Source organism: Lissotriton helveticus, chromosome 11, assembly GCF_964261635.1.
Source record: "Lissotriton helveticus chromosome 11, aLisHel1.1, whole genome shotgun sequence".
In the NCBI taxonomy this organism is placed as follows: domain Eukaryota; kingdom Metazoa; phylum Chordata; class Amphibia; order Caudata; family Salamandridae; genus Lissotriton; species Lissotriton helveticus.
In genome coordinates this window covers 28465236-28537324 of record NC_136072.1, presented here as the reverse complement: position 1 = coordinate 28537324, position 72089 = coordinate 28465236, and the positions used below count along the sequence as shown (strand labels likewise).

Here is a 72089-nt window from a genome sequence, read left to right as displayed (position 1 = left end):
CACCACCGCCACTATTTCTTCTTATAGCCATGTGTCTAAAGGAAGGACTGGACTTCAGTCTGTTGGGGCTGATTTAGAAGTCCCTTGCGGAAGTTGCGGCTCATTTTCCTCCATTGTTGCGTGCCTTTTCTGACGCAGCGGCAGAACAAAAGACTCGCCATGGTGTTGGTGCGGCGTATATATTAAAAAAAAACACATATGGGCATATGGGCGATGCATCACGTTGTAAAGCCCTGCGCCATCAGGGGGCGTTCCGGCGCAAGGGAGGGCGTACCTGCGCAGGAACGAATCCTAAAAGTGGCTGAGGGAAATCTACAAGATGTCAATCAGTCACTTTTAGGACAATGATGCATGACTCAAACCCTGCGCGCTTGAAGCCGACGTACGGCTTGATGCAGCATTGGGGAGATAGGGTACCCCAGAGCATTGCTGGAGCTGCGCCATCGTTGGCACGCAACTCCAGCAATGCGCTGCCTTTACGGCACAGATGCGTAAGGCTTCTGTGACGTTTTGGGCCAATGGGTGGTGGTGGCATGGCACACAATTACTGCCGCATCCCTGCTACTTTGCAGGGATGCGCCGGTAATTGAAAATATGACCCTTACTGTCTAGCATTACGCAGTTCTTTTCTTTACAGTACACTCATACATAATTTCTCAGGCCAATGAAATGCTTCTGAACACAACATACAAAACAAAGAAGCATAGTAGCAAGCAAGGCTACTGAGAAGGAGAGCAGTGCACCTGAAATGCATAGAAGATTTTGAAATATAATTTACCTCAATGTAATCGGCAGCATTATTGCTCTTGGTAAAGAACAAAGATTTGCAAATAACAGAGCAGGATAAAACAGAGTAGTAAATGTACTACTACTACTACTCACCAAGCCCGGGGACCTCTACGCCGAGCGCGTCCAGCAAGTCCCGCTCCCGGTCCATGACATCGGTCCAGCGGTGGGTGGCCTGGTTATATGTGCGCCGGACCCCAGAGATCTTGTACATGGCCCGGCACACCTTCTCCCACCGCTTGCGACGCTCCCGGATGCCATAGCCGGTCGCGATCTTGCCGCCTCCCAGGATCGTCTTGGGGAGGCGGCGCTGGACGTGGAAGATCAGTGCCGCCACTTCCTCCGCGCTGAAGATCTCCCTCGGGACCACTTGCTCCCCCCTTAAACGCCCGCACGGGAGCCGGGCACGGGGTGCGGGACCCTTCCCCTTCTCAGGGTGCTTCCCGGCTCCCTTTACCATGGTCTGGGCAGAAATAAACTTAAATGATAAAGAAGAAATAGAATAGTGAAGAAGAAAAGAAAAGAGTTTAAAAAAGTAGTTTAAAAGTAACTAAAAGCTGCAGAAAACACAAAAATATAGAGGTAGAAAAATAGAGGGATAGATAATAAGTAAAATTATATCAAAAAAACTTCAAACAAGCAAAGGATGGCAGAGATTGAGAGAGGATAGAGAAAGCATGCCCAGAACCATAGCAATGAATGAGAAACAAGATGGCCGCGCCCGTTCACGACCGCGTGGGTAAGTTCGCGCGAGATTTTCCTTGCGAGTACGCGCAAAATTGTACTAGCGAGCAGCACACTTTGCGAGATTACACATAGCGGGCGGAAACGGAATTACGTCACGCCAACAAGATGGCCGCGCCCGTGTACGACCGATAGGGTAACTTGGCAAACGTATAGCTAGAAGCGCCTCGCGAACACGCGCAAGATCACGCGAACATACACGTCGCAAAAAAAACAATTTTGTATTCGCACGTATTCGCGGCTTCCGAAATCGATCTCGCACGGATTCGCGCCCCAAAAAACGCGCGAAATTGCAGAAAAAACGATTTTAGCTAAACTGAAAGCAATGAGCAGGTGCAAAAGTTCAAACTTAACATTAGTAACATTCAAGGTAGTGCTTCCTGATGGGCCCCTCCAGAGTTTGCAACTATTCTATGACCCTGCTATGACCCAAACAGCAGGCTCATAGAATAGCTACAAGTAGACCATAAAGGTCCTGTGAAAAAAAAATTTCACTGCAACAAAAAGCAAATTACAGATAAGGAAGGAAGCAGGTGCCAGCCAGACTGGAACTTTCAAAATTACTGACACATTAATGAAACACAAATTAATTGATGGCAGTTGAAGAAGGGCAGGTGTGCTTGCTTTTTTCAACCACCATAATCTACAGTGATAAATAAACCTAATAGGTGCCAGTGAGGATGTACCAGAGGGTGGCATGGGTGTCCCAGAGGGTGGCAGTGGTGAAACAGAGGGTGCTGTGAACCTGTGATGATAAACCAGACGTAGAAACAACATAGTCGCGGCCGTTGCGAGCCGAAAAGTAAGTTCGCAATTGCGAACTTGTCCCAAAATCGGCGCGAACACGCGCCAACACAAAAAACGGAAAAATCCGCAAATCCGCTAGAGTTCGCGGATCTTCGCGGATTGCGAATCCGTAAATTCGCAAGTTCGCGTACGCGAGATCCGCTAGATCCGCCCATGCTTACTTGAGACAAAATACCCAATCATGTTGATATCTTACTCTGCAAAAGCCTTAGGATTCACATCAGTCAGCTCCAATTTAGGGGCCGATTATGATTGCGGTTTTTCCGCATCCTTCGGGACGGCGGAAGCCACCGCTGGCCCGGAGGATGAGGAAAAACCGCTGCGGAGCCTCTAAAGACCCACCGCCATATTAGGATGGCTGGTGGGTCTGGAATGCCGTCCGCCGCTGTTCCGCCGCGGTCGCATTACAACCGCGGCGGAATAGCCCTAATATGGTGGCGGTGTCTAACAGACACCGCCAGCCATATTAGGATGGTGGGAAAGACATGCTTTTCCGCAGCGGCTTTTCCGCCATGGAAAAGCATAAGGACTGTCACTTCGGGGGCCCGTTGCGGGCCCCCTGGGTGAAGGGGGGGTGAGGGGTGCACATGGGGGGTACCTATGGTACCCCCCTGCATATGCGTGCACAACGCAGCAGGCACTGCGTGGTGCCTGCCGCTTTGTGCATGCAAATGCGATGCATGCTTTTTTAACCTTGCGGCGGGTGCAGCTTGAAGCTGCACCCACCGCAATGTTAAAGATAGAGGATGTGACCGCCACCCTGGCGGTTACATCCTAATCTGCTCGGAGGGAACGCCGCAGCCCCTCCTCAGGGCTCGCGGACGGACTCAAGTTCGTCCGCGATCATAATCGGCCCCATAGTTTTCATGACGGCAATGTATTTAAGTCTGTATGTAAAAAAGGGGGGGAGGGAATGGTGTAGTGTTGTGTGTGTATTGATCTGCGCCTTTGCACAGGTTGTAGTAGCGAGCGCATGCTCATACACTAGTACATTGTATATGTTCAGAGGGATTCTTGGTTGTGGAGTCGAATGGTATATGCGAGGTACATGACGGTGTTGGTCCATTGCTTGCTGTACCACGCAGATGCTGGTCGCTTCTGGTTGTGGATTAAACTGAAGTGCAATTGCATCTGGTCTTGAAGTCACTTATTACAAACACCATATCTAACCTCCTCTCGCTCCTGCACTAACCCTGCCGGCCACCTGCATGAACTCACACACCCCTACTAGCGATCACAACTAACGCCTTCAGTGCCATATCTGACCTATGCTACCTCCTGCACTAACCCCACCAGTCACCTGCATGAATCACCAACAACACTGCATCAAACATTACCCTTTGGATAGGGAGCAGTGTGCTTCATCGTGTATCAGGGGTAGTAAGAGCTACAAACAATGCAATGTGCTCATCTTGGAAGTGTTGCAAGTTTTGCAGCACGTGGGTCGACAGGACCTCTAATGTGTATTATTATTTAGTGCAAGGTGCTGGATGAGGGGCAAAAAATAGTGTTTTTTAGGCTTGAGCTGTGCTTGTGAAATCTCTTGTATTTATTATATCTTAAAAGGGGGCTCTTTTCACATAGCCGAATTGCTGTGTTAATTCGCCTTTGTGTGGAACTTTTTTTGTTAATTTCCCCAGGCGGCACGCATTTACGATACTTCTACTAAAGCTGTTCATACAGTTTAAGCCCCATTCACTGTCAAGATAAGATCTCTTCCCATGGAAAAAGGCAGACAGCTATTAACAGAAGCTGGAATGCTTGCTTTTTTTTGGGGGGGCGATTCCGATCCCGGTTGTCAAACATCCCGACCGACTCGCACCCATAGAGCTTTCCGACCGACTCGGGCTGGTGAGCTCCGAGTGACTGAGTACAATGCGATGCAGCGCTGATGGACTCTGGTCACTCGGAGCCCCATTGAAGTCAATGGGAGCCTGTTGTACGGTGCGTACATAGCCTCCCATTGAGAAAAACGCACATCTTGGAGATGTGCACCCCCTATCGCGGGGACGACTCTGTCCTACCTGCACCATGCATGCATGTGTAGGGGGGACCCTTGGCACTCCCCCAGTGACTGAGTCGTAGGGCCCAGGGTAAAGGGGGGCCCCGAAACAGACCCCAGAAGTCCGCTTCCCGTAGCTTATTCGAGTCAGAGGCTTTTTTATCGAACTGGCTGCTCGACGCGCGCATCGTACTTGGTCGCTCAGGAATCGGACCCATTGCGCGTCGGCCATCTTTAAGTCGCTCGGAAGGCTTCGTTGACAGGTACGAGTCAGTCGTAGCACATGCCTCACATGCATTGTACTTGCTCGCTCGTACAGGGGTAGGAGTCGGTCGGAAATCGTAGGAGTCGGTCGAAAATCGTTGGAGTCAGTCGGAAATCGGCTCTACGAATTGGACTCGCTCAGATTTGTAGCCCTTTCAGCCGAGATCGGAATTGGCCCCTCAGTAGTGTAAAACAGAGGCTTTACACTACTTGAGGGTATGTGGGATTTCCTATTCATGGCTCAGTACCTTTCTTTTCACTTTGTAGGCAATATCAGATTGATTTTTGATCATGATCAAATTCTAAATGTTGTAATAAAGATTACAGAGGGTTGCATGTTACATGTGGCTAGACCACATGCACAGAGGAGGCGGCAACATGGTTATTTCCCATACAAGGTCACTTGCCATTTCCGCTAATCAACCAATGGAAACACACCCAATCCTCCTTTATATACCGCCTAGCGCATCCGCATTTCAATCACGGCGGAGCTGCACAAGGTGGTAGAAGGAGGCCAATATAGGCGGATCTCGTGAGTATCTATTCAAACAAAACCCAGCTGGTTTAGGTACACGGTGGAGTCAAACAGTGAGTAGAAGCAACAACACTGAATCCACCTCTCTATCCCCTTAGATTGTGGATCCACCTACCTACCTTGATGCTCAGGACTTGCTCATGATGCGATAGACAGCAAAAACCATGAGTATGTCCAAAGAAAATAAGTACAAACAATCCTAAGTGTGTCTTATATGTTGTGTGTGTTATATGTCTTGTGTCTTTTTCCTTTACAGGTTTAATTAACTGTTTGGGGCTCCAGGTGACTGCACCTGTCTGAGCCATTCCTAAATGGTAACCAAACCTAATGGTTTTTTCTTCTTTTTTAGGACATGTGATTACATGATCCAAATAACCGCTGTAGGCACATTGTAGCCGTCTTTAATGAGTGTTATCACTTTTTAGAAAAATTAAGATAACCCTGATTTTTCTTAGAAAAACGTGAGTAGGGTTGGGAAGTTGTGCCCCGTCCTGAAGAAGGTACACCAGTACCGAAACATGTCGACGCACACCAGAGGTTCTGTTCCTAATTAAGACAAAAAACCTCGTTCTTTTGCACACTTTTTAATAGCACCAGCCAGGGGTACGAAATAAAGTTTTTTTCATTTTACCCACTAGCCAGGTACTTTTTTAAATTTTTCACCACACCTCCCACTCACATCTATCCCTCTTTCACTTACACTCAACACACACCACACATAGTCTAATTTGTCAACGCTCCCACGTAGTCGCAGGTTGTAGCGTGCCGCATCCCTTTAGCGGGGTGCGAAGACCCCGATGATGAAGCATGACACCAAGGGGCCTGTTGGTGTGTGAGGGGTATTTTACACAATACTGAGTGTTCCCCCCTCTTCCCCTTTTTAAACACTGGTAGTAGGATTCTTCTTGTTTATTTATCAGTGCCCGTGGAGTAGGAATCCTACGTTCTACTCTACCTCCCTTCTTTGTTAAATATAGTTTATAGGCAGCGCGCAGCTGCGGGAGCCTTTCCCTACAGACATACTATATCACACACATTGAAAGACACACACTTAGGTATAATAAAAGAAGCCAGCGGTCCCCTCAAAATGGAAGATGAACACGGCCTCACTTTTGCAGAGGACGAAATTGATAAAATTCTAGCAGACAGCAACCTCTTTGAGGGCCTATGCAATCAGGACACAGGCCCACAAACAAACGATTGGAATGAACTATTGAACCTCAGACGTAACCAAATAAAAGCAGCCTTACATGGGTTGTTTATGACCCAGTACCTCCGTAACAAAATGGCACCACCTGGCCTGATTGTGAAAAACGAACCACTAATTTTTCAGCACGACATGATTTTCAAAAAAGAGTGGTCACTAATCTCTTGGCACTGCTCAAGAGACTGGTTAGTCCTTATAATTAAAACAGCTGCCAGGATCACACAGGAACTCAAAATTGAAATAAATAGAATTGAGGTCCAATTGAAAACATATATTTCACCAGAAGAGCTGAAAACCAGACTAGAAGAACTGAATCAACAGATGACCGAATTCGAATTCAATCTGAAACAGAGCAAAACCAACAAATTGACCAAAGATGTGGCAAAGTTCACTCCAGAAAGTGCATATCCATACACAAAAGCGGATTATGTTTCGAAAAACAACCACAGTGACGCGGACAGCGACACTTCAGATACTGGCTCATCAGGTTCTAATTCGAGTGGAAACAAAGGAAACCGACAACGTAGAGGAGGATGGAGACAGAGGCGCCAACAGTCCCTAGACAAAGAGGATGGCGGGGATACCAACCACCAAATCACTTCCAACAATTTATGGGTCCACCACAATTCAACCCCTTCCAGTTCGGACCGGTGTGGAACCAGGAATATAGCGATGGCTATTACGGACAACAACAACCCTATGGAGGACAACAGCAACCTTTTTTAGGGGCACGCCAGAACACACGCGGGAGGAACCGGAAAGGGAACAATGTAGCGTGGGAAGATCAGGATCAGCCCAACGCCCGAACAACTCGGAGCATGACAGGATCACTTCCCAATCAACCATCAACCAGCAAGAGAGGGACTTAGTGGTGAACCTCACACCCATCACATTAACAGTGACGCAGAAGAATATCCTAAACAAAGGCTTGGGATACGTACCCACTCAGAAACCGGATGTTTTCAGACTCAATGTGGAGCTACAGGACTTCTTCAGGAAACTGAAACTACAGGCCTTTTTCAAGGATAAACCTTTGCCAGAAGAGAAGACAGACACGGGTCTGAGGTTAAAATCAACCTTCACCCCGCCGGACTCTAGTATCCCTTTAGAAATTCTAACCTTTGAGAAGGCAGTGGTCACAGAGGTCAACAAACTGAACACACAAGGGAGAAACGTCTTCTACAACACAAGTGGAGAGGAACAGAAAGCCCTTCGAGAATTAACGGCCAACAGTGAACTCGTCATTAAACCAGCAGACAAGGGGGGAGCAATAGTATTACAAACCCTTGAGGCATATGACAAAGAATGCCAACGCCTTTTGTCTGACGAACGGAACTATAAAATGTTGGAGAGTGACCCAACAGAAAGACTTCGAACCCGGATCGGGGGCATGGTGGAGGAAGGGCTAGCCCACGATTGGCTCAGCAAGAAGGAAGCAGATTTCCTACAACAACCCACCCCCAAGACACCATACTTTTATTGTATCCCCAAGATACATAAGAACATCGACACCCCTCCAGGAAGACCAATAGTCTCTGGGATTGGGTCCATTCTGGAGCCTTTATCAAAATTCGCTGACGCTTTCCTTAGACCAATGGTACAAGCAACAAATACGTACCTGAAGGACACCAAGTCAGTCCTACAACTCCTGGAAGACAAAACTTTTGATCCAACCACACAGCTCTTAGTAAGCCTCGACGTGGAGAGCCTATATACGAGCTTGCCCCATGAAGAGACACTAGAGATCATCGAAGAAGTACTCTTCAGCCGTACTTGGAAATACCAGACACCAAGAAACCTGGTCTTAGAGTGTATCACCATGGCCCTAAAAGACAACTTTTTCCAGTACAAAGAGACACTATACCTACAAACCCACGGAACGAGCATGGGTAGTACTTTTGCTCCAAGCATAGCGGGACTATACGTCCACCACCTAGAGGAACAAAATATTCTACATGAAAGTAACCCTTACCGTTCCCAGATTGACACCTGGAAACGGTACATAGATGACATTTTCATCATATGGAACGGTGACGTCAACAGTGCCACGGATTTTGTGACCTGGCTTAACAACCAGAACGAGTACCTGAATTTTACCAGCACCGTTTCAAATACATCGATGGTTTTTTTGGATCTGAATATTTACAGTGAGGATGGAAGGCTAAAAAGCACTACCCACTTTAAGCCTACCTCCAGGAATTGTCTGTTACGCTACGACAGTTTCCATCCCAGACATTTAAGGGAAAATCTGCCGTATGGTCAGTTTTTAAGACTACGGAGAAACTGCACGGAACTGAGCGAATTCAATAGGCAAGCAAAAGATCTAAAAACCAAACTTATACAGAGACAGTACCCCACCAGAACCATCGACAAAGCGATGAAACGTGCAAAAAACAATCACAGGGAAGCACTCATAGAAGAGAATCCCCAAGAAAAAGAAACAAACAAGAGACCTATCTGTGTGACAACTTACTCCACCATATCGAACCAGGTATCAAAGGTCATCAATAAGCACTGGGGTATATTGAACTGTGGAGACCTAAATTTTGAGAAACCAATGCATGCACATCGGAGGGGCAGAAACATAAAGGACATCGTGGTTCATACTAGACCACGGGAAAACCAGACTATAAGACGAAATACGACTGGTATACAGGGTCATTTTCCGTGTGGAGATTGCAGCTGCTGTCACCAAACCCAGAAAAGCAGAAATCTCACCTTCAGAAACGGCACAACATGGGAACAACGTCAATTTTCCAACTGCAACACAAAGAACGTGGTCTATATAATAACTTGCCCATGTGGACTGGAATATGTAGGCATGACCACCCGACCCGTCAAAATAAGGATAGGGGAACATAAAAGCAATATACGCTGCAAGAAAACGACAACCAAGATGGCATCACATTTCCTGTCACACCGACATTGCTCTACGTTGGACCATCATCGACCGACTACCCTCGGAAGCAGGCCTGTTCCAGAAGGAACAACGTTGGGTGTTCCGCCTGGGAACCCATGTCACAGGACTAAATGATGATATACCGTGGAGCCAAATCACCTGAAGACCCTCGGGCCATAACAGGATCAACACAAACCTCCAGTTTAAATGTGACTCTGGGAACCAATATCAGTGGCCAAATCGTTTATCATTAAGCCAATTGATGTACCATCCATTGTGTGTATATATATCAGGGAGGATTTCGCCACCGGATTGAATATATCCATTTGACATCCCCCTAAAACAACTATTATAGTGCACTGAATCCCCGAAATAACCAACCAAAAAACTAATCAGTGAATGGAATAGGTACATTTCATGCTTGAACAAATGCCCCGTTTTTATGTAGAGAAACGAGTGGCAATCGGCACTCTGATGCACCTTAATGCATCCTAAATGATGATAAATTCTTGATAAAACTGCAAAACCAGGCACCCTTAGTGATTAGCGCTACCAACAAAACACCACCACGCATGCGCTGCGGACATTCAACATCGCGCATGCTCGAAGGAAACACGGAGTAACTACTTTTGCGCATGCGCGCACGAGGGACAGCCGAGCGGCAGCTGTTCTCAAGGATTCCATATTAGCCCGAGTCGCAACAATAGCCGGTGAGTGGCTGACGAGCGGAAAGTCCATATTTGGACATTCACAACCCCGGCAATGAACGAATGACAGAGGGTTGCATGTTACATGTGGCTAGACCACATGCACAGAGGAGGCGGCAACATGGTTATTTCCCATACAAGGTCACTTGCCATTTCCGCTAATCAACCAATGGAAACACACCCAATCCTCCTTTATATACCGCCTAGCGCATCCGCATTTCAATCACGGCGGAGCTGCACAAGGTGGTAGAAGGAGGCCAATATAGGCGGATCTCGTGAGTATCTATTCAAACAAAACCCAGCTGGTTTAGGTACACGGTGGAGTCAAACAGTGAGTAGAAGCAACAACACTGAATCCACCTCTCTATCCCCTTAGATTGTGGATCCACCTACCTACCTTGATGCTCAGGACTTGCTCATGATGCGATAGACAGCAAAAACCATGAGTATGTCCAAAGAAAATAAGTACAAACAATCCTAAGTGTGTCTTATATGTTGTGTGTGTTATATGTCTTGTGTCTTTTTCCTTTACAGGTTTAATTAACTGTTTGGGGCTCCAGGTGACTGCACCTGTCTGAGCCATTCCTAAATGGTAACCAAACCTAATGGTTTTTTCTTCTTTTTTAGGACATGTGATTACATGATCCAAATAACCGCTGTAGGCACATTGTAGCCGTCTTTAATGAGTGTTATCACTTTTTAGAAAAATTAAGATAACCCTGATTTTTCTTAGAAAAACGTGAGTAGGGTTGGGAAGTTGTGCCCCGTCCTGAAGAAGGTACACCAGTACCGAAACATGTCGACGCACACCAGAGGTTCTGTCCCTAATTAAGACAAAAAACCTGGTTCTTTTGCACACTTTTTAATAGCACCAGCCAGGGGTACGAAATAAAGTTTTTTTCATTTTACCCACTAGCCAGGTACTTTTTTAAAATTTTTCACCACACCTCCCACTCACATCTATCCCTCTTTCACTTACACTCAACACACACCACACATAGTCTAATTTGTCAACGCTCCCACGTAGTCGCAGGTTGTAGCGTGCCGCATCCCTTTAGCGGGGTGCGAAGACCCCGATGATGAAGCATGACACCAAGGGGCCTGTTGGTGTGTGAGGGGTATTTTACACAATACTGAGTGTTCCCCCCTCTTCCCCTTTTTAAACACTGGTAGTAGGATTCTTCTTGTTTATTTATCAGTGCCCGTGGAGTAGGAATCCTACGTTGTACTCTACCTCCCTTCTTTGTTAAATGTAATAAAGATTACACAATAAAAATTAAGTTAATTTACAAGAGCTATGTTACATTTTAATACTAAACAGGCAGCCACAAGTGCAGCTACCTTGCAGACTACAGGGTCATGATTTGAATGGTGCAGCAGGTGCAGTGTCACCGGGCCTAAAGGTTGTCAGAACTCCTCTAAACACCTAATATTGCTATATTTTACAACTAAACAGGCAGTTATAAGTGTAAGTATCTCACAAGTGCTGGGGTCATAATTTCAATGGTGCAGCAGGTGCAGTGGCACCAGAGCCATAAGTTGTCAGGACTCCTCTAAACACCAAATATATTGCCATATTTGACTACTAAATAAACAGTCACAAATGCAGTTACCTTTCAGGTACTAGGTTCATGATCTGAATCATGCAGCAGGTGCAGTGACACCGGGGACCAAAGCTCTAGGAACCCCTCTATACACCAAATATTGCAATATTTTGCTATTAAACAGGCAGTCACAAGTGCAGTTACTTTACAGACAATAGGGTCATGATTTGTGTGGTGCAGCAGGCGCAGTGGCACCGGGGGCCAAAAGTGGTCAGAACTCCTCTAAACACCAAATATTGCTATTACATCAATGAATTGTATTATTTCCCTCTTTCATTTCATTTTTCAAAATTTGCTATAACTTACCAGCACTAGTAACAGCACAATATATTGTCTTTTTGTACATAAACAAGTCATAACACTTTAACAGACTTTCTGCAACTTATATTGTGCAACTACTCAGCAAGCTACAACTTACAACAAAAAACAGCTTATTATTAATCACATAAGCGAAACCGAAACCTAATGCATTTGCTAATGCTTGTTTTTCCTAGAAGGCTCTCTTCACAGGGATGAGACGCAGGTGGGGGCGGGTACTTGCCTCGACTCTGTTTAGACAGATCACCCGAGCCTCCAGGCAGGAATCAAGGTCGGATCTGTAAAGTTAGAGGTGGAGGGCCCTAGGCCCGCATGTTAGGAGCAGCAATGATAGACGCAGACACCAGATGAGGGTAGTGGGAATGGCCTCGAGCACGTGCGCTCGGCCCCTTTTATTGCCAGCGTCATGTGACACCATGACGTCTGTGGTGGGTGGGTGTAAAGTGTATTACAGACACTCTGGAACACTAGACTGTGTTCAGGCTAGGACACTACAGGATCTACCCCGAGCTCTGAGTTTCGATTCCTGCTCAGGCCGCCTCCTCGGATACACTCAGCCCCAGCTGACGCCCAGCTCTGACACCCATCACATGCCCAGTCTGTCACTGGAGCACAGCAGGCCAGTCCGGCAGACAGAACTACAACCGCAAAGGCACCGTGTGCTCCTGGGCAAGTCTCCAGGGTCAGCGAAAACCGCAGGTATGTGACCAGCAAAGGCTCTAATGTGGGGAGTCCGACGGCAGGGGGGGCGGGTGAGAAGGGTCTCCAGGTGATGTCTCCAAGGGAAGACAGGGTGCAGGGCGCAACATTTCACGAGATAAACGCTCGCCGCTGATTTCATCTATAGACTGCACTCTGCTGAAAACCATTCGGGAGCGGCAGAATCGACTCAGCCTTTTAACCTTCGCGGTCGATAAATTTCCCACTTCAAATTAGGATAATACGGATACCTTTTATTCACAGCGCTTAGAGGCAGCAGAAGCGCTGTGAAATAAAGTGTGCTATTGTGTCATATTTCGCGGGGTGCGCTCGGCTCCAGACGGCCCCAAGGGGGCAAGAGTTGAACATGTCAATCTTTATATGTACAAGACGTCTCTGAGACGTCCTTGAATTGCACCGACAGGCTTCGAGGCACATAGGACAGTGTTTTTGTTCATAGCTCCAATCTGGGGTTCAGTCTCTTTTCATCCACCCCCACTGATCATATGACTGAACCTAGGCACTGTTACACGCCCAGGCACACCCGAGCAGGCCCAGGACACCCCCGACCCCCCCCCCCCCCTACCCCCGAAATATGGCAGCCCCAGTAGGGTGACCAACTGCCATTGGTGCAAATTCAGGACAATAGGTACGTTTTAAAGACACATCAGAGGTCCGCGCAATAGTATATAAGTAAGCCCAGCCATTTCCAAACATATTCAACCATTTGCAAACCTATCCATAATGTATCCTTCCATCTATCATTTCACTCATCCATCCCTTCATCCATCCCCTCATCCATCCTTCCACTCATACTCCATTATCCATCCATCCATCCACCCTTTCACCCTATCCATCTGTACACTTATCCATCCACTCTTCATTCCATCCATCCATTCACTCATCCATTCAGCCATTTACCCTTTCACCAATCCAGCCATCCTTTCACTTACTAATCCTTCCACCCATCCACTCTTTTAGTCATCCATCCATCCTCCATTTTTCTGTTCATCCTCCCTTTCTCTCTCCATTGACCCTTTCACTTAGCCATCCTTCCTTCCATCCATCCATCCACCCACATATCCATCCATCTACTCATCCACTCATGAATCCATCCATTGACCCTATCACTCATCCATCTATCAATTCCCTCCTTCACACATCTATTCATTTTTTTGTCCATCTACCCTCCCTTTCACTCACTCATCTATCCTTACATCCACCCTTTCACTCATACGTCCATTCATTCACCCTTGCACTTATCAATCCATCCATCATTTCACTCATCCACCTACCCACCCATCATCCACCCACCCAACCATCCACCCACCCACCCACCATCCACCCACCCACTAATCCATCCTTTCACCCACCCACCAATCCATCCTTTCACCCACCCACCATCCAATCCACTCATCCATCCTTTCACCCACCCACCATCCACCATCCACCCACCCACGCATCCATCCATCCTTTCACCCACCCACCCACTCATTATCTATCCATCCTTTCACCCGCCCACTCATCATCCATCCATCCATCCATCCTTTCACCCACCCACTCTCCATCCATCCGTTCACCCACCCATCATCCATCCATCCATCCATCCATCCTTCCCTTCATCATCCATCCATCCTTCCCCTCATCATCCATCCATCCTTTCACCCACCCCCTCATCATCCATCCATTCCCTCATCATCCATCCATCCATCCTTTCACCCACCCCCTCATCATCCATCCATCCACCCACCCTTCCCCTCATCATCCATCCATCCACCCTTCCCCTCATCATCCATCCATCCACCCTTCCCCTCATCATCCATCCTTTCACCCACCCCCTCATCATCCATCCATCCATCCTTCCATCCATCCTTTCCCTCATCACCCACCCATCCATCCATCCTTCCCCTCCATCCATCCATCCCCTCATCCATCCATCCTTCCCCTCATCCATCAATCCTTCCTTCCCCTCATCCATCCATCCCCTCATCCATCCATCCTTCCCCTCATCCATCCCCTCATCCATCCACCCTTCCCCTCATCCATCCACCCTTCCCCTCATCCATCACCCTTCCCCTCATCCATCTATCCTTTCATCCATCATCCATCCTTCCCCTCACCCATCCATCCTTTCATCCATCATCCATCCTTCCCCTCACCCATCCATCCTTCCCATCCATCCATCCTTCCCCTCATCCATCCTTCCTTTCATCCATCATCCATCCTTGCCCTCACCCATCCATCCTTCCCATCCATTTATCCTTCCCCTCATCCATCCATCCTTCCCCTACATCCATCCATCCATCCTTCCCCTCATCCATCCATCCTTCCCCTCATCCATCTTTCCCCTCATCCATCATACAGCTACCCATCCACCCATACATCCAGCTATTTACATTTTGTCTCCATCCTTCCCCTCACTCATCTATCCATCCATCCTCTCTTATTATCCATTTATTCAATCTTTCATTCACCCATTCAACCTTTAACTAATTCATCCAGCCATTCACCCATCCATTCACTTACTTACTCGCCCACCTTTCCATATTAATTTTGAGCTGAACCCTTTTGAGAAGAGGCCCATCAAGAACTTCACCCTCGCTTCAGTGGCCGTTCCAGGACTGGGACAGAAGCCACCCAGGGCGGAGACAGGATCCACCACAGGGGGGGACAAGAGCCATCACAGGCGGGGGTGGACTGGAGCCACAACATGGGGGGCAGGAGCCATCCCTGAGGGGAGGGCAGAAGCCATCACAGGAGAGGGAACAGGATCCACCAGGGTGGGCACAGGGGTGGGCATGCAGTATTCTAGTATCATCTTGGGCTCCTCGCCCCCTCCTGCACAAGACAACGAGAAGACAGGCTCTCTGTCCAAAATGCTATCCCCCACTTCCCCCACTGTGATGTATAGTACTAACAGGAGATACTCTAAGAGAACTGATTGAACTGATTGTCCTCCATACTTTGTTAATCAGTGTGGGTGCGATTGTGCCATTTCTTTATTGTATTACATTATAGACTGCATGTTCAAAGAACCGAGGTTTGCTTACAATTTAGTGACAGTAATTAAGCCCCGTGAAGAGAAGCACGTGCTGCCTCGGTGTAATCAGGGGTGTAATCTGGTCGAGTCTAGGATGTTTGGGGCCCTGGGTAGAAATGGAATGTGTGAGCCCCCCTCTAAATAGCAGAGACATGATGCGTTCAGGGCTGTTTGCATCTGAATAGATGTCGCTGCTCCTGAACCTGCAGCCCCTCCCTCTCAGTCACCTTCGAAGCACCTCTTAACAGGTCATCAAGGGCTGAAGGTGTGAGGGTTGCCATCCCGCTGTGCCTCTCCTATGCTGCTGGGTGTCTGAGCTTTGCTACTGCATGGGAGTCAAGAAGGGAGGTGGGGGGCAAGCTGTGCCGGCTTTAGGGTGGGGCGACCAGGGCCCGGCTAAAATGACGGACAAAAGGCGTCCGTTAAAGAATCCTTCACGGACAACGGACAGACGGCCGAAATTACGGACTGTCCGTGAAATTTACGGACGGTTGGTCACCCTAAGCCCCAGGCCAGTGACCACCGGCGCTGGAAGTAGGGGTGCTGGGGTAATGCAGCTCGCCTTTAACTTTTGTTTTTTTATCTGGTAAGAGTTGCTGTTCCTCAAAGAGTGACGTCAAAGCTTCTGCCCATGGCTGTTCATTATTTTAACAAGGAGAGTGGGGTTTACTTTCTCTAACTGCCAAGTGAGATGAAATTGTAAAGTGAACTATGTGGCGGTCGCGCAGGGATACAGCACACGCCTTTTTTCCTGACACAAACTATGAAATCTAAATACCTGTAAATGGACTGTACATATATTTCAGACTATATCAGCAGTTAGGAAAGCTTAAATGAAGCACAATTGCTTGTTATTCTGAAGTGTAATAGAAAAAAAAGATTTAAAGAGGACTAAAATAAATCGACATAATTATTTCCTGGAGGCGAATTTCCACGCCTTTTCTGCACTCTTTAACAGTAAAAACATCTGTGTTTCTGATCACATTTAGTGACCGTTGCAACAGAAAATGTGCTGTTTGTTGCTTATACTGCACTACCATATTTTAGTAATATTTCTGTGACAGGATTCTGCAATAAAGGCACCACCAGCTGCTGCTACCCCACCACTGTCCTGCTGACCACCTTTGCTACACGCGTTCTTTTTGTGACACTTGAGATTTTCACGCTCTGTACCCCGCCCCCCACCCTCGCTACCTCCCAGACCACTAGGTGGGGGGAAAGTTTTCATTTAACCCCTTCGCTGCGGTGGCTATTCCGCTGCAGCGCTAAGGGGGAGGCGGGGCCGCGCGGCGCTCCCGTACTCGTGACGGAACCGCTCAGTCACGGCCCTCAGGTGAGCTGTGCTTGTGATGGAACGGTTCCGTCACGGCCCCGCCCGCTCTTTAGAACGTCAGCCCAGGCGCGGAATTCGCGCCGCGCAGGCGCGGCGAGCGGGCCGTGACGGAACCGTTCCGTCACCAGCACAGCCCACCCGAGGCTCGTGACGGAACGGTTCCGTCACGAGCATGGGAGGGGTTAACAGGGCAAAGTTAAGGCTTACATTTTTGACAAATTGTGCCACATCACAGTACAGACAGTAACACACCCTGAACTGCAACAAAGACATTCACAGCCTGTGGTGGTGGAATGTTGGTGTGTGAGGTGGCAGTGGAATGTTGGGTGAGTCAGTTGGAGGGCGGGCGCTCTTCTTACCATCTTACTTAATAAATCTACAAAATCGAACCGGTCCCGCTTCTTTCTGCTACAGACGTCCTCCCACAGAAAAAGTCAATCAGGGGTGTATGTTTGGGGGCTACACCCCCTCCCCCCAAAATGTATTCCCTAGATCATGGGTACTCACACACAAGTCAAGTTGGTTTATTATGTTTTGGAACTCCGAAGAGGTCCACATAAAATGATAAAAAAGAAATACATAATACAAAGTACTCGTACAAATGCAACAAACATTAACAAGTTTTTGCCAAAACACTAAATAATCAGCACAACACAGTTAAATAAAAACCCACTAGTAGATATCTAAGAAACATTTAAAAAAATAAAAAATGCTAAAGCAGAACATTTCATTTGGAGGATTGTATAAAGCACATAAGAAAGAATTGGCTGTAAGGATATTCAATTTCAAACAAATTTGTCTTAACCACTTACGACGAAATAAACGAAGTGCAGGACATATTAAAAAGAACATGTATAAAGTCCTGGGTAGACAAGTACTCACACACATTTTCCCTGGGGCCACAGAGTACAGTCTGTGGTGTGACCGTGGGCCGCACTGATGCCAGCAGGGTGGCAGTCAGGGGGCTGGGTGGGTCAGGAATTGCGTAAAGAGCTTTAAAACATGTTAAATAAGCAGGCAAGCATTTATTTGCAGGTTAATAAATGCTTGGCCAATTCTGAATATTATTGCTCAATCACTAAACAGCAGCTTGTGCTGCTATTCACCATGGGGGGCCGCATGTAAACGTCAAGTGGGCCGCAAGCGCCCCCGGGCCGTACTCTGAGTATCACTGCTCTAGTGAATAGTTGGGTACGGGTGCTTTCAGTCGGGTATGGTGAGGTGGCTGCAGGATTTCACCAAGAATTTTTACCCTCACACAGAGACAAAAACTCACGCACACACACTCTTCTCTGCTCTTAAAACTGTTGGTTACTTTACAACATTTGCAACATTTTACAACACATTTTCTTTGAAGGCGCTGTAAGGGGACTGCTGAAGACAAGCAGGCCTGCAGAATTTCAGCATTGTGATGGATAGATTCCTTCACTAAGGGACAAAGTCTGCCCGCCATCCCGTCATACAAAAGGACCGCCCGCCATAAGGGCGGGGGTCCCGTGGGTGCCATTAGGATGCGCCTGCCACAGTGGCGGGAGCATCTGGCATTCCTAACATTGTAGCGGGCGGTGCACTCAGCACCGCCTGCCACAATGCCAGGAAGGCATGTTGTGCACTTCCATGCATGGTGCCTGCCATGCTGAGCATGGAACTGCAGGGGGTACCATAGGTAACCCCCATGTGCACCCTCCACCCCTCGGAGTCCCTGGGGGCCCGCAACGGGCCCCCCAAGCAAACTCTGCATGTCTTTCCGTGGCGGAAACCACGGAAAAGCATTTCAAAAGCCACATTCTAATATGGCTGGCGGTGTCTTTCAGACACCGCCACCATATAGAACCCTTTTCCGCCCGGTCGACATGTCGACCGGGCGGAAAAGCGGCGGACGGTCTTCATCCGCCGCGGAGCCCTCAGCCGTTGTAATATGGCGGGGGGTCATTTCTGCACCGATGGCGGGCGGATCGCCCCCGCTGGGCCAGCGGTAGGGGCGATCCACCCGCCATCCTAATGGGCCACTAAGTGTCTTTAGTTACTTCAGTGGGATTAGTTTAATGTGGACTCCTCAGGACCTGGGATTTAACATGCAGTTTTGGTATATTGTATCTGTTTTTTATTTGCATTGAAACTTGCATTTTCCATCTTGTATTTTGTTGTATGTATGACTTGACTGTTCTATGCACAGGGCTCTGATAACCTAAAGGGTCACGTTCACGCTTTATAAAACTCCACAAATAAATAAATAAAATAAATAACATGGTTTATACTACACAGCTGAAATTCTGCCACTGACAGCAGAGATTGTACATAATTCACATAGCCTTTTGATTTTCTTGGGAAGTCAGAGGAAGAAGTGGATGGCTGTATCGGAGGCTGGGACCAGACCCTTTCAGAACTAAAGTAGATTTTCTGCTGACAGCCAGACAGCTGAAAGGGCACCCCTGAATAGCAGCGACTATCCGAGGCATTCTTTTTAGGAAGTGCTCTTCTCAGAATAGGGACCATGCCTACCAGTGCTTAATTTGAGCCGGTGGTTTTCGGTGCTCGGCACCAGCACTTCATCCGGTGCTATTGACAGCTGGCACAAGGTGGCACTGTCTGGCTTATTTTGGAGATGACAACAACAACAGGTAATTATTCATTCAATATAAATAAAAAATGACTATTACCGGCTTCCCAAGCCATTCTTATAGCTTTGGGGGCCTGGAATAGTCAGAAGAGGTGTGGTGCCGCGGCTGGGGTGACTGACTCCGGAATCGGGGGATCACGGTTCGATCCCCGGCACCGGCGGCAGATTAGCTCAGCACCACGTGACTCTGGGCAATAGATTGCTTAATCTTCTCGACAGCCCCCAGTGCCTAGAGACCCTTACGGGTGATTGTGCGCTTTACAAATGTGGATTATTATTATTACTTGTAGGAGTGTGATGGTTAGTAGTTGTGTTGGTACTGTCATTGGCAGCGCTGGCAGAGGCAATGTGTGGTCCGGTAAACATCCTTTACAACGCAACTTTTACCACGCAGTGCCTTTACGACGCAACTGTTACAACGCATGTCATTATAATGCATAGCGCTGGGGGGCGCTCTAGCTAGGATAGGGAATAGATTTAATTTACTATCCAACACCTTCCCTACTATCCACGGGGACTGGAGTTGGAATAGTAAATTAAACTATTCACTATCCAGCACCCCTTAACTCTATGCGTTGTAACAGCATGCGTTGTAAAAACTGCGATGTAAAGGCATGCGTGGTAAAACAATGCGTTGTAACGTCGTACAACCGTGTGGTGCAAACTGCAGTGGCCTCCTGGCACTTATTTTTTACAAATTAAGCACATGACAGCTGTTGGTGTGTGTAGAGGGCCTTATACAGCACAGATGGGGAAATGTGTTCCCACAGTGTCCCTCATACTTTAAAAACATTTTGGGGCGTTTGCCTTATATTTAAAAATATTCAGAATAAAACTGACCTGAAGGGTCATGTGTCCCAAAAAAACAAAATGGCCGTTTTGAAAACTTTAACAGAGAACTCCTTGACAACAGCCGAGAGTCAACACAAAGTAATGAAAGGATTGCAACAGCCCTTGTCATCGCAGTACTTGAGGGCTGTCGTTGCTACTGGTTTGAATGGTGTGAAGCACCCCACGTGGTATCAATAACACAAGAACCATCACCACCCCTCTGTGGGAGGTCAGGTTGTGAGAATGAATACGTGCATTTCAGGATCTCTCAGTGAGTGACATGGGTAAGAAGGCAAAGCCGCGGAAGGTAAAAATGCCATTTATTCATATACATACTTAAGTGAGATGCAAGACTGTATTATGTGTCGAAAGCTGGTTATGTATGTAAGTTTTAATCAGAAAGATTCGAAAATTGTTTTATCAGACAAAAGATAAGGTTGTGCTTTTTGGATATGTGTTGTGTAACACCTACTGTGTGTGCAACATACTGGGCCCGATTCACAGAATGAACTTAAGACTCAATCCTAAACTTACTACTATTTTGGTATTCACAGAATGCACTTACTATTTTTGGCATTCACAGAAAGCACTTACTACTTTGGGTATTCACAGAATGAACTTACTACTTTTGGTATTCACAAAAGTTAGGATTTTGTCTTAAATTTGTCCTAAGACAAACTTAAGATAGACTTAAGACATACTCAAGTTAGGATTTTGTCTTAAGTCTGTCTTAAATCTGTCTTAAGTCAGTATTAAGTTAGTCTTAAGTCTGTCTTAAGTTTGTCTTAAGTCTGTCTTAAGTCTGTCTTAAGTTTGTCTTAAGACAAACTTAAGACGAAATCCTAACTTCTGTGAATACCAAAAGTAGTAAGTTCATTCTGTGAATGCCAAAAGTAGTAAGTGCATTCCGTGAATACCAAAATAGTAGTAAGTTTAGGATGAAGTCTTCAGTTCAGTCTGTGAATGGGGCCTACCGTGAGGACATGGGCGTGGCATTGGAGGGGTTTTGGGGGTGTTACACCGCTCTAATATATGTATTCTCTAGTAAATAGTTGGGTATTTTATCATGATATGCCAGTGTGATTGTTGAGAAATGTGAAATTTACACTCCCCCAATCTTACTGAACAAGTGACGCCCCAAAGCCAATCTATGGTCATTTGCCTCAAAGTCCCCTCTCTCTTGGGTCAGACAGAAAATAGTAGGCTCGGGCACCAAAATAAAAGTGTCGCCCCCCATTAGCGAATCAAATAGTTAAAAAAGGCCCACTTTTGCAAATAGGGTAGTTTTGAACTTGTAAATACAAGTTGCATAGGGGGTTGCAAGGAACTGGTGATTGCATTGATTTGTGCTTGCTACAGGATATTTGTATGCTAATATCAGAGAAATCAACAGTAAAAAAGGAACACCAAACTAAGAAAAAGGCCCACAATCCCCCATAAAATACTATCAACACACTGAGCTATTAGGCCAGCTTTCATGCACTGCCAGATTACCCTATAGGCCACTCCCACCCTGCCTGTCTCTGATCACATGGTCACATCTAGACCTCATTGCCCCCTTCCTTCACCCAAGATCTCTTGGCCCCAGTGCAGTACTGACTGAACCACATAAGACTTCCCCTTTTGGAAGCCTTCAATTGTCTCCAATGCGTATGGGCGAAATTTGCGAATTTGCACCCTCGATTCGCAAATTTTGCAAAATCCGCAAACTCGCGGCTTTTTTTTGCCAGTTTGCGATGGTTTTTTACAAGTTCGGGAACGCAAACTTACTTGTGTGGTTGCAACGGTCGCGACCATGTTGTTTTCACGTGTCCAGCCTGTTCGCAACCCTGTGGTTCATCATGGCCACCCTCCGGTTCATCACTGTCACCCTCTGGTTCATCACTGCCACCCTCTAGTTCATGACTGCCACCAGGGCCGGACTGGGAACCAAAACTGGCCCTGGCAAAGTGCTCGGCCGGCCCCCCTGGCCCCCGGGCAGGAGGGGGGCGAGCGCTTTGCCAGGGCCGCTTTTCAGCCGATTTTGTTACAGGGCCGATTTTGCAGCTATGCTGCAAAAATGGCTCTGCAACAAAAACGGCCCCCAGGGCCCAAAACCGGCCCCCACCCTTGCGGCCGACCGGGGGATTGCCCGGTGCCCACAACGGCCAGTCCGGGCCTGACTGCCACCCTCTGGTTCACCACTGCCACCCTCTCGTTCACCACTGCCACCCTCTGGTTCATCACTGCCACCCTCTGGTTCACCACTGCCACCCTCTGGTTCATCACTGCCACCCTCTGGTTCATCACAGTACCCTCTGGTTCACCACTTCCACCCTCTGGTTCATCACTGCCACCCTCTGGTTCACCACTGCCACCCTCTGGTTCACCACTGTCACCCTCTGGTTCACCACTGCCACCCTCTGGTTCATCACAGCACCCTCTGGTTCACCACTTCCACCCTCTGGTTCATCACTGCCACCCTCTGGTTCATCACTGCCACCCTCCGGTCCGCCACTGCCACCCTCTGGATCATCACTGCCACCCTCTGGTTCATCACTGCCACCCTCTGGTTCTCCACTGCCACCCTCTGGATCATCACTGTCACCCTCTGGTTCACCACTGCCACCCTCTGGTTCATCACAGCACCCTCTGGTTGATCACTGCCACCCTCTGGTTCACCACTGCCACCCTCTGGTTGATCACTGCCACCCTCTGGTTCACCACTGTCACCCTCTGGTTCTCCATTGCCACCCTCTGGTTCACCACTGCCACCCTCTGGTTGATCACTGCCACCCTCTGGTTCATCACAGCACCCTCCGGTTCACCACTGCCACCCTCTGGTTCATCTCTGCCACCCTCTGGTTCATCACAGTACCCTCTGGTTCACCACTGCCACCCTCTGGTTCACCACGGTCGCTCTCTGGTTCACCACTGCCACCCTCTGGCTCATCACAGCACCCTCTGGTTGATCACTGCCACCCTCTGGTTCACCACTGCCACCCTCTGGTTGATCACTGCCACCCTCTGGTTCACCACTGTCACCCTCTGGTTCTCCATTGCCACCCTCTGGTTCACCACTGCCACCCTCTGGTTGATCACTGCCACCCTCTGGTTCATCACAGCATCCTCTGGTTCACCACTGCCACCCTCTGGTTCACCACTGTCACCCTCTGGTTCACCACTGCCACCCTCTGGTTCATCACAGCACCCTCTGATTCACCACTGCCACCCTCTGGTTCATCACTGCCACCCTCGGGTTCATCACTGCCACCCTCTGGTTCACCACTGCCACCCTCTAGATCATCACTGCCACCCTCTGGTTCATCACTGCCATCCTCTGGTTCGCCACTGTCACCCTCTGGATCATCACTGTCACCCTCTGGTTCATCACTGCCACCCTCTGGTTCATCACAGCACCCTCTGGTTCATCACTGCCACCCTCTGGTTCACCACTGCCACCCTCTGGTTCATCACTGTCACCCTCTGGTTCATCACTGCCATCCTCTGGTTCGTCACTGCCACCCTCTGGTTCACCCCTGCCACCATCTGGTTCACCACTGCCACCCTCTGGTTCACCACTGCCACCCTCTGGTTCATCACTGCCACCATCTGGTTCATCACAGCACCTTCTGCTTCACCACTGCCACCCTCTGGTTCATCACTGCCACCCTCTAGTTCATCGCAGCACCCTCTGGTTCACAACTGCCACCCTCTGGTTCATCACTGCCACCCTCTGGTTCAACACAGCACCCTCTGGTTCACCACTGCACCTTCTGGTTCATCACAGCACCCTCTGGTTCACCACTGCCACCCTCTGGTTGATCACTGCCATCCTCTGGTTCATCACAACACCCTCTGGTTCACCACTGACACCCTCTGGTTCATCACTGCCACCCTCTGGTTAATCACAGCACCCTCTGGTTCACCACTTCCACCCACTGGTTCATCACTGCCACCCTCTGGTTCATCAGAGCACCCTCTGGTCCACCACTGCCACCCTCTGGTTCATCACTGCCACCCTCTAGTTCATCACTGCCACCCTCTGGTTCACGACTACCACCCTCTGGTTCATCACTGCCACCCCCTAGTTCATCACTGCCACCCCCTGGTTCATCACAGCACCCTCTGGTTCACCACTGGCACCCTCTGGTTAATCACTGCCACACTCTGGTTCATCACAGCACCCTCTGGTTCACCACTGCACCTTCTGGTTCATCGCAGCACCCTCTGGTTCACAACTGCACCTCTGGTTCATCACTGCACCCTCTGGTTCACCACTGTAGATTATGGGGAGGAAGCACACTTGCCCAGCCTCAACTGTCACCCTCTGGTTCATCACTGCCACCCTCTGGTTCATCACAACACCCTCTGGTTCACCACTGCACCTTCTGGTTCATCACAGCACCCTCTGGTTCACCACTGCCACCCTCTGGTTGATCACTGCCATCCTCTGGTCATCACAGCACCCTCTGGTTCACCACTGCCATCCTCTGGTTGATCACTGCCATCCTCCGGTTCATCACAGCACCCTCTGGTTCACCACTGCCACCCTCTGGTTCATCACTGCCACCCTCTGGTTCATCACAGCACCCTCTGGTTCACCACTGCCACCCTCTGATTCCTCACTCCCACCCTCTGGTTCATCACAGCACCCTCTGGTTCACCACTGCCACCCTCTGGTTCATCACTGCCACCCTCTAGTTCATCACTGCCACCCTCTGGTTCACCACTGCCACCCTCTGGTTCATCACTGCCATCCTCTGGTTCATCACAGCACCCTCTGGTTCACCACTGCCACCCTCTGATTCATCACACCCACCCTCTGGTTCATCACAGCACCCTCTGGTTCACCACTGCCACCCTCTGGTTCATCACTGCCACCCTCTAGTTCATCACTGCCACCCTCTGGTTCATCACTGCCACCCTCTGGTTGATCACTGCCACCCTCTGGTTCACCACTGCCACCCTCTGGTTGATCACTGCCACCCTCTGGTTCATCACAGCATCCTCTAGTTCACCACTGCCACCCTCTGGTTCACCACTGTCACCCTCTGGTTTTCCACTGCCACCCTCTGGTTCATCACAGCACCCTCTGGTTCACCACTGCCACCCTCTGGTTCACCACTGTCACCCTCTGGTTCACCACTGCCACCCTCTGGTTCATCACAGCACCCTCTGGTTCACCACTACCACCCTCTGGTTCATCACTGCCATCCTCTGGTTCACCACTGCCACCCTCTAGATCATCACTGCCACCCTCTGGTTCATCACTGCCACCCTCTGGTTCGCCACTGCCACCCTCTGGATCATCACTGTCACCCTCTGGTTCATCACTGCCACCCTCTGGTTCATCACAGCACCCTCTGGTTCATAACTGCCACCCTCTGGTTCACCACTGTCACCCTCTGGTTAATCACTGTCACCCTCTGGTTCATCACTGCCATCCTCTGGTTCATCACTGCCACCCTCTGGTTCACCCCTGCCACCCTCTGGTTCACCACTGCCACCCTCTGGTTCACCACTGCCACCCTCTGGTTCATCACTGCCACCATCTGGTTCATCACAGCACCCTCTGCTTCACCACTGCCAGCCTCTGGTTCATCACTGCCACCCTCTAGTTCATCACTGCCACCCTCTGGTTCACCACTTCCACCCTCTGGTTCATCATTGCCACCCTCTGGTTCATTACAGCACCCTCTGGTTCACAACTGCCACACTCTGCTTCATCACTGCCACCCTCTGGTTCATCACAGCACCCTCTTGTTCACCACTGCACGTTCTGGTTCATCACAGCACCCTCTGGTTCACCACTGCCACCCTCTGGTTGATCACTGCCATCCTCTGGTTCATCACAACACCCTCTGGTTCACCACTTCCACCCTCTGGTTAATCACAGCACCCTCTGGTTCACCACTGCCACCCTCTGGTTCATCACTGCCACCCTCTAGTTCATCACTGCCACCCTCTGGTTCACGACTACCACCCTCTGGTTCATCACTGCCACCCTCTGGTTCATCACAGCACCCTCTGGTTCACCACTGCCACCCTCTGGTTCATCACTGCCACCCTCTGGTTCATCACTGCCACACTCTGGTTCATCACTGCCACCCTCTGGTTCATCACAGCACCCTCTGGTTCACCACTGCCACCCTCTGGTTCATCACTGCCACCCTCTGGTTCATCACTGCCACCCTCAGGTTCATCACAGCACCCTCTGGTTCAGCACTGCACCTTCTGGTTCATCACAGCGCCCTCTGGTTCACAACTGCACCTTCTGGTTCATCACAGCACCCTCTGGTTCACCACTGTAGATTATGGAGAGAAAGCACACCTGTCCAGCCTCAACCGAGACACATTAATTTGGGGCTGATTAATGTGTTACTGAATTTGAGCTTCAAGTCCGGCACCTGCTTTGTTATTTGTAAGTGCTTCCTGTTGTGGTTTAATTTTTGTGACTACCTGGAGCACTGGGACAGAGAATAGTTGCAAGAAGGCAACAAACTCTGGAGGCGCCCCTCAGGAAGCCCTTACAAGGTTACAGCAGGTGCCCAAGTTGAAGTTCATTTCTTTGTAACCATTTTGTAAATGGTTACAAAGAAATTAGCTTCAACTTGGGCACCTGCTGTAACCCTGTAAGTGCTGCATGTACTTCAGTTTTTGAAAATCCGTCCCGCTCGCGAGTTCGAAATTGCAGAAAATCCGCGAACTCGCGAGCGGGACGGATTTTCCGCCCATACTTCATTGTAAGTTTCCACTCCCACAAAAAATACCTGAGTCTCATCTTGCCTCAAGGGCCAGGTTTATTGCAGGTTGGGTTATGCTATCATCTTCTATCTGGATGTCTAGGTGGCTAGGGGTTCATGGGCCACGCTGGCCACTGGCCCTGGAATGTCTAAGCATGTGTCTGAGGTCAGTAGAGACAACACTGACCAGTCTAAATGTCTCTCCATATCACATAGATGCATTGATGACAAAAGTCTTTTCCCCGCTAATGCTGGAGCTGTGAGTTCTCCAAGTAAAGGGTCCTTTAATTCTTCTCTGCTCCGACTGGCAACCGAGCGAGGGTGGACTTTGTACCTCAGGGTGAACCAGATATGGAACCGGTAACGCACACGTTTCAGGAACCGTCGCTGTTCTTTTCAATGGAGCTAAAATCCCACTCTTTCTATTGCATCTCATTCCAATCCCAAAATTTGAGCGGCTTTAGGATGACCCACACCCAGGCCCTTATGTACTAATGTGTTTCCCCATAGACACAGAATGGGTAAAAGCCTTTGCGATATCAGGCACCTAGTGAGACTTTGTGTAAAGCGTACTTAGCAGACACATGTCAACCAGTTGTCGCTGGTACCAATAGAACAATAGTGGTACTGTTAGAAATCAAGCACTTGCCATGTTATTATATAACATTTGCCAATATTTGTTTGACTTTTTTTTATCCAACACATTATCACGAGCAAGAAGGACCTATTGTAGCATGCATATAGGCACATCAATGTGGAAATCCCAATAAACGTGCACATCCAGCTGTAGTCCATCTTGGGCGCGATATCCGTGTGCTTTGGTGATATTGGATGAAGACAGTGCTTAATTTGAGCTGGGTGTTTCCAGTGCTTGCACTTGTCAGAAGTGCTTCCATAAGTGGCTGTTAGGTGGTGAAGTGGTGCCCGTTGGTGCCAAGCACACCTGATGAGCATGCTCCCACTGCGGAGAGATCTTTGGCACCAAGAGCTGGCAGGCTGCACACAATCCCAGGGGATGCCACCTCAGGCCTGCATGCTGGTGTCATTTGGGTCCCCTTTGGCAAGCAAGGTGGTAACTGCCGGCATTTGGCTTCACTAGCAGCCGTCTCCTAATTGAAATTTTGAGCCCTGCCCTGAAGTTGTTTTAACAAATGAAGCACAAGCCACTGGAGGATCACTCTCCAGGAGATGGGTGATGGCTGAAAGGTAAGTCTTCAGCTAATGCTTAAGTGCCAGGGCCTGTGTCAGGGGCAACTGCACCTTACGCCACCAAATGTATGACGTTACAACGCACACTTTTACAACGCATACCTTTACAACTCATTTTTTACAATGCAACATCCATTACAATGCATTCCATTACAACGCATGCCATTGCAACGAAATTTAAAAAACTACCTTTACAACGCATACTATTACAACGCATTACATTACTTTGCATGTTTGGTAAGAGTTGGATAGTGTAGGGGTGAAAATTACTATTCTAACTCCAGGGGGTACAACAGTAGGGTAAGTGTTGGATAGAGTAGGGGTAAACATTACTATTCTAACTCCAGGGGGTGCAACAGTAGGGTAAGTGTCGGATAGTATAGGGGTAAAAATTACTATTCTAACTCCAGGGGTGCAACAGTAGGGTAAGTGTTGGATAGTGTAGGGATAAAAATAACTATTCTAACTCCAGGGGGTGCAACAGTAGGGTAAGTGTTGGATACCTGGTGTAGGGGTACAAATTACTATTCTAACTCCAGGGGGTGCAACAGTAGGGTAAGTGTTGGATAGTGTAGGGGTAAACATTACAATTCCCACTCCAGTGAGTGCAACAGTAGGGTAAGTGTTGGATAGCGTAGGGGTAAAAATTACTATTCTAACTCCAGGGGGTGCAACAGCAGGGTAAGTTTTGGATAGTGTAGGGGTAAAAATTACTATTCTAACTCCAGGGGGTACAACAGTAGGGTAAGTGTTGGAGAGTGTAGGGGTAAAAATTACTATTCTAACTCCAGGGGGTGCAACAGTAGGGTAAGTGTTTGATAGTGTAGGGGTAAAAATTACTATTCTAACTCCAGGGGGTGCAACAGTAGGGTAAGTATTGGATAGTGTAGGGGTAAAAATTACTATTCCCACTCCAGTGAGTGCAACAGTAGGGTAAGTGTTGGATAGCGTAGGGGTAAAAATTACTATTCTAACTCCAGGGGGTGCAACAGTAGGGTAAGTGTTGGATAGTGTAGGGGTAAAAATTACTATTCCCACTCCAGTGAGTGCAACAGTAGGGTAAGTGTTGGATAGCGTAGGGGTAAAAATTACTATTCTAACTCCAGGGGGTGCAACAGTAGGGTAAGTGTTGGATAGCGTAGGGGTAAACATTACTATTCTAACTTCAGGGGGTGCAACAGTAGGGTAAGTGTTGGATAGTGTAGGGGTAAAAATTACTATTCCCACTCCAGTGAGTGCAACAGTAGGGTAAGTGTTGGATAGCGTAGGGGTAAAAATTACTATTCTAACTCCAGGGGGTACAACAGTAGGGTAAGTGTTGTATAGTGTAGGGGTAAAAATTACTATTCTAACTCCAGGGGGTACAACAGTAGGGTAAGTGTTGGATAGTGTAGGGGTAAAAATTACTCTTCTAACTCCAGGGGGTGCAACAGTAGGGTAAGTGTTGGATAGTGTAGGGGTAAAAATTACTATTCTAACTCCACGGGGTGCAACAGTAGGGTAAGTGTTGGATGTTAATGTTATGCGTTGTAATGGTATGTGTTGTAATGACTGAGTTGTAATGACATGCGGTGTAGTGGTGTGCGTTGTAGTGTCATGCGTTGTAATGGTTGCGTTGTAAATGCATGCGTTGTAATGGATGTTGCGTTGTAAATGTTTTGCTGTAATGGTAGTGTGTTGTAAAAGTTGCGTTGTAAAGGTTGTTTCCCTACGCCACCCATTGCCCCTGTCAGCGCTAGCAATAGCAGCGTTGTGATTGGTCTGAGCACCGTGGTTCAGTGCTCCGAGAGGGACCGGGGGCCTGGGCACGTTCTCCACCCAGGCCGCGATACAGCCTCGGGCTGGCCAAACATTCATGCGCACTTAAGACAGCGCCACCACTGTTCCTGTGACGTCCAGCCCCGCTTCATATCAGCTGAGACAGAGACAGAAAAATAAAATAATAACAATGTTTGTTATTATTATTTTATTTTTCCATTTTGAACTTCTCACAGAGCAGTGGGGCGACGCTCCTCTGCCTTAGCGCCGCTGTCCCGTGCTGTCTCCAACTTGGCTCATTTTCAGGGTCAGGGCAGCTCTGATGACGCACCTCTCTCCCTCTCTGCACCTCCCCCCACCCCTCTGCTTTCTCCTGTGCCCTCCTTTTATCTTACCCTCTTTTTATCTCCCCTCCTCCTCCTCATTGTGGCCTTCATACCATGAGGCAGTTCAACTTTCACTTGTGTCCCATGAACTAGTTCACTGCAGGCTGTGATTTGCTTCTATTATTAATTGATGTACATCACTCTGAGTCACTTTCACTCAAAAGGAAACCTTTAAATATATATGTAAATAGATAAAAGATGAGGTTTTGGATGCAACCCCTTTCTTCAGCATTTTTTAACAACCCCGACCACCCAGAGATGCCAGCTGTAAGCCCAGGGTAAGATTGCAACCTTTATTACACCTGCAGAAAAGTCCTGCCAGAATCTTTTCCCTCAAAAGAACACCACACAGCTCTGCACAAGTCGTAAATCTTCGCAAAAGCAACAGTTCACACAATCATTATTTTGATTATGGAAACCGCAAGTTTTTCCCTTATTTAGTTCTTTAAAAAATTCCATGTCGTTTGGACCTGATTTCACTTTCTGTGACGCGCCCAGGGTATAAAAGGCACATGATATAACTGCCATTACCACAAGGACATTGTGGAGTTAGACTGTTCTGATAGATGGAGTTTTAAAAGCCGACCTCTCAATGTGGAACTGATGTGTCTCTGATAGCAGGGGGGAAGGGTTGGGTGCTGGGGGGGGGGGGAGCATGAAGGACATCAGAGTAAATGAAGGGAAGGTTCAAACGTCACATGATGTATCATTCCACTACAACTGGACACCCCAACATCCAAGACATCTCAAGGCTGGAAGCAATTCTTCCCTTGATCACCTACCAACTTCTAGCTCTCCTTGTCGCTCAGCTGAGAACCCAACAATGTGCTCTGTTAGGAGACCACCCTTCTTGTTCCTATGCAATGTCTTTTTGCACCCTTCTCATGAGAAGACTGTGTACCTGGTAATCTATGTTGGCGCTTTTCTCATCTGTACTCTCATTCAATAAATGTTTGAAAAAAACTATTAATGTTATGCAAAAGTGTTGGAGCCAGTGCTTAATTTGAGCCGGAGGTAGCAGGTGGGGTCCACCAGCCCTCATTTTCGGGGACTGGCACTTTTTTTCCTCATCTGACATTTACCGAAAGCAAAAGAGGAAAAATCACACAAAGTGGAAAGAAAGTAAAAGAAAGGCGGAAAAACCATCACAAAGGGAGAAAGCGGGGACCGGCAAGAGTGGGATAAAGATACTGGGAGTGTCTGGTAGTGGATTAAAGAGGCATGAGGTGGATTTAAGTCTACCCCACCGTGGCATTCCACGCAACACCGTCCTCAGGGTCGGAGCAGAGCTTCCGCACCGGCAATCACTCTTTTACAAATTAAGCACTGGTGAGAGGGTCCACGTGGTTGCCGTGCATAGCAATAGTGCACTTTCCTTGTGCAGACTCTGTAGGCTTAAGAGAGTTTTGACTTATCTCAGCCACTCCTAAAAAGCACTGATTCGGTATGCATCTGCTCATCCACTCCGCGATTTCCACCTCTCCTAAAGTGTATGAACTATGTCAATCAATCAACCAATCAGTAGATTTGTAGAGCACTACTTGTCACCTGTGAGGGTATCCAGGCGCTGTCAACTACATTTTACCACCTAGACCAAGGTATCCTGATATTACCAATGCTGCCCTAATCCTTTATATGAGGGCTGCACATCAGACGATCATTACAGAAATATCGTCTACGTAAAAATGGTGTCCTAAATATGGTTTACAAAAATAATATGTTTGCTATGTGTGATTAATTTCTTAAAGGCGCATTGCAGCTTTGCAAAACTATGATTTTAGGTTATTTTACTTCCCCTAATTACCTAACTTTAACTTTCTGTACTGATACTTTTATTTCAATAAACGTACATTGAGAACCGAAAATGTATTTATTTATTTATTTCGAGTTTTATATCGCGCGTAGTTACCCTGGAGCATTCCAGCGCTTGTTCCAGAAACAGAAAGGTGGCAGTCAAACGTACTCAAAGGCGTCAGTTAGGGAAAAGATGTGTTTTAAGGAGTTTGCGGAAACGGAGAAGACAGGTCTCTGAACGCAAACTCAGGGGGAGTGAGTTCCATAGAATAGCTATATTGACTGAGAATCTTCTTCCCCCTGTACGTGCCTTTTTAACTATAGGAGTCTTGAGCAGATGTTTCTGCTCTGAGCGCAAGGCTCTATTGGCCTTATAGGGTATAACTAGATTCTTCAGGATAGGAGGACCTTTATCCTGCAGAATTTTATGCGCGAGGCAGAGGGACTTAAATTTGACCCTTTCGCGCACCGGCAACCAATGCAGTGCCCTCAACGCAGGTTTAGCCGACCATGACATTGGGATATTCTTAAGAAGCCGCGCTGCAGCGTTTTGAATTTGTTGGAGTTTGTTGAACGTTGCTTCAGGGACACCAAGAAAGATAGCGTTGCTATAATCCAATCTTGATACAATTAGCCCCTGAATGAGCAGCTTCCTGGACGGCGGTGGGAGGAGGGGCAGAACTTTCTGAGCTGACCAAAACAGACTCCTGCCGTTTTTTTCGCCTGAGTCCTGAAGGAGAGATCTTGTTCCAGCCACACCCCAAGACTCTTAATCTCCTCCTTTGGGCTCGGGAGTACGCCCAAACAACTGGGCCAGATAGTCGAGGGGAGTGAAGAGCCTTTATGCCCTAAAAGCATTATTTCGGTCTTTGAACCGTTCAGCTTCAGTGCTGACTCGTGCTGACTCACACATCCAGGTGTAGACTTTGGACATGCAGGAATGCAGCGTGTCTGGGCTTTCGGCAAACTTGGATAAAGCGACCACCAACTGAGTGTCATCAGCGTAGCTCACGATTTTGATATCAAATGGGGCAACCACGTCCTCCAAGGGGGCCATATACACATTGAACAATGTGGGGCTTAAGGAAGAGCCTTGTGGTACACCACAGTGGAGGGGGATTGACGCTGATCGTGCACTACCTTCCCACACCTGGTAGGTCCGGTCGCAAAGAAATGACTTGAGCCATTTCAATGCCGTCCCAGTCACCCCTACATCTGACAGCCATTGAATTAACACTTGATGATTAACAGTGTCAAAAGCTGCACTGAGGTCCAGGAGGATCACTGCCACTGATCCTCCCGAATCCAAAATGCTTCTGGCTTCTTCAACGACTGCCAGTAGGGCGGTGTCGATGCCCTGTCCCGGCCAAAAGCCTGTTTGCGAATTTCTCAACAGGCCATTGGACTCAAGAAAGTGTGATAGATGAAAATTCACCAGTCTTTCCGTGATTTTACTGAGTCCAGGAAGCAAGGAAATAGGCCTGTAATTCGCCATGTCAAGAGGGTCTAAATTGGGCTTTTTCAAAAGAGCTTTTACAACTGCTCCCTTCCAGTTCAAAGGAACCAGACCACATGCCAAGGATGCATTGATCAAATCGGTCACAGGGTTAGCGATAGTGGATCCTACCTGTTTCAGAATCCTCATAGGGACTGGATCACTAGGGGAGCCGCTCTTAATAGTGACCAGTGCCTTAAGGACCTCATCCACAGATACTGGTCCAAAGGCTTCCAAAAGGACGGGGGATCCAACTGACCCACTACTAGCCTCTACTCTCTGGTTCATCTGGGACAGGGCACTTAGGATGTTCACTATTTTAGTATGGAAATAGTTCGCTAAATCCTTGCATTTCTCTTCTAGATTATCGTGGGCTGGAGGCGGCTCGGGAACACTCAAAAGCTCCTTAACCACTAAAAAGGTTTCTCTGGAGGAGTTTGAAGAGTTTTTAATTCTCTCCTCAAAGAATTGTGCTTTAGTGCCCCGAAGAGCAAGTTTGTACGCCCTTATCGCCGAGCGATATTCAATTCTGTTATTTTCCTCCCAGTCCTTCCTCCAGGCACGTTCAAGCTTCTTGCAACCCTTTCTAAGGGTTCTTAGCTCAGGCGTATACCAAGGAGCAGAGCCTATTCTCTTCTCTCTTTTTGCGACCGTTATTTTTGGGAGGATAGAGTCGAGTGAGCTGGTCAATCAGATACCGAGATTCGCATCTGCCAGTACTGGGTCCAGAGCAGGGGGGGGACGCGAACATTCAAGTTGAGGAATCCAATTTTCGACAGACAGCCTAGACCGAGGTCTTTCCGAGGTACAAACACTGGGGAAAGATGTAGTCATGGCCTCGGTTTGCCAAGTAAAAGGAATCAAAAAGTGGTCCGACCATGGGAGTGGAAAGGGAGGCAAAGCTTTCACAACGGACACATTAGTAAAGATCGGGTCAAGCAAATGGCCCTTGTTATGAGTTGCTCCCAAATTGATAAGGTCTACCTCATATACCTTATGATCACATTGAAGGTCTGCCGCCAACAGGTCCGCCGGGTCATTAAAATTAAGTTTAAAGTCTCCCAACATCATAAAATTAGTGGTCGTGGAAGCCAAGACCGTGACGGTTTCCATCAGGGAGCTGACAAAATTTCCGATGCATCCTGGAGGACGATACACCAATAACCCAGACACTGATACCGTAGGCGAAATCTGGAAAGAGAACTTATAGCTCTCACACCCCACTATTCTGTGCCCTACACACCAAAGAATCCCTGTAAAGTATGGCAATACCACCTCCCCGACCCACTGGCCTATTCTGAGAGTGAATTAAAAAGCCAGGGGGAAGGGCTCTTACAATATCCACCCCTGAGCCCGATGTAAGCCATGTTTCCGTTAAAAACAAGATGTCTAAGTTATGGTCCTGTATGAGAAAATTATTCTCTAAGGAGTGCTTCGGGAGAGATCTGCACTTCAACGAAGCCATTTGCAGGGAATTCTTTACCGTAGATTGCCGGGATGGGCAGCATATTCCACAGTATGAGAAAGGTTTTGCTCCTCTATACATATAAGTGCAGGTAGGAATATTTGGGGGGCGTAGTGATAAAAGATCATCGCGGGTATAAGTGATACTGGACCCTAAAGAATTTAGCATAGGGTCAGGCCCTAGGCCCGGCTGGGCCCGGACGGGCACAGACGGGCTGGACTCTGGACCGACTCCGGCGAGAGTCCGGCGAGCCCACTGCGCGTGACCGCTGCGCCTTAGCATGACCGTATTAAATAAAGGTCTAGCGTCCTTCTGACGACTAGACCGTCAGCCAAGATGGCGCCGCCAGACGTCCTTCACTCCCTCAAGATGTCCGCCGAAGTGGAGATGCTCGGCAAGGGGGCCCGCAGAAAAAGCGGTGAATTTCCAATTACAGTGCAGGCAAGTGGGCCAAATATTAAAACCGGGGAAGAAGGCAAAATAAACACTAAAGTAAATGCCAAAACGGGAATATTAAAAAATATCGCTACAAACCTCGCAGATTTACACAATTAAGCGCAGCACGCTCTGGTTGCATGCTCATGCCACCAGTCAGCCTTGTGATGCGGCTTCTCCTACTGACAATGACTAAGAGTTATAGTCCAATGTTATAACTTTCCCGCCTATTGACCCCATTAATTAATAATATTAATTTAGATGTGGAATATCTAAGTCCCATTTGCTGTGTATTTTTTACTATGAACTCGAATGAGCTATACTGGTACCATACCTGTTTTAGCCCTGCGGTTACACCATCAGTGGGAATTGTGATACATTGACCATCTTATGTATAGGGGTGGGCAGTAAACTTTGCTCAACTGGCAGAGTTCGTTGAGCTTTGCCCACTCCGTGCTCCGCCAGGAGTACGGAGTTCCAGAAAAAGTCTACGGACCGACACATGGGGGAGTTTTTCTCACGCGCAGCTCCCTTTCATTAGGTTAGCAAGCATGAGCAAGGAAAATGGAGGGCTCGGATGAGTCCCGGAGCAATATTTCAAAGCAGGCGGTTGCGGCAGGTCGCTACCATTCACATTGAGGATGCTACCGCTCAAGCAGAAAATCCACTCTAGCAGCAGAAATAAGCAGAGGCGAATGGTGCAGTTTGCACCGATTTTACAGTGCATCACAAGCTCCCACGGCTAAAAATCAGCTTGAGCAGCGTGCAGTTCTCGCGGAACTCAGTGAAATCTCATAGAGTTTTCAAGTGACTCTACAGAATTTCATGGAGTACAATTCGGCTTGTTCCACCGACCCCTGCTTAATGTAGAGAACAGTGATCCCACTGGCACAATAGAAAACTATAAACAGAAAAATAAGAACGTCTTACAGTAAAAAACAATTGTACTTATTTTGTGTGGAACTCAATTGATTTTAGATCCAGATTACAAAAATAAACTTTGTGTAAGATTTCTAATTAGGCGTTCATTACTGCGATTCTAGGGGAAACATCCTTTACAACGGAACCGTTACAACGCGGTACCGGTACAACGCAGGATTTACAACGAAAGTCGTTACAACGACTTTCGCTGGAGGGTGCTCTAGGATAGGGGATAGTTTAATTTACTATCCAACACCTTCCCTACTATCCACGGGGACTGAAGTTGGAATAGTAAATTAAACTATTCACTATCCAGCGCCCCCCCAACGCAGGTCGTTGTAACGACTTGCGTTAAACCTGCGTTGTAAAGGTACGCGTTGTAACGGTACGCGTTGTACCGTCATACATTCCAATTCTAGTAATGAGAGCCTTAGTCTCAATGCAAACAGTTCAATGTGAAAATATGCTACAACAAAGAAGAATAGAATTATGATGGTGGAAGTCAGCTGAAAAGTCAATAAACGTATTCGTAGAATTTCTGTCAGAGCCAACATTTTACTGAATAAGATTTTCATTGGTTCCTTTTCTTTGAAGGACATGTCTCAGCCCGAATCAGGAAACGCCTGGATTGACCTGTTCAATGAAATTCAGGAGGAGGAGCTGGAGGAGGGGTATGGAGACACATGGCGGCTCCAATTCAACTATAGCATAACTAACGAGCTGGCGCAAGAGAAGCAGAAGGAAGGGTGGAAGGTGTTTGAGAAGGCATCTAAAGGCAGGTAAATATGTTAAACCGTGGTGAGCATCCCCAACCCTACTGGATACCACAATGAATCCCAAAGGGACTGATTCCAACTCCCATTCACTTGAGGTTGAAAAATGGGTTTCAGTAAGATAGGTGATATTAACTCTTATTGTGGTGAACGTTGTTTAGTTTGCAAAAAATATAAGTGCCAACGCCCAAAGATGGTCTTAGGAGGTTGCGGTCAACGCGACTGCAGCCAGTTGCAACTGCTGGCACTGAAACTGTTGTACCGTCCCTTTCTCAGACATAGTTCCTTTCTCAGTACTATTGCTTTGTATTTCACTCCTCAGATTTCCAACTAGATTTTGCAGCTCCATAGAAACACTAACAAATATATTGAATTTGATAATTAGTTTCAAATAAGCATTGGTCTTATCTTATCTTATCTTAAGGGAAGTTTGTATAGTGCTCTGTCACCGTAAGTTTCCTGGCTCTTACTGGTCCATGTTAGTGAACAGAAAGGCTTGCATGAGAACCCCAGACATGTGAAATGACAACAAGGTTCTCATTGCAGAAACTGGCAGTGCCCAACGTGCACCAGTGGATGACTCTACCTCCAGGTGGCATTCACCACCAATCACACAATGGCATAATATATTATTTTATGATATATAGGGCAGTTTTTATGCACCGCAATGTTCAGTAACTCCTTGGCCTCTTGCTGCTGTTGGGTTAGTATGAATGTCGTCTTTTGTCTGCTGGTTGTGGCTTCTTTTCCAAATAGTTGTGGCTCTAAAAGACTGTCAGATCTTGCATCCTTCACTCTTGGTGTGAGTTTTGGGTTTCAATTATGTGTGTAAGTCTCACTAGGTACTCATTATGCAGACTATTGAATACCCTATCCAAGATGGCCGTCTTTCAGATCTGTCTCTGCTAACCTAGGATCACATTTTTTTTAAATAGGTGAAACAATTGACGAGCCCTCAACCATCCATGATCCCCAACAGAAACCCTAGGGTCTAGTGGAAGGTTGTGACCTACTATGCCCTCGGTGTATGTGTGTGTTGTGGTCCAGTATGTGGTAATGACTGCACACCCCCATATGACGTGCAGGAACGTGCCCTCCATTTTCTTACAATGTCAGTATGCGGCTGTAATGGCTCTGCTTACTTTCCACATCCATGGGGATAAAAGTATGCACGGTGCAAGTATCTTAATTGGTCGAGTTCGAGTATAACAGAATTAGTCGGGAATCTGGGGTCCATTTTTGCTTCAGTCCGATCGTCATCCTCAAAGACTCCCCATTTTTCTCTGAGATACAAGAATGGGTCAGTAGAGTTAACGATCGATTAAGGACCTCTACACCCATGAGATCCCCTTCCACACGACTTGTTTCATTGTGATTTTTGCCTCCAAGAAGTGGAGCCCAGGTGTCATGTCCTCTAGGAAAGGACATTGTTATATAAGTAGGTCAGCGGTCTAGCTTGCCCGGACAGAAATGGGACACCAGGAACTTCCTGGGAGGAGACGAGAAGCATTAGTTTCCCTGTCACTATCTGAGTAGACAGAGAGAAGAGGACTTGTGGAGAGCACCTCCACATCAGTAGGCTATGTATTAGAGTTGAGGAATTAATAAAAAGGAGAGAACAACCTTATGCCTGACGCTGTCTTTTATGCAGAGTGTTATGCTTATCAGGGCTGTGACAAGTAACCTATCCAGAACAGGACTGGACACCAGGCACCGCACACAGCTCTGCATATGGCTGCTAGGGCGGACCTGAGCTCCAAGTACCTAAAGAATTGACTGTCATGAATTGCAAGGTCAACTGTTAATTGTTCAAAGGATTTCATAAGGTCGGCCAGAAGTCTCCGATCTTGAAGATACCAATGATATCCAATGCTTGGAGTCCCTGTGTCCGAGAAGTGTGTTATGCGACTAGGGGGGTCTCCGCGGTCACCCAGCCCTGCCAGCCTAGGTGTTTGATTGCTGCTTTCTGGCAGTGTGTTGTGATCCTAGAGATTGTGGGTAGCAAGTGCAGGGCCTGAGCTCCATACAGAGGGGAGTAAAGGTCATACGGTTTCAGTATGGATAGCTCCTGGTGTATCGCTGTGTCCACCCTGTTGCAAAAGAGGCAATCATTCAACGAAATAAGTTGGGAGGTCCAGTACTTAAATTGGAGGTTAGGGATCCCCAACCCTCCGTCAGGCATAGTCTGTGCACATGTACCAAATTATTCATGCGGGTTACTCCGCCCACAAAAATTGTGCTAATAAATAGTGTTGTTCCTGAAAGAAATGTAGGAGAAGAGAATAGGGGTAGTTTTGTTTATTGAACTAGATATGGGTCAGGGCTACCATCTTGAAGAAGGCATCTTGACCCATGATGGTTAATTGAAGCTTGGCCCAGTTGCGGAGTTCCCGCTATCTCCTAATATGCAACGGGGCAATATTAAGTCTCCAGACTAGTCCATGGTCGAACGTGATCCTCATGTCAAGAAATCTGAGGTGGGTTGGGCCAATTTTAATTTCGAGATATAGGCATATTGTGGAGGGTCCTCTACCAGTGCTATATAAGTTGGTTGTCCCAGCTTACCCTGGAGCACAAACGCACACAAAAACACTAACTCACATCCATGCATTCACACACGATTGCAAAAACTCACACCAATTCTCTTCACTCACTCCCAAATATTCACACAAGCTCCAAACATTGAAAATAAAATCACACTTACCCGCACCGCTCTGCCTCAGAGGTCCCAGGATGGCTGGGACAGCTGCCTTCCTTCACTGGCTGACCTTAGATCAACAAATGAGGGAAGGCAGCAGTCTCTCACTCGTCACGGATTGGGATGGGGTCATTGAGACTGCTCAACCCACCACACTCTGTGAATAGGTGGCAGTGATTGACACAGCCCTAGGCATTTCAGGGATTAGAATACCAGCTCCCAGGTCCGAGGCAATTATTGACGCCCCGCCTTGTCACAAGGACAAGGGTCTTGAGGTGCTTCGCCAGGCGGAAGAGGTCATGCCTGATGGAGCTGCCAAGGTTTAGCTCAGGCAGCCTGGAGCCTGCACATTTAGGCATGTCCAGGGCCGGACTGGCCGCAGCGGGCACCAGCCATTTCCCCGGAGGGGCGCTAGGGTGGGGGGCCGTTTTTGTTACAGGGGGCTGGCAATATCGGCTCCTTGTAACAAAATCGTCCAAAAACGGCCGTAGCAAACAGCTCGGTCGCACCCCCTCCGAACCGTTTGCCAGGGCCGGTTTCGGTTCCCAGTCCGACCCTCGGCATGTCTAGCTCATGGGTGTCTGAACTGAAAAAAAGCGTGCCTTTGCTCAGCCTGGCAGACGCTCTTCTTTTTGGGGAACAGGTGAGGGGGCGTGGCCCCTCAGCCCATTAGGATGGGCCGCCGCTGGGTACGATGCATTCCCGTAGACTTTTGGCATATGGAAAATTCTTGGAATGGAGATTTTGGGCTGCTGCATGAAGTGGAGAAGGTCATCTGTATACAGAGAGATCCCGACACCCCCAAAGAACTGCATCACACCTGGTCCACTCTGCGGGGGCTCAACGACTAGGGCAAAGAATAGTGGGAAGAGAGGGTGTCCCAGGCACGTGACGCTGCCTATCTAGAAGGGGGTCAAGAAAGCACTTTTGACATGAACGGGGGCCCCTGAGGCAGAGTAAAGGGCCTTCACACACCTGTGAAATTGTTGACTAGGCCACATCCTCTCTAGTACTTCAAACATGGAGGGCCAGTGTATGGTTTCAAAGTCGACTTTGCATAAAGCCACCAATCAATGAGTTTTTATAAAATACTACATGAAACCTACAAAGCCAGTGCCTGGTACTTCTGCCAGGCATGAAGCCATTTTGGTCAGAACTCATTAGTGTGTGGATTTTCTTAACCAGCCACCTCATAATGTGAACATTCTTCACTTGGTCCTATCCACCTTAAACATCCAATCCCACCAATCAGAAACTCACATTGTAAAGAACCAATCAGAAAGCAAAGAAAACTACTCTCTGCTCATTCTGCCCCTGGTGTAGTCTTTCTTCAGTTACAGTAGGTTTGTCATGAGTGAAACTAAAGCTAAACCTAACAACAGATTCAGTGACTGACCTTTAATAATCATTTTACACTGTGTGCAGCCATCATTAAGGCACCCTTATCCATTAGATATTACAGATATGACAATTCTTTGCAAAGGGAGCAGGTGATATAAATAAACCGAACACTGCGTCCTCGTGAGTTTTATTATGTTTATTCAAGATCAACAAAACATGCAAATCAACAACTTTTCAGGTGCTATAAAAGCGAGTTAATGTTAAACCCGAATAAATGGCATTTCTTCCTTGTTCTTGTTTGTGTTGCCATTGAATAAATGTACACACAGCTGCTCCCATTTTGTGTCTGCTCTTTATTTATTCATGCAAAGTTCATTATTGCACAGGCCACGCCCCTAGAAAAGATGGAGGTTGACTGTGGAACCGAAGAATAATGCGCAACCCTTGGAGAACACGTTTAAGTATAGGTTACAGGCCTCTAGCATCAGCTGGCGTGTCTGTGACGGTTCACTGACAGAATATCGTCCCTGTAAATACTGAGATACAAAAATATCGCGGCCAAAACATTAAGGGCAATTATATAGTCATCACAACTTCATAATGGTAGGCATAAAAATAACGTGAAAAAATATATCAATGTCATTGATATAGTTTATGAAACATCGTTTTTTAAATATATATAAAATAATAAATAAGAAATATATTAAATAGTAACATTAATTAAAAAAATAAAAGTATTTTACATATATCTTAAAAAATATTACAAATAAATGTAAATTTACAAAGTTAAACACACATATATAAGAATTAATATATATTTACATATATCTACTTACAAAAAAGCTATTAAACTAATACTTTTCATTTGTATTATAATTTACAAATAATATAAAAATAAATAAATAAATATATATACATTTATATATATATATATTTATGTATATATATATATATATATAAAACATTAACATGAAATCTTTAAAAAAACAAGCTGATCTAATTAACTAAAAAAATAAACAACTTAAAATTCTTTACATTTAGTAAAATTTATTTTACACATTAAAAATATTAATCAGTACAACTATTATAATTTTTAATAAACACAATCATAATATTCTGAATTATAACAGCATAAAATAAATTATTAAATATAAAATGTAATACGTATACTTTTCCCACTACAATTTATACCAAACAACGCAAACTATTAAAATAAATATATAAAAAATCTACTTGTCCCAAGTCACACAATGCAAAAATAATAAAACTGGTTAAAATGTACAAATTTCCCTCCAATAAATGCAACAGCAGTAAAAGTGTTAGGTTGCGCATAGGTAATATATATTGGACCCATTCCAGCCAGTACAACAGTAGAGTAAGTGTTAGCTTGCGGAGGGGTAAAATGAACTATTCCCACTTCAATGATTGTAACAGTACGGAAAATGTTGTATAGCAGAGGAGTAAAATGTACTATTCCCACTCCAATAAGTACAACAGTATTGAAAGTGTTGTATAGTGGAGGGATACAATTTATTATTCCCACTCCCGTCAGCACAACAGAAGGGAAAGTGTTGGAAAGCGGAGGGGTAAAATGTACTATTCCCACTTCAATAAATGCAACAGTGGGAAAAGTGTTGGATAATGGAGGAGTCAAATTTACTATTCCCACTCCAGTCAGTTCAACATTAAAAACAAACAAAATATCTTCAAGAACATAAAATTATTGTAAAGACAAAGTAAATAAAAAAATATACATATGTTGAAAAATAAAGTACAAAAATATTTAATGTTAAACATTTTAAAAAATAAAAACATATTACAATGTTAAATACATATCACAAATACCTAGAAATATTATTATAAATTAAATACAAAAACATTTTCATATAAATAAATATTTTTATTAACAAATGATTTATTAAAAAACACGATTTATTTTATACATTTAGTTTAGTTTCTTCCCACCCTATAACACCACAAAACTCACAGCCTGCACCTAAAACATTATTTACACTATTAATATAAATATTCAGCAACAAACTAATTTTCATTAATTATGAATGAATTATAATCAATGTACTTCCCACAATATACCCCCACAAAACACACTCCACACTTATAAAATGTAACAAAAAATGATTTACACAATTAACATAATTGATTATTAAACTAATAATTTACATTTAACAAACCCGAAATTGGCGATAATGGGGATACCAAATGGTCGCACTTTCTAGGCAATGTAGTACAATTCTAATGATGTTACGCTCAACCTCCCACCAAGGCACCGCCTAACCTCTCTGCCACTCAACAAACAAAACAATTTAGGAAGGAGCGTAATCTTAATATAAAGCAAGAACAATAGCTTCAATTCACAATGATATATGTTCACAAAAAGTATCTTCAGTGATGTCTTTATTTTTCAAGTTCCGTAGTTTTCATATGCATCGCCAAATGTGATGCAGCGCGGGCAACAATTTTTTTTTTTTCGGTACTTATCTGTAATGGTCCATATTCCGCATTTTACAACCCCCCCACCCTGATCCTCCCCCGCCTGACGTCACCGCCCCGCTATAACGCTCTGCACGGGCCGTGCCTGGACAGGTTTGAGCTGGTGCACACCCCTGGTCTCCTTTTGAATAGAGGTGCATTCTTGCGGGGCGCGGCCTGGCTTGCCACAGGTAGCTCACCTCAGTACATTCAGCACAGAGGGCTCCCTTCAGCTCCATTCTAGCCTCTGTGGATCCAGTTCTTGGACACAACACCCCATTCCTTTATCAACCAGAGGCCCAGCTCTCCCCGCGTTGCTGCGTCACTCTTGCTCCTGTCTTCTCCTTGTTTTTCCCCTTGTTTTTTTAATACCTTCTCCTTGTTTTTCCCTCATTTTCACTGCCTTATACTTGCTTTATCCCAGATTCCTGAATCCTTTCTCCTTGCTTTTCCCTTGTTTTCATTGCTTTCTCCCCGCTTCTTCCCCCGTTTTTTCCTGGGTCCCTTCTCCCTTTTTTACCTCGTTTTTACTGCTTTCTCCTTGTTTTTCCCTCATTGCGGCTGAATGAACAGATCACCACGAAGCAGTTAGCAACTCCAGCGCCTTGAGACCCTCACGGGTGATTTGCTATACTTTATAAACCCTCGATTGATCGATAAACTCGCAAGATGGAGGGGTACCCGTGCACCATTTGTGACATGCAGCGTGAAAGGGAGTGAACAGCAATTGGGCTGGTCAGCAACTGCCCTCAGTTGTAGAAACCCACCATTTCAGCAGGAGGGGTGTCCACATGAGGAACAGGAGGTCCCAGCTGTTCCTATAGGATTTGTAATTCCAATAGGGCTGGTTAATCCAGCTCCATTCGGATGAAAACTCCTCCAAGTAACGATGATTTAAGACATTAAAATGTTTACCACCCAAGCCACTAAAAAAGGTTCAGACCTTCAATGCAAAATGGGTGAAATTAGGCGTGGTATTTACCAAGTGGGACAAATAACATTCATTCAGACTGAGGTATTTCACACATGTGGCAAATACGTTATTCTGACTTCTCAACTTCAAATGAGGCATAACATGCACAATAGGTATTTAACAAGCTAAATCTACATGTTTTTCCTTTTCTTATGGGTTTTGTCCCTTGATCAATTTGGGCAGTTTTGACCTGCCAAAATTCATGAAGGGAAAACTGTGAGGGTGTGATAATTATCACACAACTCCGGGGCATATGTAGAAGTCTCTATCACCACCACAGCGTCACCTAGAGTGACGTTGTGGTGACGATAGGGGCTGTGCCTTATGTACAAGGCAGCGTTAAGCCACTTAACGTGGCGTAACGCTGCATTGTACATAAGGCCCCCTGTCACGCTATGGTCAGCGTGAAAAGGGTGTGCAGTGGATGTTGCGGTGGGCGTTCCACTGCAACACCCATTCATTTTGACGCTGCCCCCTCTGTACAAGGGTGGGATACATAGGGGGCAGCGCCAAAATTAAGACCAGGAAAAAACTGCTCTTAAGATGGCGAAAAGAGGAGAAATGAATTATTTCTCCCCCTTTTTGCTTTTTCAATGTGTGCTGCCTTGTGCAGCACACACGGAAAAAGCAAAATGCCTTTGTTTTTTTTATGTACAGGAAGGTGTCCCTTCTTGTACATAACCAAACCTTTTTTTTTTAATTGCCATTTTGTCACTTTCCTGCGTGCTGCATGAAGCAGCACACATGAAAGTGACAGAATGCCATTTCAGGATTGTTTATGTCCAGGAATTGACACCTTCCTACACATAAACAATCCTCCCCTGCACGCAGACACCCTTGCACTCTGGTGCAAGGGTGCCTGCATTGGCGCTAAGTTGCTAAACTTAGCGCCATCGCAGGGGAAAACGCAAGGCTGCACCACATTCTTGTAAATAGGGTGCAGTCTTGCGTTTCAGAAGTGGCGGAGAGAGGCGTTAAGCCAAGAAGGTGAACGCCTCTCTATGCCACTTACTTTTACATATCCCCCTCAAAATTTTAATACAGTCTGTTAGCACAGGGACTGCAATGTTGTATTCATTAATGAGGATCAGTTGCTGCCATTACAAGATAAATGGAATAGAATGAGGTTTTTATCATGTGTGGTTACTACCGCTCAGTGGCGGCTCCTCTGCTAAGGCGGAGGAACGGTGCCCCACTATGTTCAAAGGAAAAATAAAATGATAATAGCACAACGTTAATAACCTTATGTTATTATAATTTTATTTTTTGCACGGAGACCCATCCGGGATAGAGCGGGGCTTGGCTGTCCTCATAGGTAGGAAGAGTGGTAACTGAACCATAAGTGGGTGTGGCTGTTTGGCCGTCTGTCTAGGGCGGGCCAAACCGCCATTTGCACTTTGCATGTTCTCCACCCGGCTGTATTGCAAGGCCGGGTGGAGAACAGGCACAGGCTCCCACTCCCTGTCTGAACACCGGACCACGGCGCTCTGACCAATCACAACACTTCTGTCATGTTGGTGACAGCAGCATTGTGATTGGCTAGGGAAGTCTGGAGGTCTGTGTGCTTCCTGGAGACTACAGAAGTGAACAGAAGAGAGGTGGCGACTGGCAGGTAAGTGGGCATTAGTTTTGTTTATTTTTTTTGTAATTCCCCTCCACCCCTGCCCCACCACTACAATTCTCTAGCGGCCGCTCCGGCTACCACCACCCTGGGTGAAGTATATACCATGTGGTAAAGACCTTGGGGCATATTATGAACGGCATGCATTGAATATCGTAAATCGCGCTTAGCGCGGATTTGATTATCGCCGACTATCGCTGGGCGGCGTATTAGCAACGCTTAGCTCACAGGCGATGTACAAACCAGCGATAGATGGCGATAATCATCATTAGCGTGTGAAATCAAGCAATGATTTCACAGCGCTAATGAAAAGCTTGTTAATATGGGAGTGTGGACTTAACCTGTCAATCCACCTCCCATACAAAACATGCTTAAGTCAGGTTTTGACCAGACATTAGGATCCGGCGATAACTGCAGTTAGCCGGACTTTTAATATCGCTTCGCAAGACCGGGCCGCCTTGCTAATACAACTCTGTTGTGTTACCGCCCTCTTTCATGTTGTATTTTTGTGGGAATGCCTATTTGCATCTCATTAGCGATGTTTATCGCTGGCATGAGATGCATTACAAAATTGGCTGCTAACATGCGCTAATGCATGTTAGCGACGCCTTGTAAATAAGGCGATAAAAATATCGCCGCTTTAAATGCAAAAAGTGATGCTAAAGTGGTGATACTGCCCTTGATAATATGCCCGCTTGTGTTTCAAGTTTTAACTTGCAAAGGAGGCATAACATGTAGAATCCATATTTTACCCCATGTTTTGCTCTTTTTACAGCCTTTTCCCCCCAATAAATGTACTTATTCTTTTTGGTTTACCAGCGGTATTTTATACTAGTGACAACCAGAGGCCAACCCAGATGCTTGAGATTTGCCAGGGTATCAAAGGATAATCAGTTGCCAGACCTTGTTCCTGCAAAGCACAAGCACTTGGTCAATATGGTGAATATGCACGAATGGGAATTAAAAGCATTAACTCCTTCGCTGCGGCGGCTATTCTTCCGCAGTGCTAAGGGGGCGGGGCGGCGGTGCGGCGGTCCCGTGCTCGTGACGGAACCGCTCCGTCACGGCACGCGGGTGAGCTGTGCTTGTGACGGAACAATTCCGTCACGGCCCGCTCGCTCAATAGAACGCGCCGCGCAGGCGCGAAATCAGCGCCACGCAGGCGCGGCGGCGGGGCCGTGACGGAACCGTTCTGTCACCAGCACAGCCCACCCGAGGCTCGTGACGGAAAGGTTCCGTCACGAGCATGGGAGGGGTTAAAACCCGCACAAGTCCTAAATTCCCTTTTCAATGGCAAAGAAACAAAAAAGGTGCAAACAAGGGCTGGAGGCACAATTCCCTATACCCCCAAGGTTTAGGAAGCTGGTCAAAAACAGCTTACCCAAATGTACACAAATAAGATAGCCCAGTACACTTTGTACACACAATATAGCAATTTGAATATTCAAAGATGCAGAATTATTTCAAAGACGAGTCGATGTTATGTTCCAGTTCATCCTTTATTTTTCATCATAAAAACTTTTGAAACCGCCAACGCGTTTGGTCCCATCCAGGGACTTCTTCAGGGCTACAAAAGTACACATAAAAAAAACTTGGGCAATATGGGTAATGCCGCCTCTAACCCAACCCCAATCACCTGCAGAGTTTAGAGGTTTTAACACTTGTCCCTGTGTTGTTGGAATTGTGCGTGGAGCCAAAGAGAAATCCGATGGAGAAAGATGGTGAAAGAAACACCCAGGAAACTACCTCCCTCCAAGATGCTCTCACTCCAGAGGTCTGCCTGCAAACAGTAGAATCCGGAAGTCACCTAATGTTCCTGGACTGAACCCTAAAATAACTGAATTATTCATCTTGGACACTATCATTCAACAGTGAGTGAATGAGTGCGCTACAGAAAGATAGGTTTAATCTTACCTCTTCCAATCAGATACAGCCACTTGGGTTCTGGCCAAGCAAATCATCTTAAGTAACTTCCAAGAACAACCAAACTGTAAAGACAGCAGGAGCCACATCAATCTGTGTAAAACAAATCTAAAAAAACATTCTTGTCACAAACTAATGACCCTCGATGGTCGAACCTCTGGTAATCTAAGGAAAATGATGGTGGAAACAGCAGCCTTTTGGCAGTTCCCAAATCCATGCCCTCTCTCACGTCGATCCTTCTTTCTGCAGCCAGATTAGGATGGAACACCTCAAAATGTTACTACCTCACTGGAGCCCTGACATAACTCACTGACTCCCCCTTGAAACCCAGATCTAGAAATCTGTCCTGCCTCACCTCAAAGCATCCACACAGGCACAAGCGTAGATTTGTGGGGGCATATTACCAACAACTTGCGAAATTTATCGCTAAATGCGCTTAGCGACTTTTTTTTATCGCTGAATATTTTTTAGCGGAGAAAACATGCTATTAGCAATGTTTTTCTCCATAGCGCTAAAATATTCAGCGATAGTGGCGTAATGCGAGAATATCGCTGAGAATACAGCGATATTCTCGCATTAGCGACGGAATGCTCCTAGCCATGTTATCCACCTCCCATTGGATAACATTGCTAAGAACTGATCAGAGCAGGCGTTAGTTTTTGGCGATAGCGGGAATAATTCCATCGCTATGCCAGCCTTGTGAATAGGCGATAGCGACATTATCGACTGCTTTCAGTTGCTAACGGGTTGGGTACGCCCACTTTGCATGTCATTAGCGATAAATTTCGCTGACATGCAAAGCGGACCCCAAACCGCTCGCTATAGCCTTCAAGCTGTCGCTAACTGCTGTTAGCGACAGCTTGATAATAGGGCGATAGGCACTTTTCGCCGGTTTAGCGGCGAAAATTCTATCGCCCCCCTTGATAATATGCCCCATGGTCTGCTACAAACATGTCTGGAAAGACCAATCATCTCAGGAGCAAAGATACAGCGGGGCTTAGTCTACCAGAGCCCCGGATTATGGGGTGCTGTTTACCGCACCTCTTAAGAACCATTGCCACAGGTTTCGGAATTTAACAAGTGCAATAAATAGCGCCTATTACAAGATTTGCCGTAAAAATGTGATGTAACTTGAGGAATTTAGCGCTTTCTGCATCAAAATAAGCATTACCTGACCACTTACTCCCATTAAATGTCGGCTGAAATTTATCGGAGAGAACAATCCAATGATGTGGTCTTTACCGTACCCGGGGGGGCAGATCTACAAGAAACAAACACAGCGCGGTGTCGCAAGCCATTTTACTGCATGCGCTGCGTTCGTTTCGAAGCACAGGGATGCAACATATTTACAACAATATGTCGTATCTCTGTGCTTCCCCCTGCACTGGTGCACAAACTGCTGCCATACGCCGGCGCAGGCACCCTTACACCATGGTGCAAGGGTGCCTACGTCGTGGGGAGATTGTTTTTGTGCAAGAAGGGGCACCCTCCCGCACAAAAACTATCAATTGAGGTGATTTCCTTTTCCAATGTGTGCTGTAGAATGCAGCACGCAATGAAAGAGGAAAAAAAACAAGGAGAAAGGAAAACATTTCTCCTCGGTGGCGTAGCATTCTAACGCATTTCCAGATTTACGATTTCTCGTAAATCTGGAAATGCATTAGTGGACATGGGTGTTGCGTGGGAACACTCACAGCAACACCCATGTCACGCCCCTAGGTGTGTCAAACATTGCCTAATTTTAATTGAGCCCTTAGAGTGAAGGTGAAGAGACAAAAAAAAATGCAATCATCTCTTTGGCCTTCTCTGGATCAAATCCATTCCCCCCTAAAACTCCCTAACAGAAGAAAGAAGATGTGAAAAATACCTCAATTAAAAAAAAAATTAAAACTTTCATTTTCTAACATTACTTGGGCTTGACAACCACCCGCTCCTAGCCCTCATCTGCTTACCGACCTCCCACAATTCCTTGCATCCACTTCTTCCTTGCTCCCTCCCAGCCCATCTCACCCTGCTCCACTTTCCTTCCATGAGTAAAATCTCACCCAAATCACCCCCTCCCTGTAATACCAGCTCTGATGCTCTTACTTATGCCCTGCTGCAATTGCTGTCCTCTTCTAGACACCCTCCTATCTGCTAATTAATTCCTGTTAATTGTAATCAGAGGCATTTCTCTCCCCAGTTGTCTGGCTGTAAAGTGCACTGACACCCATCTGGTACAGTGGCACTATAGAAAAATTGTAAAATAAAAAATATTTGCTTGAGGTGCCAGTGCAGCTGGATTGCTCACATCCCTACTTGCCTTTCCTGGCACATAACATAAGGCCCTCTTTAACCCTTCGCGTGCTGATGACGAGAGCACGGTGACGCTGTGCTGTGAGCTCGTCATGGCCTCCGCGGAACGCCCACGCGGGGATAAATACCCCGCTGTGCTGGGCGTTCCATTGAGCGGGCGGGGCCATGACGAGCTCAGCTCGTCATCAGCACAGCGCCACAGTGCTGCATGACTAGCCAAGCTCGTCATCAGCACCGCGGCGCCGCGCGCGGCCCCCCTCCCCCTCACCACGGGGGAATTAGCCCCGCGGCGATGAGGTTAAGGCTTCCAGACCCTGATGCTGCTTGAAGCTGGGTGGAGGTTGCAATGTGATGACCTCTCAAGAGGGCCAGACTGGTCATTCATTCTCTGGCTCATTTCCATGGGGGCTGGAGACATTGGAAGCCAGTTTCTGAAGCCCCAGGGCTCTGATAGAGCCTCTCCCACTTCCTCGAGCTCCCTGAGTTGCAATGCAGCAGGCAGTGTGGGGGCATCAGGAGACTGAAAGAGAAGGGTGAAAGAGAGAGTAAGAGAAGGGTCTCTCTCTCTCTCCTCACTCACACACACACACACACACGCACACACGCACGCACGCGTGCACACACACACACACACACACACAAAAGAGAGAGAGAGAATGAGAGAGAAGGAGGCAGAAAGAGAGAGTAAGAGAAGGGGCTCTCTCTCTCACTTCACACACACACACACTCACACACACACACACACACACACACATATATATATATAAAACGCTCAAACACTCCTCCGTTTCAGGAAAAGAAGAGCAGCACTCCGGGGGTTACTCGTACAACGTGCAGTTTATTACAGCAAAACAAACGTTTCGGCAGAAGCCTTCGTCGGTGTCACAACCCATTTCCCAGCATACTCATTTAAATAAGGTCATGTGATTATTGATAGACATCGACAAGGGACCAGCCCTTCCAGCGTTACATAGAACACCATCTTGGAATGGTTTCCTAACCTCAGAACCACTGCAGAATTAATCCATGGATTGGATAAATCTTCATTAACAATGGGCAGAAATTCAACAATCTCTTCTAATTATAGAAAAAGTGATGAGGCCGTGGATCGGCAAAGGTCCCTTGTATAGTGAAAATAAACAGACATCATGACAACATACATTACTATGCTAAGAAAAATATATAAGTGCATAAATGGGTTCAGCGCATCTCATACAACGGCAATTCATAATTGTCGCAATGACCTCATCCTAAACAGTCAATTATTCGAAATTAATTAATGAAAAGGGATGACGAAAAAGGAAAAACCTAACAACACAGCAAACAGCCAGACGTCCGTCCAGCAGAAAACACACACGGGATATTATATACAAACTGCTCGCCACTACACAAACGCTGTTATAAGCATATCCATAAATTCATCATATCATGATGTGAAGTGGTGCAGTGGACTATGAAAGCTAAATATATACATATTCTATTACGACACAGAAAGTGAGAGTTGCAAGATTCCAGATATGGGATATATACAATAATAATTCAATGATGGTTGTACTGTATATAGAAGTAGGTGATCATCGTGAGAGGAAGATACAGCTGAGAAATCTATACATTATATACAGTATATACATATATTCATAAACATTGCTTTTAAGTATTGTAAAATAATGTAAAAGATAGGTATCCTGATCTAATAGGATATCAAACACTAATATCTTCATGTTCTTCATTTGCCCAGATGTACCACCATTTCTTCTCCGCTGTTCATACCCTTAGGGAACTTACAGCCTGATTCATGAAGCGAAATTGCGCCCGCAATGGCTGCGAAAATGCAATTGCGGGTGCAAAACACGGAATCGGCATTCAAGTACAAAATAGCGAATTCGCAAACACAGAATAGCGATTTAAATAGCGATTACGCTATAATAGTCGCAGACTCCGGGTAGTCGAGCATTAGCGATACGGAAATAGCGACCAACCACGGAATCTGCTAAATGAATAGCGAAACGCAATATTGTCTCAATCGGCATTCATGAAAAAAATACAATAGCGAAAAAGCGCAAATTCGCACGTTTGCGCGGCGCAATTTAAGGACAACTCAAAGCAGGTGGTAACCATAAAAGCCATGATTAAGTAAAATTTGAAAAACTGTTGGCCAATCACCAACAGGTCCAGGCCTGACCAATCACACATAAGGACATTCAGCAGCAGCATTAGGCGTTCCACAATGCCAGGGATGTACATGGTGGTGAGGCGGCGAAGGCTACAGCGAGCAGCACGGAGGAGACGCATGAGGCAGGAAAGGATTTACCGGCAGCGGGTCACCTTGCTGGGCCAAACCAGAGAACAGATTTATGCTAAATACAGGCTGAATGGGGAAATGATCACCTGGCTGATACAAGAACTCGACCCCATCATGCAGCACCCAACAAGGCGAAACAATTCTGTGCCCACACATGTGCAGGTATTGTGCAGCCTGCACCTCCTGGCCTCCGGCAGTTTCCAGGGCATAGTAGCCGCTGCTGGGGGGATATCCCAGCCCACCATGTCACGCTGCCTCCACACTTTTGTTGACGCCATGCTCAGCCAGCTCCACCGCCACATCACATTTCCCACGAGCCAACAGGAATTGGACCTGACAAAACTACAATTTTACAATGTCGCCCATTTTCCCCATGTCCTCGGCTGCATAGACTGTTCCCACGTCGCCATCTGCCCACCAGCTGCCACGGAGTATATGTACCGCAACAGGAAGTCCTACCACTTCCTCACCATACAGATGGTCTGCAATGCCAAGACCATCATCACTGACATTGTGGCCCAGTACCTATGACTCCTTTATCTTCAGGCACAGCGGACTGCACACACGACTGGTCAGGGGAGAGTTGGGGGAAGGACACCTACTTGGTAAGTACACTTTGTCGACAATGTCACATTGCTATGAAGTAACTGCGCTGCACAGGCAATCAACATCTGCTCCTCTCATTCAGGTGACAGTGGCTACGCCCTACGGGAATACCTCCTGACCCGTACCTCAACCCTGCCACACCTCAGCAACGGCGCTACAATGTTGCGCACATCCGGACAAGGAACTGTATAGAAAGGACATTTGGCCTGCTCAAGAGCAGGTTCCGTATTCTGCACAAGACAGGTGGGGCGATGTATTACAGTCCTGCAGCGTGCTGCCGCATTGTAGCTGTCTGTGCAATGCTTCATAACATTGCAACCAAGCGCCGGATACCTGTTGACATCTCAGGCAGTGAATCTGAGGGGGACGACCGGCCACCAGCACATGCGCACCATGCACGTGGGGAGAACCCAGCTGAAGGCCACAGACGTCGCAACCACATCACAGCGAACAATTTCTAGCCCACCCTCTTCCCCCACCCCACATATCACAATTGCATGCAAAATGTAATGATTACACAAGGCTAATGTGTGCAGCAAAATAAATGTATTTGTTTCATTCACAAGAAAAAGGTTATGGTTTCAACTATTTACAAATTACAGTATTCCTGCATACTGCAGTGTGAAGGTTCTTGGCAGGCTTAGCGTCAGCCTGTGCCAGTGTCCCTCAGACAGTGTCAAAGGCGCCTCCGGCGAGTAATGCCCAGGCGCCTGTGAGGCTCATCCTCATCCTGGGCACCTGTACCAGGCGTTGCCCTGGTGCTGCGCCTAGGTGGCGGGACCTGCGTGGCAGATTGGCTGCTCACGCTGGAGGCACCCTCACTGGCATCGTCTCCCCCTACAGTGGCCGGTAGCACAGGTGTGTGAAGTGCCGTCACGGCGGTGGTTAGGTGCTCCAGGACCCTGGTTATGTCCTCGCAGCACTGGACCAGTTGGTGCTGCTGGGTGAGAGAGCGCCGCGACAACTGGGTGGTGGCATTTGCTGCCACATAATTTGACCTACTATAGGACGACAGCCGGCTCATTAGCTGGTGGTGGCGCCTGCTTGCTACACTGCGGTGCTTGATGAGCGCAGCAGTGTTCTCCTCCATGGCTGCAGTCATGCGGCCCATGGCCGCCGTCATGCGGTCCATCCTGTCTCCAACTCCCGCCACATTGCGGCCAATTTTGTGCAGCTGGAGCTGGATGGCTCCTTGCTGCTGCGACTGGCGCTGGTGGATTCTGAGCATGCGCCGCTCGACGCTCATACAGGCATGGATGAGCGTCCTCCTGCTGATCGGCCGCTGTGTTGCCGCTGTCGCAGGCCCAGATCTCGTTGCACGAGCTGCAGGTGGTGTCGCAGCAGGTGTTGCTGGTGCGGCAGGAACTGGAGGCACATTGGTGGGGTGCCTGGCTCTGGCTGCCGGTGGGCCGGCAGATGCAGGAGCAGGTACGGTGGGGGGCCTGGCCTTGGCTGCGGGTGGTGCGGCAGATCGAGATGCAGCTACGGTGGGGGGCCTGGCCTTGGCTGCCGGTGGGATGCTAGATGCAGGGGCCACAACGGTGGGGGGCCTGGCTGCTGGTGTTGGTGCAGCGGCAGATGCAGGAGCAGGTACGGTGGGGGGCCTGGCTGCTGGTGTTGGTGCAGCGGCAGGGGCTGGTGCCTGGGTTTCGGGTTGTGAATCCTCCTCCTGGGCCTCCTCATCAATCTGCAGCCTCTTGCTGTCACTGCTATCTGCGCCACCTGTGAGGGTAAGTGGATACTCATTAGTTGCATGTGACTGTCAGACGTGCAGATGTTACATGCATGCTGGGTGACATTCCCTGGATGGCTGTGGATTTGCGTACTTTGGAACCTTTCTGGCTGCATTGTGGTACTACTACATTGTGGACATACTACATCTCCCACAATGCTTCAGGGCATTTCCTGATGCACAACATAGGCATGACTAAGGGCCAATGAGTGAGCCTATTTGGTCAGGGACGGTCATAGGGGACAGGGTCGCAGTCGCATGCCACTTACCTTGGGTGTCTTGGGTGGGGCGGGAGGAGTCCAGAGGGGTCACGCCAACGCACGCCTCCCTCTCCAAGGTGTTCTCAACCTGGTCCTCCAGGGGTGTGTTGGGTGGGACTGTCGGTCCGCCACCTCCAGTGCCCGATGCCTCACCAAGGCCCTCCGCCACCCTCTCCTTGGCACGACCTCGGAGGTCATACCAGCGCTTCTTTAGCTCCTCCAATGACCTATCGGCCACACCCACCGAGTTTACGCTGGAGGCTATTCCCAGCCAGATCCTCCGCTTGTCCTGCTCTGGGACCTACCTGGAGTTGAGGCCGAACAGCCTGTCATGGTTGGCCACCACCCCTTCAATTAGGTTCTCGAGCTCCTGCTCTGAGAACTTGAGCTTTCGCTTTCGTCCTGCGCTGTTGCTGGGGCCAGGGACAGGTTCCTCAGACATGGCGGTCGCTATTTCAGGCGTTTCTGGAGTCGCTATCGCTGGTTAGGCGTCTGCTTTCCGACGTGCTCACTCGTAGGATAGCGTCACTGTGGTGTTTGGGGGTGGGAACTGCCTGCTTCCTGGATGTGATGTCATCACGGTGCTCGGAATGCGTCTTCCCGTTTTCCCGATCGCGCGAGAATGCGAGTCGCATTCCCGATCGCACGGGATTGCGAGTCGCATTCCCGATCGCACGGGATTGCGAGTCGCATTCCCGATCGCACGGGATTGCGAGTCGCAATCCCGATCGCAGGTAGCCGGGAATAGCGATTTTTCTGCGTTTTTAGTTGGTCGCTAACGGCTTTAGCGCCCGCGTGCGAGTCGCTATTTTTTCCCCGAAAAGTACATGAATGCCGTTTTGCGTTTCCTCTATAGCGAGTCGCTATAAATCGCTATTAGGGACACGCAAAACGGCCCGTACATGAATCAGGCTGTATGTGGACAGGTCGATGATGTACCTGGATTCCAGGCGTCTAAGCCTTCTCAGTCTGTCCCCACCCCGTGGATTGTATGGAACATAATCTATCCCAAAGTAGCGTAGTTTTGTCCTATCCCTGTTATGATATTCGGCAAAATGCCGGGCTACTGGGTACGCGGGGTCAACTTTGTCGATAGCCCTCTGATGTTCTAGCACTCTCAATTTAAGTTGGTTGATGGTACTCCCAATATATCTTAGACCACATGGGCATATCAGACAATACACGGCATAGGTGGTGCTACAGGTAATGAATTTTTGGATCTTTCTAGTCCTACCAGCATCAGGAATATCATATTGCAAAACCCTACGGCTATTGCTGCACGCCTTACATTTCCCACATGGGAAAAAACCACTCATTGTTTTTAAGGTGTTAGTCTGAGTGGGTAGAGGTTCAAGATGACTATGTACTAACAAATCCCCTAAAGACCTAGCCTTGCTAAAGGTCACTAATGGGTGCGGCGGTAAATCCTCTCTTTGTACGTCATCTGTGAGCAAGATGTGCCAGTTCTTACGCATCAAGCTTCTAAGTCTCTCGGCACCCGCAGAGTAAGGAGTAATCATTCTGAAGACATTCCTGGTATTCGTATCCATCCCACCCAATTTCTTATCGAGTAAGTCCTTTCTCGAGATCATTCTCACTTTCTTCAGAGTGTTTGATAAAAGTGGTTCATCATATCCTCTGAGACGGAAGCGGGATAAGCATTCCGAGGCAGCCGCCTCGAAATCTTTATCTTGGGTACTGTTTCTTCTTATTCTTAACAGTTCCCCATACGGGATACTCTTAATGAGTTTAGGTGGATGGGCACTTTTGGCAAATAGAATAGAATTTCCTGCTGTCTCTTTGCGATACAAAGAGGTTTGGATATGGCCATCCTCAATGTACACCCGTAGGTCCAAATAGTTGGCTGCCACCCCACTAATAGTCCCAGACAGGTGTACATTATAGATGTTATCATTGAGGGAATGGACGTATTTCTTGGCCATATCCTCAGTCCCCTGCCACACGATGAACAAGTCATCAATGTAGCGGTACCAGTGTACCACTTTCCCGCTTTCACCGCCTTCTTGATAGCTTCTGGGCACCCGCTCCTCCCACCAGCCAACGAACAAGTTCGCGTAGCTGGGAGCGAAGCAGGTGCCCATAGCTGTCCCAGAGGTCTGCCGATACAAACTATCCTCAAACAAAAATATATTGTTTGTTAAACAGAATTGCACAAATTCCATTAGCATGATATTGTGCTGCGCAAAACGAATTGGACGTTTGTTAAGATAGTATTCAACAGCAGTCAGTCCATGTTGGTGCTCAATGATGGTGTATAGACTGGTAATATCCATCACAAGGAATAGATAATCCGATTGCCAGTCCATGATGTCCACTTTACTCAAAAAATCTTTGGTGTCTTGAACATAAGAATCAAGTGTCAAAACCAAGGGGAAGATGTAATTGTCCACAAATGTAGACATGTTCTCTGTTAGCCCCCCGATAGATGCCACAATCGGTCGGCCAGGTGGAGTGATATTGTTCTTATGTAATTTGGGCAGGTGGTAAAACGTAGGCACCATCGGGTTGCTACTACGTAGAAAGATGTGTTCATCCTTGTCAAGCATTGAAAGGTTATACCACTTTAAAATCAAGTTATCATACTCCCTGACACTCAATTCATATAGTTCTCTAGTGGTGATTATGTAATACTTTGTGTCAGAGAGTTGCCTCATGGCTTCTTGATGATAATATTCTCTTGTCATTAAGATGACATTACCTCCCTTGTCCGAAGGTTTTATGATCGTTTTTGTGTCGCTTAATAATTCCTGTAAGGCTCTCTTTTGAGTTTGAGTGATATTACTTGTAATAGAATGGGAAACCTTTCTATGTTTTACCAACTCCATCAACATGGCTTCTGAGAAAGCGTCGATGGCATCCCAGGGAGATTGAGGGATAAACGTTGAGAGAGGCTTGAACTGACTACCATCTCTTTCTTGTTCAATGCCCTGGGCCCCTGCCCTCTCTGCCATATTCATGTCCAAATTATCCATGTCTTCATTTTCACTCCTCAAAGCTTCCATTGCTTCAATACAGGGCATGTCTTTGCCAATCAAGGTGTCGGTGGCTGTTAACCTGAGCCCAGGTTTGGACGATCCCTTGATATGAGGTCTTATTTTAAAATGCTTATGCAATTTAAGCTTTCTAGTAAACTTGAACAGGTCGATTTTAGTTTGTGTAAATTCAAGATCCGCATTAGGGCAGAAAGTGAGCCCCAGGCTGAGGAGTTCATGTTGTTCATTGGTCAGAGATATGTTTGTGAGATTGACCACTGTGAGGTTATTCTCCTTTGTCTGTCCAATATTATTTACTTCCTCGTTTTGCGGTTTGGCCGGGTTTGGGGTTTTGGTTTCCCCCTTCCTCTTCCTTTTGCCACCTCCCCCTGCTCTCCTGGTTCTCCTTCTTCTTGTCGCTCCGGGGGCTTGTTTTTGCCTCCTCTTAGCCAGTTTTGTCGAATTGATTGGAACTCTGTGTATATATATATATACATAAAAGAGAGAGAGAGAATGAGAGAGAAAATGGACAGATGTAAAGAGAGGGAATATACGAGTGAGGGCAGAAGAGAGAGGATAGAGAGAGCAAGAGGTCAAGCTTGGTTTCCAACCCAGCCCACCCTTATGGTGACCTCTTTCTGCAGATCCCTGTGCTCAAAATACTTTACCTATATTCAGTATGGTCCGCACTGCAGTGCTTTCTTCTAACTTGCCTCCAAGTAAAGGCAGCCAATGGGATCCGCTTCTGAGTCTAGGTGTGGACAAGAGGCGGGACACTAAAACAGAGAATCTGACGCAAAGTAGCACCTTTAACTACATTTAAAATGTTGAATTTTCAAAAAGTGCACATTTAATGAAGCCAGCTGACCATAAGCAATCACTGCCAACCCAGCTGGCATTCGAAGTAGCTGAGTGGACCAATCCTGGCTTGCTGGCCCATGGGGATATTCCTGCAGTCTATTTTTTGTGTGTTAATGCTTGCCTATCCAGGTTTGCTGGCCCATGGGGATATTCCTGCAGTCTTTTTTTTATGTTCATGATCCCAAATCCTGGCTTGCTGGCCCACGGGGATATTCCCGCAGTCTGGTTTTTGTGTTCATGATTGCCTCTCCAGGTTTGCTGGCCCATGGGGATATTCCTGCAGTCTGTTTTTTGTGTTCATGATTGCCTATCCAGGTTTGCTGGCCCATGGGGATATTCCTGCAGTCTGTTTTTTTGTGTTCATGATTGCCTATCCAGGTTTGCTGGCCCATGGGGATATTCATGCAGTCTGTTTTTTGTGTTCATGATTGCCTATCCAGGTTTGCTGGCCCATTGAGATATTCCTGTAGTCTGTTTTTTGTGTTCATGATTTCCTGTTGTCCTGTTTTGAAGAAAAATACACTAGACCTACAACAGCAATTTTTAAGATTACTTCTATTTGTTGTATTAGTCCATTGCCAATATAAAGTAGTGTTTAGCAGTCTGCCTTCATCATTTAGAACCTAGGTAAAATAACATCACTCAAGAACAGATTCAAGAACAGCCCTGGAAGCATGTTGAGTGTGCCAATGACAGTTTGAGAATGTAGCATAAAAGACCAGAAGGTGTGAGTTGCTACGCCTCTTTGAGCATTTTATTGAGCCTTGAGCATTTCCATTCGCTTTGATGTAAGGATTTCTGCCCCACTATATTCTGTCTCCCCTCCACTGGCAATGAAGCTATATTTGCATTTTTATTGGCAATATGGCCGATTTTTCTGTAACTGTTGTTTTTTTTCCCGTCTGCAGCTTCATCTGCTCTGATTGCTCCCATTCCTGGAATTCTGCCAAGACCTGCATCGTTTTTCACTACCGGCTGCGCAAGAGGGCTGGACGCGGGCAGGTACTCATGCGCCCCTTCCGCCAGCAGTGCCTCGAGTGCAACAGCAAAAAATACCATACTCCACAATTCAATGAGGACAAATTTGAAGACATTTTGTTGATCCTGATGGCCAAAATTAAGAAGAACTGCTACCATGAGGTGGATCCCTATGAGGCAACTCCCGCCAGACAGAATACAATCCGGACGACACCCCACCATAGGGAGCTCTGTGAAGCCTGCCAACAGGGCATCTGTACGAAGGCATGAGCTGTGTGTCTGAGCACCCCTAACAACTTGTGTACTCCATGGGCACCAGTTGGTAGCTCCAATGTGCTTCCATCACAGGGTGCCTGTGTCTATGTCTCCTATGCCGCTTCCACCGCTCTTATGATATGGGACATTATTGTGACTGACCCTTATTAGGGAGGTATGAAATTGCTGGACTTCTCTTTCATAATAAAAAACAATTATATATATACTAGCAGCCCGTCCCGACCTTGTCCGGGAGCATTTAGGCCTCCCCTACCCCCGCCTACCCAGACATTGCCCAGCAGCCCGTCCCCCGCCTACCCCGATTATTGTTTTAGTAATTTCTCGTCCCCTGCCTGGCCCGACACCCGTGGATGTATGACGCTACATCGGGGTCAGCTACATCGCACGCTGTAACATCGCGTCTATTACATCGCTTCCTCCATTACATCGTGACCAATGACATTGCATCCCTTTGCAACGCGATTTCATTGCTTCCCATTGGCCCGAACATCACCCCGCAGTACATTACGTCGCAGGGCAAAACAACGCGGTTTCTTGTGTTTTCCGCATGAACCCACCTCTACCCCTGCCCCTTCCCCCCCTCCTGTCCCCCTCGACCCCAAATCTTCTACTTTTATTACTTTGTTAGTATGGTATATTATTAATTTGTAAATTGCAAGTAATGTAACCCTATTTTTTTTAAACTCTTATTTTAATTTTAGCCTGTTTAGCCTGAGATCTCTCTCTGGAGATCCGTCCTCCCTTGCAGACCCAATCCATGCATTTGCAGTTAGTCTTAATGGCTCACAAAATACTTCCTGTCTTTACTGATGAAGGAGTTTTTGTGACTTCCTGTTAATACACATTTTGCAAAAACCCGGTATTTGTACAGTGCCACCTAGACTTTGGGGGGCCGTGGGGGAGATTACGTGAGCTATTGCCCTGAGTATTTCAATGTTATCCCTCTGCACTCGAGTACCACGCTTAGACTTCGATTTTATACTTTCAAGTTAGCGCAACCTATGACACACGGCGTCCTCCCGTGTCTTAAATAGAACTCCAATCGTGGTACAAGGAGAAAAGCCTTCTTGTAAATAGGTGCGTTATTTCATACATGAACCACACTGGGATTCTTCACTTGTGTAATTGCTTTTATTTTAGTGATTTTGCATCATATATTTCCATTAGATTCTAATTTTCGTTGATTATTTCCACTCATAATCATGTTAATTGAACGACATATTTCTTTTTAACATCAGCTTGGGTGTGGATAAGCTGATGTTAAAAAGAAATATGTCACCCTCTCACCCATCTATCCACCCATCATTCATCCACCAGCTCATCATCCATACATCATTCATCATGCAACCATCTTCCATCCACCCTTTCATCCATCCATTTATCCACCCAGCCGTTCACCCGTCCAACCATCCAACCTTTCATCCATCCATTCATCCACCCAGCCTTTCTCCGGTCCATTCAACCTCCCAGCATTTCACCCGTCCAACCATACACCCTTCATCCATCCGTCCATCCACCGATGTACATGACGAAACAGCTTTTCATGTACACGTAACAGAAAAATTATACAGCATACAACATTCTCAAAAATGTACATTTTGCATAAATTATTTGTAGCAAGTTGGGGATTCGAACTCACGACCTTCCTTTAATAAACGTTTCTTTTATCTCTTTAAGCTATCATAAATTAATTAAGCAAAGCTAGTCAGTCAGCGTGGTATTTTTTTTCCCCCACATTTGTATCTTCATGTGCCTCAGCGAGGTATTTGATGTAAGCTCGTAATGTTTATCTTCAGGTGACAGCATACAAGATTCTCAAAAATGTACATTTTGCATACATTATTGGTAGCATTTGTTGCAAGTTGGGGATTCGAACTCACGACCTTTCCCTTTATAAACTAATCTTTTATCTCTTTACGCTATCATAAATTATTTATGTATCTTCATGTGCCTTCATGTGTTTATTTTCAGGTGCCTCAGCGTGGTATTTGCAGGTATTTATTAGCTCATAATGTTTATTTTCAGGTGCCTCAGCGTGGTATTTGCAGGTATTTATTTCAACATTGTACTGTTTGGATCAAGTGCCTCATATTTTAACATCTGGTTATTTATAATGTTTAGCTTCAAGTGCCTCAGCCTGGTATTTGCCGGTAGTTATTTCAACAGCGCCATCCAAATCAGCCTCCAAACAGCCACCCGATGTAGATGCTATGCAACCGCTAGCGACTTAAAGGTCCATGCGATGTAATTGCATGCGTTCTGAAGCCTGCGGCGATGGAAGCGCGATGCAATACTTTCGTTGCAACGGGTGTTTCCTGACACCCGCCTGCCCCGACATTGTCCCCGGAGCATTACCTGAGCCGCAGGTCCTCATTTCACCGCTCCTCGCGCCTCAGCCACCGGTCCTCATTTCTCCGCTCCGCCACTCTGCTCCTTACCGCCTGTCCGCCGCCGCTCCTCCCCCGTGATATGTCCGCCTCTCCACTGCTCCCACCCCTGCTGGCCTCACGTCACTGCTCCTCTCCCGCGCCATGTCCAACGCTCCTCGGACGCCTCTCCTCCCCGTGCTGACGTGAGCACGCACGTCGCGGCCGGCGCTACTTTGGGGGGGACTACTTTTTAAAAAAAATATAAATATTGTACATAACGTTTTATTTTGTCATTTATATAGCCTATAACCATCTACACACCCTGACGATTTCAACGGTGTATTGGGTATGTAGATTGGCGCTGTGGTTCCCGAGTTTACCCGCCTCAAAGCCTGAAAGTTCTTACTTTATTATAGTAGTATAGATTTACTTGAGTTTTATATAGCGCTGGCTAGACCCGGAGGTATCGGAGCGGTTTACATAAGGTCGCAGCGAGTTACAAGTTACAAAAGTTTCACAGTAGTTACATAATGGATAAATAAACAATACAGGAGTAAATTAGCGAACACGAAAGTCAGGATAGGAAAGACCATTTACAGCAGGTAATCCACAGGAAGCAGACAGCAGCGGGGAAGAAAACGAGACAAATGTCCGCGGTCCGATTGTGGAAGGTTACGGCAATAGCTGCAAATGCTGCGCTGCACTACGTGAGAAGAAGAGGGCAGGAGAGTGGCATGTATGCAGAAATATGGCACTCTCCTCCCCTCTCTCTAACGCCGGCGCAAAAAAAACGCTGAAGTGCGCCACTGACACACCTTTGCACCGTAGCGCCAGAGTCTCTCGGTGAGTCTAGCATAGGTTTTGTACTGGAAGGGAATACCATGCTTAGAATAAGATAGAACAGTGCAGCATGAATACAAAGTTGAAAAAGACAAGAGGAATGAAAGCATTTCTCCTTCATAGCGCCTAGTTGAAATGGGCACTACTTTCTCACTCTAAACCCTGCCTACTTTTTTAAGTAATAGGGCTTATCCTCAGAAAGGTAGGGTGGTTGTGTGGGAACGTCCATACACCGCACATGGTACGCCCCCTTGGTGCTAAGCAATGCAAGCGTTTTCCAGCACTAAACAAATTGAGCACTGGAAAGTAAATTAGTAAAAAAAGATTTTGCATAAATTTGCATCACTTTTGTGATGCAAACTAAGGGTGGGCGGACATTTCCATTCGCACTTTCTGCCTTCTGCAAAGAAGTCGGAAAAACGGGGCAAATTTCCGCCCATTCGCGGGCGAAATGGAAGTTGGCCGCCCGCCCCCATCCCGCCTCCCGCTTCCCGCCTGCCTCCCGCCTGCCCTCCAGCAATTAAATTAAAAGGCAAAATAATAACTTTAAAGTAAACTTATCTTATTGCGCCGCAATCTTCTCAATCGCTTCATCATCTTTGGAAACTGCACATGTGCGGGAGCCTGCGCATGCGCATGTGTCTCTGCACCCAACATCAGATATACATACACCACTGATTTACTGCAGATTACCTGCACAACCCCTGACTGTAGTCCCACCTGTGGGATGCTCTCTAGCATCAGTAGTGAGCCATTTGGTGATTTTCAATGCATGGCAGAACATCGTCTGCACACTGCGAGTTGACATACACCTTTTCTTCCACCCGGACACCCACAGCATCTCACCTGTGCCTCAGCTGCTGCACAAATAGGGCAAAAAGAAAAAAATCCAAAGGCAACAGGGGGCATCCCTGACTTTGCTCTGCTATTAATCGACCTGCTGGAAATGGTTCACCTCCTGTCTTCATCCTGCCACAGTGTATATACAATATATATATGGAGAGGAGTAGGTTGGGCTAGAGTGAAGTGGCGTAAAGGAGTGTAAAGTAGAGTGGTGTAGCACTGAGTGGCATGGGGCAGAGTGTCGTAGAGTAGAGTGGCCTAGAATGGCGTAAAGTGGAGTGGAGGGGCATTTCATGGAGGGGAGTATAGTGGTGTAGCGTAGAGTGGAGTAAAGTGTCTTAGATTGGAGTAAAGTGTCGTAGAGTGGAGTGGCATAGAGTGGAGTAAAGTGGCATGGAGTGCAGTAGAGTGAAGCAGCTATGAGTGTCGTAGAGTGTAGTGTCATAGAGTGGCACAAAATGAAGTGTCGTGGAGTGAAGTGTCCTTGAGAGGAGTAGAGTGGCCTAGAGTGAAGTGGAGTAAAGTGTTGTAAAATAGAGTGGCATGGAGTAGAAAGCTGTAGAAAGCTGTAGAGTGGAGTGAAGTGTCTTAGATTGGAGTAAAGTGTCGTAGAGTGGAGTGGCAAAGAGTGGAACAGAGTGTCATAGAGGGTCTTTGAGTGGAGTAGAGTGGGGTGGGATAGAGTGAAGTGGCGTAAAATGTTGTAAAGTAGAGTGGTGGAGTGTAGACTGACATGGAGTAGAATGTCATAGAGTAGAGTGAAGTGGCTGGGCATAGAGTAGAGGGGCGTAGAGTGCAGTAGTGTAGAGTGGAGTAAAATGTATTATAGTGGAGTAAATTGTTGTAGAGTCAAGCGTGGTAAAGTCGAGTGAAGTGTCAGAGTGGAGTGGCACAGTGTGGAGTGGCGTAGAGCGGAGTAAAGTGGCATGGTGTGTAGTAGATTGAAGAGGAAAGAAAGTTACATAGAATGTTGTAGAGTGCTGTAGAGTGCAGTGGAGAAGTGTGGGGTGGAGTAATTGCGATTCCTACATGCTCCTTAATTGTGAATCACAAATTGTGATTCGAAATTAAAGAATACCTTCCCATTCATTCCAATGGTCCTAGAGGTCCATAGGAATGAACGGGAAGACATTCACAATTTGCGAGTACTCATAAGGTACTCCCAAATTGCAAATTGTAAGAACTGGGACCACCAGTTCTCCGGGGGGTAGCTTGGCTCGAGCAGGAAGGCCGCCAGGGGCTCATGTGTAAAGCAGCTACTCAACACACGCATCCACTGAGACAAGAAGTGGGCGCAATAAAGGAGACCACATCGATAGTTGTGATTGTAAATCAAGTTCTTTTATATAGGTTTTAGATCAAGCAAATAATGCATCAGCACAGCATTAGCATTTCCTGAAAGGATCTCATTAGGACATTGCAGGAACACCTTTCAAAATACATTTCCTGTAAAATGGTAAAACAGTTCATTAAGTACTCTCAGTACAGCAGAAAACTCCCAAGAACACAGCCTGTCGCGTTATACTATTCAGCAGGCTGAAAGGTAGTTTCATAAGCCATGGGTTAACCTGTAGAAAGCAATCATATGCATTTCCTCTTGTAAATATCAACAGTCTTGCAACCAAGATCAGATCATTGAGACAGTACTGGCATAAATCACTAGGGTCCAGAACTTAACCCCATCAGGAACTGTAGAAGCCCGCCCCTGCAAGAAATTCAGTACAGGGAAAAAGATCCTCTCGTAAGCAGGCATGAAAACATATAAGCCAGTATGAACAGGAAAGGCAGCTTAAGACTGCCACCATGCACCAACAGTCAATGAAGTGAATGTTCTTATCACCAAATGGGCCGGACACAGTTAATGTAGTATAGCCTGCTCTTCAGGCCCCCACAGTCAATGGGCCCGAGTCACCTAGATACTCAATTCAGGCCTCCCAGTCTCACAAGCTCATGCGGGCCCAGTCACCATTTTTGCCGGGGGAGGGGCGAACTCGGGGCCAAAACCGGCCTTCCGCCCTCCTCCCCGGGATTACCTGTTATCTTCGGCTCCTTCGGGAGCCCTTGCGATGGTTCTGTGGCAGGAGAGGGATTCTGACCCTCCCGAGGCCTCACTCGACCCGGCGCTGTGCAGGCACAGCTTCAGGGTACCGGCGCCGGGGACGAGGCGAGGTCAGCATGCGGGGCAGATCGGAGGGGGCTTCCTGGCTCCATGGCCCCCTCCGCGATGAGATGGGGCTTCCCCGGGCGCCGGGGCTCAACACAGAAGACCCGGGGCAGGCAGCCAATGACTGCGTGGCTGTGGCGGGGGCGCGGCCGGTGACGCGGCGGCGCTCCCCGTCATGTGATGCAGGCCCACAGATGCTTCAGGCGTACGGGGGCCGCCGAGGGTGACCGGATGAGGCGGCACTCCGCCCAGCGTGGCCTATGGAGGATTTCGGCGGCCCTCTCCTGGCATACGGGGGCCGCCGATGGGGGGGTTGCACGTGTCCCCTGAGGAGAGCGCAGACGGCTCCGGGCCGTGGCGGTGAGTCAACCTGCGCAGTGCGCCTAATTCTCAGATCACTACGGGGGTCAGAACAGCGCCGAGAAGCGCTTGAGGCACTCGATGAGGGGGCGCTCCCCATGGCAAGGCAGGGCTCAGGGCACTAGCGTTATTCAGTCCAGGCAGTCTCTGACACAGCGCTGGTTGGGGACAAGGGACAGCGTTTCCCAATCATGCAGCAAGCAGGCAGGCAGAATGTAAGGAAGAGAGAGTCAGTCAGGGGGGGGAGACAGGTGGGGCTGAAAGGCCCACAGCAGGCAGGGGGTGCGCAGAGCAGCACAGTCCAGTACCTGGTCGATCCCCCAGCAGTCTCTGGTCAAAGAAAAGTAGACTTATTGGCGCTTGGATGGTTCTGCGCCCTTAGAGGTTGGTTTCTTGATGGTGAAAAGGGGGGGGGGTGAGTTGGAGGCTGGATGACTTTTCCTCAGTCACTGCAGATGGACCCTGGGGTTCCCTACCGCTGGGCCAGATCAGGGGGCTAGTCTAGGACACCTCACCCAGCTTAAGAGGCAGCACCTAAATCCTGTCACTCCCAGTAGCATAGGTTCCTAACTAGGCCCTCCCGTCTAAAACTCCTGAGTGGGTTCCCCAGGTCAGTGATGCCCCAACTGACTAGAAAACGTTCCCTCCCTTGCTTAAGTATGCCCAGGCCAGGTGACCACTCTCTAAGGTGGCAAAAATCAGCTCTGCCTTTCTTCTGGAAGGTTCCAGGAGCTTCCCCACTCTACCTATGGACAGGGGATGGGTGGCTGGCATTGCAACATTGTATAGGGGATCCAGCCTTCTCCTGGCAACTAGGGTGCTACACTAAAAAGACCACGCTGCAGTAGCAGGGGCCAGTGGCAGCCATGTTTGAAGTAGAGAGCATCTGCACCCTAACACAGATTAGCCATGAAAAGGTGCCCGGAGACCTATGGGCCAACAAAAAGAAGGTGGGAAAAATGAGGCAAGGGCAAAAAAACACAGGGAAAGACCACCCTAGGGCTGACAGGTCTAACACAAATGCAATTTCAAGGGTGCAAGGGCGTCAAAAAGACACCCTGTTGCACCCCTGAAATATGCATGTGTGCACATGTGGAGCACATACATGCCCTAATGATGAGCTGAACAAACTCTGTAGGAAAGTTAAATTTGGTTCTCCGGCAGATCCTATGAGGCCGGCACAATTTATTGAGTCTCTGATGCTTTTCCAGCAGCCTTTGAGTTTTATACTTAACCTGTCCTTTTCTATGGCCAGTGTTCCCACTGCCTGGAAACAGACCTGGGTCTCCCCTATCATTAAGAAGCCCACCCTGGATCCTTCTAAACCAGAAAACTTTAGACCGATTTCCCTTCTCCCATGGGTGGCTAAGCTCGCTGAGGCCCACGTTAACAATGTGCTGTCTCAATTCATGCACCATAACGGCATTCTGGACCCATCTCAAAATGGGTTCAGGCCGGGTCACAGTACCGAGTCTGCCCTACTGGCCACGACCGAACATCTCCGGACGATTCTCGACGCCGGTCAGAGTGCAGCGCTGATTTTTTTAGATCTCAGCGCGGCCTTTGACACGGTTTTGCATAACATCCTGTTATATCGTCTGGAGACAGCTGGGATCACTGGTCTCGCCCTGGAATGGTTTCGTTCATTTTTAAAGGATAAATCCTTCCGGGTGTCGGCACCTCCGCATCTTTCTCAGTCCCATCACATCGGTCAGGGAGTCTCTCAGGGCTCTTCACTCAGCCCGTCCCTTTTTAATCTCTATGTGCATCCGCTTGCGGCAGTAGCTAAAGAGTGGGACCTTACGCTGGTATCATATGCAGATGATACTCAGCTGGTCATCACTCTTACTGAAGGGCCATCTACATCGGCCACGAGATTTAGGGACGGGATGGCTGCAGTAGCCCAATGGATGACTGACACCTGCCTGCAGCTTACTGCAGGCAAAACGGAGGTGCTGCTTGTAGGGAAGAACACCACCCACTGGAATGAGCACTGGTGGCCATCCTCGTTGGGCACCATCCCAGCACCCAAATCATTAGTTAAAAACTTGGGAGTCTGGATGGACTCCTCGCTCAGCTTCCAGACCCACACCAAGAGAGTGGCAGCTACCTGTGTGGGTCTGTTAAGGGGCCTTAATCCGATACTGAAGTTCTTTGATTCTAAAGTACGGCAGCTTATTCTTCAAGCTATCATTCTTTCACGCCTGGACTACGCCAGTGTGCTGTTTTTGGGCGTAAACAAAGCCGAGATAGCACGTCTGCAGAGAGTTCAGAACTCTGCAGCAAGGACCTTGGTAGGTCTTCCCCGTAGATGCTCTGCCAGAGCCACGAACAGAAAGCTGCACTGGCTTCCAATTGATTCCCAAATCCAGTTCAAAGCTCTCTGTCTGGCGTTCAAGATTCTTAAATCCAGGTGCCCAGATCTCCTGTGTCCGCTTCGGACTCCATATGTGCCCCAGCGTAGTTTGCGCTCACTGGGACAACATCAAGTGATCGTACCTCGTACCAAACTATGCCGCATTGGTGGTCGTTCCTTCCGGGTGCTGGGAGCCAAGCTCTGGAACTCCTTGCCGGTGGGCATCCGTGGTATGGAGAACCTGTCTGCCTTCCGGAAGGTTGTCAAAACCTTTCTGTTTCCTCCTCCTTAGGGTTGCTTGTTCCAGCTTGGCCTGCCTCTATCGGTACTACATTTTTTGATCTACCAGCGCCGGGACGCCTGTTTGCTGGGGAAGCTGTCGCGCTTACACAAACTACTAACATAACATAACATAACATGTGTGCTACATGACACTTTGAAAAATGCTTAAAAGTGAATTTCTCTAGAAAATCGCAAATTACCACCAACTTGAATGTGGTGGTAATTTGCGATTTCTTATGGAAAATTTGCACAACTTGGGTGCTTCCAGAATTGCATTCGCAAAATAGGGAAACGCAAATTTTGTCATTCCCTATTTTGCGATGGCCTATTGGGATGATATATCCCAAAAGGCTTTTTCCCGCTCGCAAACGGGCCAATTCTGAGAATCGGCCCTTTTGCGAACAGGAAAAGGGCTTGATACATATGCCCCTCTGTTACCAAATGGTGTCCTGGTGCTGACCTACTGATCAAACCAAGGAAGGGCTGGTATCTTACTAGAAATCTGAAGTAATAAAAAGCCAAGTTTTCAGCTCCTGCCTGAAGTTAAGTAAGGAAGAAGCTGATCGGATGGAGGTCGGGAGTTTATTCCTTATTTTTATGGTACCCAGATGGAAACTTCTACCACCCAAGTTCGTTCTTTTAACCCCTTCAGCGCTAATGACAAAGCCAGCTCGTCATGGGCGTTACCTGCACTACGCGGATGACGAGCTAGCTTTGTCATAAACAAGCCATTTTTCAAATTCCAGTGCACAGCGGGAAAACGCGGTAGCGCGGTAGGGATGAAGGTACCACCAAAGTGCTGGAATTAGATGATTTAAGTGCTCTGCTGAATTTCTGGCTTAGTTCTCCTGGTCCTTGTTTGTATAGTGTTTTATACGCAATGCACAGTGCTTTAAAATGAACCCTCTCCTTCACTGGCAACGCTGTAATTGCTTGATGGTTTTCGTAACAGATACGTACATTGGTGTACGGGAGAGCACTCTTGCGGCCGCATTTTGCAGCACCCGGAGTTTCCTAAAATGCTTAGCCCATAGATTAAGATAGAGGCAATTACAGTAATTTAATCGGCCCAATATCAAAGCTGACATGACCAGTTGTTGAAATCTTACTGGGATAAACAGCAGGAAATTTCAAATTTTCCACAGAATGAGAAAAGTAGAAGATTTAACAGCCACATGCATCAAGCTAAAAACCGGTCGCAAACGGGCCGATTCTCAGAATCTGCCCCTTTGCGACCGGTATTTTTGCATTTGGGATGCATCATCCCAAATGCAAAAATCGCAATTTAAGGAATCTCTAGATTGAGATTCCTTAAATTGAGATTGCATTTAAGAAATCCCAAATTGAGATTCCTTAAATGCAATGCATCAAAGTAAAAAAAATTAGCGATTTCGCTAATAGGAGTAGCAAATAAAAACTTTGAAAAATGCACTTTTGTGCATTTTTCAAAGTTTCATGTTGCGCACACACATGCCCTTAGGGCATGTGTGTGTGCAACATATGTGCACAGATCAATTTCAGGGGTGCAACAGGGTGTCCTTTTCACAACCTGGCACCCTTGAAATTGCATTCTCAATTTGCGATTCTCTAATTGAGAATGGCAAATTGAAAACGCCTTCCAATTAATTCCTATGGGCCTCTAGGCCCATAGGCATTAAAGGGGAGGTATTCCTTAATTACGATTCGCAATTTGAGAGTCGCAATTAAGGAATTTTTAGAAATCGCTATTTTTTTAAGCGATTTCTATATGCATAGGCTTTTGCGATTCCTTAACTGCGATTCCTTAAAAATCGCAATTAAGGAATCGCAAAATTCAACACTGATGCATGTGCCTGTAAGGGCGTTAACCTGCCCCACAAAAGTGAGTTTATTATCTATTATTACCCCAAGATTTTTGCCCTTTCCTACCGGTACTGGTAGCTCACCAAGATTCGTTGTCCACCAATCTGGGGACCAGAAAAAGGGATCGTTTCCAAAGAGAACCACCTCCGTTTTGCTAGAATTAAGCTTCAGACTTTTAGCGCTCATCCATGAGCTTGCAGAAAGCATGCAGTCATGAAACTGCTTGGTAACGGAATGTGGCTGGTTCCTAACTGGTACAACTATCTGTGTATCATCAGCATTCAAAGCTAAAGCTTTTATAACTGGGGCCAGAGCCGCAATATAGAT

General features: G+C 47.2%; 1 protein-coding gene across 2 annotated transcripts; it reads left to right on the top strand.

The window, feature by feature from the left end:
• The first annotated feature begins 12080 nt into the window (after positions 1-12080).
• On the top strand, positions 12081-62652 carry LOC144791269 (receptor-transporting protein 3-like). Of its 2 annotated transcripts, XR_013602344.1 has the most exons (5): positions 12109-12153; positions 12371-12572; positions 37179-37363; positions 60361-61910; positions 61961-62652. XR_013602344.1 is itself a non-coding variant. In XM_078665924.1 (4 exons), exons 3-4 carry the CDS (start codon positions 37182-37184, stop codon positions 60698-60700), a joined length of 522 nt encoding a protein of 173 aa, XP_078522050.1. In that variant the 5' UTR covers positions 12081-12153; positions 12371-12572; positions 37179-37181; the 3' UTR covers positions 60701-62652. The 2 variants fall into 2 exon arrangements, 1 of the variants encoding a protein (XP_078522050.1); XM_078665924.1 differs by having other exon boundaries at positions 12081-12153; positions 60361-62652.
• The last annotated feature ends 9437 nt before the right edge of the window (positions 62653-72089 follow it).

Excerpts from the sequence above, each read along its gene's own strand:
- LOC144791269 (XM_078665924.1), top strand. The coding sequence starts at position 37,182 with ATGTCTCAGCCCGAATCAGGAAACGCCTGGATTGACCTGTTCAATGAA. Across the intron at positions 37,364-60,360 it reads GAGAAGGCATCTAAAGGCAG|CTTCATCTGCTCTGATTGCT; the intron begins GTAAATATGTTA and ends TCCCGTCTGCAG.